Here is a 71,821-nt window from a genome sequence, read left to right on the forward strand (position 1 = left end):
TGTCCCTCAAGACCCTCAGAAACTACCCCCGCATCTGACCAAGTTGGAGTTCCGTAAGTTGCAGAGGGAAGATCTTACTTTAACACCATTGTTTTTCCAGGCTGAGACTCAACCCGACAGTATTCCTGGGTTCTTCCTAGAGAACGACTTGCTCTACCGCAGATATAGACCCAGTAAACTGAAGGAGGAGGACGATTGGGCCAACATCGAACAACTTGTGATTCCCACCAGCCTGCGGCCCACTATTCTACACCTGGCCCACGGAGCATTCTCCCACTACGGCTTCAACAAGACTTACCATGGGATTCGCCAAGACTACTACTGGCCAGGTATGGTAAATAACGTCAAACAGTACGTAAAACAGTGTCATACATGTCAGATGGCAGGCAAACCGAACGTCTCCATTCCCAGAGCACCACTGATTCCCATACAGGTGCCTGCGGAACCTTTCCACAGACTCATAATAGACTGTGTTGGTCCTTTACCTCGGACCAGTTCAGGTAACGCCTACATCCTAACCATCCTGTGTCCTACCACCAGATTTCCCATAGCAGTTCCAGTGAAGAACATCACGGCTGCTACGGTTATCAAACATCTATTGAAGATCTTCACTCAATACGGATTTCCCAGGGAGATTCAAAGTGACTGTGGCACCAACTTCACCAGTGATCTCTTCAAAAGGGCACTGGAGGAGTTCAACATCAAACAGGTATTGTCCAGCCCCTATCATCCTGCTTCACAGGGTTCTCTTGAACGTAGTCATCAGACCATCAAAGCACTCTTGAAAAAGTTTTGTAGTGAAACCTCGAAGGATTGGGATAAGCAGATTGACCTAATAATGTGTATTTTCAGAAGTCTCCCCAATGAGTCCCTAGGAGTATCTCCTTATGAGATGCTCTACGGCCGTAAGTGCCGTACTCCCCTTAAGGCTTTCAAAGACTCTCTCAGAGATGCCACCTTCAGTGAGCATCAGAATGTGCCCCAGTTTCTTCAAAACCTTCAGCACATTCTAGAGAGAGTCCACCGCGTTGCTCATGATAATCTATTGAAAGCCCAGGTGAGAATGAAGACTCATTACGACCAGACCAGCAAAGTAAGAAAATTCAAGCCGGGAGACTTCGTCCTTGCCTATTTCCCTATCCCAGGTTCACCTTTACAAAACAGATTTTCAGGACCCTACTGCGTCAAAGAGTGCAGAAGCAACAACACATACGTCATAGAGACTCCAGATAGGCGGCGGAAGACCCAGCTGTGCCACGTCAACCTCTTGAAGCAATATAATGGTACTCCTCCCACTGTCTTGACTAACTATTCCACATTCACAGAACCCTACATCCACAGTGAGACCTTCCCAGCTTCTCCTCCCGAAAGCACTGACAAGGAGTCGGCGCTTTCTAATTCCAAAATCCTTAATGATCTTCCCAAATGCTTTCAGGATAATACTCGTGCTCCTATGCCCTCTTCTAATTCTACTCTCACCTCGTCAGATAAGCCCTACATCCTCCATGTCGACGCCAATGGTACCGACGATGGTGGTGTCGTGATGCAGCAACGAGGCGAGAAGAATACACCTGTCAGCGACTACTGCTACAAGGAACGACGGAACAATTGGCAAGGAGCTACTCTTCCTCATCCTGAAGCTTCAGCACTTCACTCCACACCTGAAAAGTGCTCGGTCCACCATCAATACGGACCACACCACCCTACACCTCCTGCAGCACGCCCACTTCTCATCTCAACGTCTTCTACTATGGGCTTGCTAACTGCAGAAATTCAACCTGGAGACACGCTATACCAAGAGTCTGACAACATCTTAGCCCATGATCTCTCCAGAGTTTATGAAGTAGAAGCAACTCCATCTAATACTCCACCACATAACGACGTACTTCTTCCAGAACCGCAGGCTTCGGGGGAGAGTTGTGACGATAATCTCCTTCAAGAGATTGAGCCTGCTCTTCCCTCCATAATTACGTCTTCACAATTATATAAAAAGACTATGGAAGAAATGTCCAACAACGACAACAACACCAGCAAGGCTTGCCAGGGTGAGCAGAAACGTATGCAGCCAGCCACCTGTTCGAACTCCAACCACCAAACTACCCGTTGATCGCTACGGCTCCGCTGATTGGTCGCCGGTCTGGCTGCACCTGCACTCGCCTCCCATACTACCTGATGTCTGGGGTCGCCCCAACATCAGTCTTCAGAATGTTCAGTGCTTTCGTAGCCAGCACACCTCCCAGCTAGACTCTAGAGTGTACTGAGAGAGGTGGTGGCTTTAAGCCAATATTCCAGCACCTCCCACTTAACTTTGTGTTGCACTTCTTGTTATTTTGCCTTAACGTAACTTTTCATTGTGTCATTTAAGTATTCTTATTATTTTGATTGATTGATTTTATTATAAGAATTTGTTTGTGCATTATTTTCATGTTTTGATTTATTTAACGTAATTAAAATTTCATTGTTAAAGTTTACTTGTGTTTTGTGTGTCTTCTCCTTACCTTACCACAGACGAAGTTCCAGTTTTTCTATTTTTTTTTTATAACTATGTGACGAGGCCATACCCCTAGCCTTAAACAGCCGAACACCAACGCGTTACCGTCACAATATCCTTCCAGCTGTCTGGGTATGTTTTATGTCCTTTGTTTTCTGTACATTTTGCTTTATAGCCTTTCTGTTTTTTGTTTTGTATACAGTCCCCAATAACGGGTTTTATACTTTTTGTGCTTTGATGCATGTATGTTTCATTTTTTGTTTTTTTGTTTTGTATGTCCTGTTTGTTTTCATGTATTGTTACTTTGTTATGTGTATCTTGTTTGTATTCATGTATTGTCTCCTTCAAACTTTGCCTGTTCAGTTCTTTGTCCCTTGTGTATTTATTTTGTAAAAAAATATAATCTCTGGCGGTTGTGGTAAAGCCGAGCAAGGGTTTGCAAGGGCAAATTATACAATTGTGATTATCATAATGATTAAATTATGGTTAATCCAGCTTCCATACCCCTTGTTTAAATGTTAACCAATCCTCGAACTAGGCTCAATGGCTGCCGACCCCGAAGACCTTCATAAACGTTAAGCAGAGTATATTAGTTTTTCTCATATATAAATTTTTACTTTCGGCTACGACCTATAATTATATACATAACTATAATCTTTTGCATAGTTAGGCAAATAGTTTTTGTTTAATTTTTAGCAAATAACCTTTTGAAGTACACGAGCGAAGCATTTATGGAGTAGATTTGAGCAGAGGTTCCGTGACGAACAGTTTGAGATGTGCTGTAATGTTATCAGAGTCGTGAGTAAACATGTATTCATAAATGGTTTGGCTGTTGGATTAAGAAGCATTTGACCTTTGATGACAACGCCAGTGTGATAAATAGGAGAAAATGGAATTCTGTTAGTTTGAACGCTGTTCAAACGGAACCTTTTTTCTTCAAATATTTGAAACGTGCAGCTATTAATGCCTTTCCGTGTATTGATAAAAGCCTGAACGCCTAACTTACCATTTACCAAACTATACGCAATCCCAATAAAATGAAACTTTGAATGCATAGTATAAAATTGATCGATGCATCTTGGAGTCTGCTGCAGCTTGAGAGTAATGCTGGTGGATGGTTGGCCCCGTGTTGCTAGTTGCTTAGACTCGCAGGCTGGCTTGTGGCGACCATGACTTGTGGCCCCCCTCCCCTGATTACCTATCGATGATTGAGGTTTAACGGCCCTGTCTCTGACCAGGCCTCCTGGTTGTCGGTCTGGTCAACCAGGCTTTTTGATGAGGCTGCTTGTAACCTGGCTGATCAGGTATACTTTGCAAGAGTTTCAAAAGTTTACTTTTCAGCGCACTCTGGGGAAGTTTACCTCCTACATGTTCCCCTAAATTACTTTCCAGTAAAATGAATTCTATCGGCTTAGTGAATATATAAACTTATGCGAAATTAACCAAAATATTTATTTAAATAGACTGCAAGTTAGCAGATTACTTAGGACGACCAACAAAAATTCACAACAGAACAATTAGTGCAGACTTAAGTAATTTGCCGCTTGGGAAGGGTTACCTGAAAGGTCAAATGGCTGAGCTTGTCTACTTGCCGAGAGGTCCACATCTATAATTTATAGTAAATTGAGGAATGTAATTATAACAGTGAAATCACTAGTTTGTATCGGCGCATGAATCTCTGAATCTCACGATCAGAGAATTAGCCTTATCTAATAAATCTAATATTATAAATTTAATTCATCTCACTACAGTAATTGTTCCACTTATTTATATGAATAGAAATCACTGTTCAGGATAAATTTACTTACTTGCTTTGGTGTAAGACCCCACTTAGTAACCAGGCTCTGGAATTAATATGTAATCACAATACTTGGTACATTTTTTTTGCAGGGATATTCCTGCGCAGACCCTAAGCCTACTTGGTACAGGATCCCGGGTGCTCATGTCAGGGTCTTTTGTCGACCATATATCTTCTGGTTGGCTGTTGCATGTGGCATTCACTTAGTTAGTACCGTTTACAGTAATGTTTGTGTGTAGAGTGGTTCTAGCACTTTGTTCGGTTATAAATTCTCTCTTGAACTGAATAAAGATTTTCATATTGAATGAATAACACCTGAAAATTAAGGCACATGGTATTAAAACTGGGAGGTAGGCTCGTGGTGCATCTTGTTGCAGGTTCCCCCTCCATATCTACCCCATTGTTACTGTGAGGGGGTTTGGTGGGCAGCTGCCGGGCAGACTGATGCTCCATGGGACAATCCTCTGTCCTTTTGTAGCTTTATGCTCCTGCTGCTGTCTTCTCGAATTGTACTGGATAACTTTTCCTTTTCCTTATGTTTCGTTTTTCTTCCCCCCCTCTTCTCCTTTCTTATTGTCGTTTCCCGCTGACCTTATGCTAGGCTTGATTATTCTTTTGGCATTCTTCTGTTTTGACGCCCAGGTGTTTGAGGAGGCATACACTCTCACCCGTAGAACTGTGGTACCCGACGTCGCAAGCGAAAGGACACTTTTTATTGTCAATCCTTCTTTCCTCACTGAACCCGATCTCAACGGACTGACGTTTCTTAAGGTAGCGTTTGTGGGGGAGTATAGTCACGACACACCCCTGGGGGGCCCCATTAACACTGGCAACATGTCTCTTGTTGGGTGTCCTATCCTCTAATTGTGGCTCCGTGGTGGGTGTGGTATTCATTCAGCCATTCAGGAAAGCCATTCATTCGTGAATGAAAGGCTTTCCTCTCGTTTTTTTGTTGACTACTGTTCCTTTTGTACCTTCTCGAATCTGTGGGGTAGGCGACCAAACCCCTGAGTCAGACTGTGTTGGAAGACTTGACTCTGTATCTCTCGCTACATTGGGCCCAGACCTTGCTCCTTCTTTGACCCTCCTGACTGCTCCCTTCGTCTTCTCTCCCACCTCTGTGGTTGGGTCGAGCCACAAGCCTCCAGTGGTGACTACCTCGACCCCTGGCCCGGCTCAGTATCTCATTGTGACTATTGAGCTTTTTAACCCCTCTCTCTGGGGGTTCTCTACGCCGTCCCCACCACGGCCACACTCACACGATCCCTTCTCATACTAATGTGTACCATGCCTTGTTTGTTCCTGCTTCGTGGGCTAAATTCTTTGATCTCCTCCCTCTGGATTCTACACCTCCTGACGATTTTTCCTTCCATAGGAACATTGTTGATTCTGTAATGCCTCTGTTACTTTCAACCCCACCAGTCTCGGTACACATGCCGTTGCAGCTGCTCCTCAGGATACAGCCACCCACTTGGCCACTTTATCCTGCCTTAGCAAGACCCGTGTTCGGGTCTCCAAGAAAGCTCGGTTAAATGCCAGTGTTGGCACTGTTGTCCCACAACATGTTGCAACCGGTTTTAGGAATCTACAGGACTCCCACAAAGATATTCAGCATATCCTCGAAGCCCAGGGCCATTCTGTCCTCTAGGTGGACACGTTTACTCGTCTCCCTCGTGGTCGTCGCCGTCAGCCCCTTTGAGTTGTGAAGATTACCTTTGATGGTAGGACCATTCCGCCCTCTGTCATTCTTGCTGGTGCCAGGTGCTCTGTCCAGAAGTACATTCCCTCTCCTCGGCTCTGTAATAAGTGCTGGAAATTTGGGCATGGTGCCCTCCGATGCTCCAGTACTGTCTCTCTATGCCCCATGTGTCGGGGCGATGACTACTCTAAGACAGATTGCTCATCTCCCCTGGCTCCCTGCCTCAATTGTGGTGAGGCCCACCCTACCTTCTCCCACACGTGTATCGATTACAAGCTTGAGGAAGCAGTCCTCAACTTGAAACATCGGGATCGTTTGGCTTTTCTTGAAACGAGGCGCCAATTCCGCAACATCCATCCTTTCACTGGCGTATCTTATGCACGCATGTTGCGTTCTACCTCTCCTCGTCCTTCCCTCCTTCCTCAGTCCCACAACCGTTTCCAGGCCTTGGACCAGGACTTGCCCACTGCCTCCTCCCCTGTTCCCTTACGTTCTGTCCTGGAAGATCTCCCTTCTGATTTTCCTTCTAGAATTTTCCCGCTTCCTACCCTGTCCGCCATGTAACCTGTGTCTTCTTTTCGTTCTCACCCAATCCTTCTTCCCAACCCACCCCACAATCTCTTGGCCCTCCACGCCGCCTGTCTTTCCAGGCTGATGTCCATCATCCTCCCAGCAATCTTTATGTTGTTCACTCCCGTTCTTCTTCTCCTGCAGAGACCATTGAGTCTGTCGCCCAGCACGTTGTTGCTGGAACATCTGTCTCTTTGAGTCAGAAACGTAAGCCTGGCTCCTCTCCGTCCTTCTCCCCAGTGGGTAAGAAGGCCTCGCTTTCTTCCTCGCCCCCCACCTCTCACTCTATCGCTACATTCCCTCCCATTTCGCCGGTCGGACCCCCTGTCCCAGCCATGGAGATTTCTTTCGCCCCCGATTCCCTCTCGGTTGCTGCCATTGCTGAGGTGCGCTTCCTGGTTTCTGCCCCACCCGTGTTGGAAATAACCAACAATTTTCATACATTCTTTGTATTTTATACAACTTCTTTGCATTAACAACAAACAGTTGCTAAAATTACTAACTTGTAGAATTAGCCAGAATAATATTTCATGCTACGCAGTATTCTAATCTACCCTAGTCTCAATGATGCCGTAATGGCACCAGCCAGCCACAGGAAAGATCTCCACATATGTTGAATCTAAACAGAGTCCAGTCAATTATTTTCCTTTACTAAGGATAATCGCTTATTAATAAGTTTATTTACATAGCACGTTACTGCTTACTGGAACTCGCTTATTTAGTTAAAATTCATCACTCCAGTGGAAATTATTAAAAGGTAAAATAATTCCATTTTATATTCCTTTCATTTATTTAAGCAGCGTTAATAAACCAACTTAAGCTGTGAGAGGTTATATTATAACATGATACATTTAATTGTGACATAGATATAAGTCACCATCTCTTCCTTCCCAAATTAACCTCGAAATACATAAATTCATTTACGCTCGAGGTACCTACAGAGTCGCGCATGCGCAATCGGGGGAACGAGGAGGGAGAGAGACACCAATAACAGCATGGTCGCCAAGAGAAGAGCGTGGGCATCCATCCTGCCTGAGTTACTTTGTTGCAGAGCTCCCACTTAACGACTCATAGTTACGTCATCCTTGCAACAGCGGGTACGAGAGTTCATTGAAGTCTACATCTGCATTCAACACAAGTTCCGGCGAGCATAATTCCTTTGGTTTCCTACTGATATTTGTTAAAAAGTGCACTTATTTAAAAATTTTGTGCAGGTTGCTCGTCATCACGCTGCACAACATCATAACTCATGTAAGTTTCAATTAAGTCTAGGCTCCCACTTTTCTTCAGAAATAGTGGTACATTAATTCTAGTCTAGTACAGCTAACATTCGAACAGCTAAGCTGACTTCATGTTACTAGTAGTGTAGTATTAGAGATATACTAACATTTAGTCACATGAATGAATTTTATCAAAATTGCCATTTTCTTATGAGTGATATCCATTATTTACTAACTCCATTTTATATTTGATTCTATGTGCATGAACTATAAAATGAATTTGCATTTACATTTCCTTCTAACGGAAGAACCAGCGTTAGACTATTGGTGCTAGGACATAATCGTTTGGCGTTAGTACCCCCCAATTTGTAAAGACAATTTGACTCATATTTCACTATAAAATACAGTCCCATTAAGATCCATAGGACACTACTTCTTTGTATCAATATTAATTCACTTGCTCTTCCTTTGTTTTTGACCTTTTTCTCAAAAAGTGGTGGTCTTTCCACCACTATTGAAAACTATTGAAGTTTTCATTAATTAATTTAAATATTGGAGTCAGATTTTCCCACACAAATTTTGGTCCTTCGAATCTAGATAGCTGAGAATTAAGCTATCCTTCACGTTAACATAATTAATCATCTACTAACACTAATTATCTTCTGTTACCGTTATTAGGCTATACATATATTTAATTTATGGCTATCAGCAGACTAGCTCATATTATAGCCTAAACCACATTAAATTCTATGATTACTGATTCACCTAAGTCAGTAAATTCATTAACATTTAAAGACCAGCATATTAACCCAAATTGCTGCTCCTATATAATTAATAAACACCAACTATTGAGTGTCATTATTATTAGGCTATACACCAGTATATTCCATTATATGCGGCTGTCAGCAGACTGCCCATATTACAGCCTAAAACTCATTAATTATTATCAACATTTCTGCTAATTCCTCATGTATAAAGTAGCATTAGTCGGACATAGCCAATTGCCCACAACCCTTAGACATATACCTCACACCGAGGTGAGAATTTTTAGGTCACCAGGAGCGACTGCTCACAATTTTTACAACAATCCAGCATTAACACTTGCATTAGACTGGCCTCACCATCTAACCATAATTTATTTAGGTGGTAACAATATACATCCTACTCGCCAACCAGCTGAAATAATTAATCACTAAAAACTATTAGCAGTTCATACAAACTAATTAGTAACTCTGTAGTATTCACATTGGTGGAAACTCACCATCTAAAAAGTGATAACCGTTGAGGAGTGAGTCCCGAATATTACCAGCATTCTGCTAAAAACATAAACTTTTGGCTGAGAAAAAGAGTGAGATTGGAAGCCACTTATATTCGTTTTACAGCCAAACCACATCAACAGAGCTTGGCCTCAAATGGTATGCATCTGTCAGGAGAGTCCAGAACCCATGTGGTCAATATATTAGTCAATACTACCAACCATCACAAACTGTTGTGGCTAGCAAGTCAAACTTAGTGTATATAATTATAATTTTTCACTTGTGTTTTTAAGTGCACATATTATATATCACTTATATATCAAAAACAAATTCCAAAAATATAGCACTATGTATCCAAATTGCTACACTATTGCTTACATATGCCAACTTCTAAAAGGGGATAGGATATTTTTAGACTGTAATTGTACTGAAGTATGTACAAGTGCAGCCTAATCTATTTACTCTTTTCCTAGGTAGGAATTATTTAACGAGTACTGTACTAGACAGTGCTGATACATATATACTTTATTCAAATTTGTGCTGACCCAACAGTGGGATCCATAAACATTTATTGTGTATTTACCATATTAATTCGTGTATTTTTTAGTGCTACTGAATGTTCACTATCCCATCGAATGGTGATATTGAAGAGCTAACCAAACGGATTCCAATAGTGACATTCAAGTACTACTCAAATATTAGCTATTCATTGTTAGGTAGGTAAAACAATATCCAAATGAGGTAGTGTAGCCTAGACAATATATTACACTATTATATTGATATTGAGCTCCATCAAATGAGCCAATATCCCAATTACATTATAACAACTATTTACTATCAGATCAGCCTTTAACCACCAAGATGGAAGCGGCTGTCAAAATCGGTCACAACAGTCACCTGTTGACTATATTGAGCTAGAAAGCTACCTTCAAGTTGTCGAAAGTAAATTCGAGCATATTAAGCAACATATGAATCTATACTTGTCAGAAATTTACAAAACCTCAATAGGTGAAACTGAACTTGATGATATTGCAAATAATTTAACCCAGTAAAAAGATGATGTACAAATTAAACCTCAGTGTTAAAAGCAGAATTCAGGAGCTGAATGCTAAGCTTGCAATTAGGGTAGCTAGAGATCCCCATTACAATGATATTGCTAAGAAAAAACTGAGCTCTGTTCTTCTTTCAGGGGAAAACAGGAGAAGCAAAAAATGGAATCACAGATAAGTCTGCTACCTTGAAGAGCTTCACCTGCTTGAGCAAGCCCGTGAGCTCCTGCCTGTAGAGAGGTTACCTCCCTGGGAGGATGACTCATGCAAGATCATCATCGATGAAATGGCAATGAAAAAATCCAACATGTTACCACAAGAAATGAGGCACAAGTATCTCGAGGAAATTTATAAAGAAGCCGGAGATGAACTAGATGAAATCTACACTGACGGGTCATCTAAGCATGTCAGTGGCAGGGCTGGTGTAGCATACACGGTAATCAAGGATAATACTTTCCAACGCAGAAATGAAGAAAAAGCACGTATTGAGAACTATGCCTCTTCAACGCAAGCAGAGCTAACTGCCATTGTTTTGGCGTTAAGGTTTCTTGAACGGAACACTAATGGTGCAGTGATTTGCACCGATTCAAAAGCAGCACTGCAAAGTCTAAATAAAAATAGGGCAGAAAATCTTGCAATAGTCGCTGAAATTAAGAGAGCTGTGAGAGTACTTATCAATCAGGGAAGAGTTATCAAGTTTGTGGCTCCCCTCCCATGTTGGAATATGTGGGGATGAACGAGCAGATGTGCTGGCTGCTGAAGACGCTGAAGGAGACCATATTGAATACTTCATACCCAAGACTCTACTACAAATTAGAGGTATTGTCAGGCAACATCACCATGACAAGGTAACTGAGGAAAGGAGGATAGAAGCACAAACCAGTGAATCTATACGATGGTACAACATGGTTCCAGCTGGCAATCCCAATCATTATGGCCGAAGAGGAGGAGGACAAGGGAGAGAATCAGTAATAGCAAGAATCCGTCTTGGATACAAATATCCATGGAGATATGGAATGGAAACAACAGTTGATCAGCGAAGTTGCAGAATCTGTGGTGAGAGTGATGGACACCGCCTTGACCACTATCTACGTGAATGTGAACACCTGAAAGAAATCAGAAGTATGTGTAGAATAATAAACCCCACATTGTTTGAGTTAGGAAACACTATTTGTCAAATATTGATACTGTTCTTAAAAGATTTCCCCATTTTTGCACCCGCAAGATAACGTAAGCTTTTTAGGGTTGATAGATGTTAATCTTCTTGTTTGAGGAGCTGTTCACTTGAGACAGTCGAGCAAGTCCCAGCTGTGTCTGGGTACAAGTGACAGGATGATCAACCTAGCGGGTTTTCTTCCTATTGGGGAGTGTTGTACATGCTGCTATGGCGGTGTGTCCACTTACAAGATGAGTGGCGCTGCCCAATAAACTCGCCCCTCGTGGCAAAATTTAAAAATTTAAAATTAAACCTCAACCCTTTAAGAAACTAAGTGCAAAAAATAATTAACCACAGCTTCTTCAGTATTTCCAGAGCCTGAAGTCAAATTACCCCATATAAGTCTACCTGCATTCTCTGGTAGTGAGAATGAAAGTTGGAATGACTTCTGGAAGAAATTTGTGGATGCAGTAGACTCCAAAACTAACATTCCTAAAACAACCAAGTTCACTTATTTGCAAGGTTTATTATGAGATGAAGCTTTGAAAGTAATATCAAACATAACCCTGACTAGTGATGGTTACGACCTAGCTGTTCAATTGCTTAAGAGGAACTTTGGTAACAAAGAAAGGACTTACTATTTTAATCCAAAATTTACTGGATCTACCAGCTGCTAACAATTCTACAGATTCTCTTCAAACCTTCAGACTAGAACTAAAGTCTCTACTCAAGGCCCTAAGCCTCAAAGTACAAATTTAAACAGCTGAATGGATGACAGGAGTAGTTATAAGGCATAAATTACCAAGGGAAACCTTAGACAAATTGTGTACTTTGTACAATAAAGCCTTTCTGACCATGAACGAGATCACAGAAGGTTTACGCTCCCTAGTCGAAAGACAAAGAGCCAATCAAGATGGGCATCTACTGCAGTAAAACCAAATTCCAACAAACCTCCTAAATGGAAATCTGGAAATGTAGGTATATACACCGTGAACCCATCAACCCAGTAGTGAGTGCCACTCTTACCACTTCTCTTGCAATGAAGAAGTGTTTGCCCTGCAATAATGAATATCTTACTTACAAGTGTAGTGTTTACCCAGACTGTAATTCCAGTGCACATCGTTTGCAAGAATTACACCGATGCACAAAGTGCATGGCTCCTCATGACCCTAATAGCTATACTATCTCCTTACGTATGTGTAACAAGTGCAACATGGGTAGACACCATTACTCCATATGTGGTAATGATCAATCAAGATCAACTAATTCTCATAAGAACTCTAGAAAATTTACATCTGTACAGTATTGCAAGGTACATCAAGACATAAGTGTACTTGCAACAGAGTCATGTAACACAACTACATTACAAACGGCTCAATTAAAACTAATCACCAAAGGATCTAGGATTTCCACTCGTGGAAATCGACTTGAGAATGGTCCAGGACGGACCGAAACGTCGTCGTCCCTTCACTTTCTAGTGTGTGGTCTTTCAACATTCCACTCATGGTCTCTTTGACCAAGGTTCATAGAAAACCATTATTTATCAACAGTTAGTTGATCAGTTGAAACTGAAGCCTACTATTCAAGTGAATATAAATATTTCTGGATTACTAACCAACAGTGGACCTCGTAACTACCAAGTTGTTAAAGTGTTGGTACGTTTAAGAGGCTGCACCAGCTCAATACAAGCCATAGTCGTCGTTGACAAGATTCCCTCTGATCTACATTTTACCGATCTTGCTCACACAGTCAAAATTCTTAAATGCAGTGGTATGAGGCTAGCTGACCTTAAAATAAATACAGACTGCCTCAACACGTAGGTATTCTTATTGAAGCTGACTACTTCTGTAGATTTATTAATGGATGTACCAGGCAACGAGGTGTAAACTTGTTGCCGTCAGCTGGGGGTAAACTACTCACAGGACTGGTGTTGATCCAACAAAAATCTAAATCTATTAGTAATCAACAAAATAATTCAATAGTAGCATGACTAGGCCTAGAGCAGTCACCACTACACGTCAGCGACGAAACTGAGGATGATGAGTCTAATTCCCCTCTATACAAATTACGGGATTTGAACACCTTGGGCATAGTCCCTGATCAACCTAGTCCAGACGACTTATGGACTGGCCAACAATATGTTAATACTGTTATTTTCAAGATAATCAATATTGGATGAGAGACCCGTGGAAGCTGAACCACCCACAGCTTCCAGTAAATTATTTCATGGCCTCAAACCAATTAAATTCACAGTTAACTAGGCTATGGGAACAACCAGATAAATTAAGCTGTATCATGACATAATACAGCAACAACTTACTAATAAGTTTATAGAAGTTGTTGAACAAGACAACAATAAATCAGGCCATTACTTGCCACATCATGCTGTCATGAAAGTTTCAGTTATGACACCAATCAGGATTGTATTCAACTGCAGTGCCAAATTTAAGGCAGACAGCATGTCATTAAATGATTGTCTACAAACTGGCCCTAATCTAACTCAATTACTACAGGATGTCTTGCTATGATTTCGTTCCGGCATTTTTCGCCTATACAGCCGACATTGGTAAGGCCTTTTTAAGTGTAGGCTTGCAAGAGACGGATCATGATTTTACTAAATTTCTATGGGTGAAAGTTCTACAGGATTTCAATATCAACGACATTACTTATAGGTTTGCCTCAGTACTGTTCGGAGCAACATCTTCACTAATCTTACTCCAGGCTACTCTGGATACACATCTTAAGAAGTTTAATAGCTCTTATAGGGCTGAGATTAGCAACAATTTATATGTCGACAATTTTCAAGGAGCCACTAATGTTGAAAATAAACTAATGGAAATTGTGGGATATCTGGGGCTTGACTCAATTATTTAATTATTTAATTAATCAAATTAATAACGAAGGACCACCCACTTTTGAGAAAAGAGGGAAACTAATAAAAAGTGATCATTAGAAACACAAGGAAGAACCAGTGTCTATGGATAAATATTAGAAAGAATAATCACTTAAATAAATAATGAACTGTATGGTTAATTAACTAAAGTCAGAGCCTCAAACACCTACATTGGGGGGTTATTGCTAGAACTTCATATACGTCTAGGAACTAGTGTGGTTCGTGCACCAGTTCATTGTTGAATAAAGAATATTGTGACCAAAATATTATAGAATCAATAGGTAAATACAAATAGAGAATATTAATGATTATTAGAATTAGAGAGCAATCATCTAAATAAACACATTTTATCTCCAGTTCACATGACAAGCATTCAATATGATAATATCAGGAACATGTAGAATAAATCGGAGTAATTAAATGTGTACAAAAGGTCTTAGTGTCAAGACGATTTCTATGACATCGTTCGCGCCTCGTCCTCGTGATTTCAGGATCTCCACATAGAAGCCCTTAGAGGTGAATAACACGAATGTAGTTAACGGCTCGTTGACTCCTCACATACGAGCTGTAATTTAAAGGATATTACGTAGCATTGAACTAGGCTACTTAAATCTCAATATTCATGAAATAGAAAATAAAGATTAGTGCGGTACTAACTTTGGATTTTTAGTCGTCATTCGATGTAACGACAGACTGCCCACGAAATATACAATCTCTAATGATGCATTAAGAAAGAGATATATAATTATCGACGGGTGCAATGTATGCTGAAGTCTGCCGGTATCGCGTCTCAGTCTCAAACTTCCACAATGTTGTACACGTGGTTGAGAGTTTGGCTTGAATATCGACGCGTTATTATGTGACCGAGCGCTGTAGGTCACGTAGAAGAATAATTATTCATTCTATGTTGAGTACCAGTGTAATTCTTGCTGATAATCCCAACGTCACGTGTCTCAGACTCTGACGCCACGACTTCCCGTTGCTCACTCAGCAACACGAGCTCGCCACACCCCACACACAATGGCGTCTCTCCTCCCTCAACCCGCGTCCCTGCATTCACCACCGAAATTATTTATCACGAATAATACTATTTCACGCAATTGTGGTTGAAATACTTTAACAAAGACTGGGTTGTGATTCTAGGGATTTAAATATTATTGCTTTTTCGTCTTATTGTGGTAACTGAGAAATGGAGAAGATTTTAGTTTTCTCCATGGCATTCACGCGTGACAGAAAAACTATTACGTGATAACAATTGTAACTAAAAACTCTCGATTTAGAATTATTTGGGAGTTATGTTATCCATAAATAATTATCACACGGAGTACTGATGATTTTAGAAAATCACATTCAATTCTCTAGCACACTGGTTATAAATGTGTTTAACTAGATATAATCTGATGCGATACTGGTGCTTGGTTTCGTAAGAAATCCAGCATCCTTATGCAGATATAATGGTTAGTTTATGTGAACACTACTGCTAGTAAGTTTTAGTGACTACTGTAGTTAGTATCTAACAATACTGACTTATTATAATACAATAGTATTGTATAAGTGTTGGAAATTTTCAACAGATATTTACCATGAGGCTAACCGTGAACTATTAGGAGCTTATATGACCTTACAGTTGTAGGCCTCAAGTAACAAACTGAACTAGATAATCGAGGAAGAATTCCCTGATTGTAAGGTGCCTCACAAATTGAAAGTATTAGGCTTGGAGTAGAATACTTCCACAGACAAATTAAATGTCAAGTCGGTGGAAATCAACAATTCACCCCAAACTATGAGAAAACTTCTTTCCCTTGTCAGCAAACCACTTGACCTTCTAGGCCTACTCAGTCCTATTCTAATTAAGGGAAAACACCTCATGTAGGAGTGCTGGCAAAATAATATGGGGTGGGATGAAACGTTGCTGGAGGATCTCCAAGAAAAATGGCAACAGTTAATTCCAGGTTACAGAAAACTTAGTATTCTACAGTTTCCTCGAAATGCCTTAGGACTGAATTTACCCACAAATTTACATGTGTTTTGCGATGCTTCAGGCAAAGCATATGGCTCAGTAGCCTATCTGGTTAACACCCAACAATCATTTTTGCTTACATCTAAGGCAAGGGTAGCCCCGATTAAAAAGAGGTCATTACTCCAAATGGAATTAACTGCCTTATGGTAGGTGTAAGACTGGCTCATTGCCTGATCAAAACACTCAGTAATATTCACTTTGGTGAAATAGTTGTGTGGTCAGACAATGAAGCAGTATTACAGTGGGTAAGAAACGACAACAACAAAACTCCCCACGTCAGCAATCAAGTAAAGGAAATTCGAGGACTGTCTGCTAGTTACAAATGGAGACATGTCCCAATCAAGGACTATTTATCTAGAGGTTTAACTTTAAAACAATTAGTTAAAACCGAGATATGGTTTACTGGACCCCAATGGCTAGTTAGTGGTCAGCGGCCTAAACAAGAGCCACAAGTCACTGTGACCAATATCACTACCCTTGTTGTAGATCCAGAACCCCCTCGAACTTTAGCTATCAATCCTCATCATTTTTCCAATTTAGGTAAACTGTTACCGAAATGGTATTTGACTTCCTCAACAAGGCAAGGATCAAATATCGATTTCCTAGTCCAATCAAATATTGGGTCAACAAGCTCAACAAGAGACTTATGGGAAGGAATATGAACACCTTCCAGATAAATTAAGTATGTCACTGGGCATTTGGTTTGATTCAGTTAATTATAAAATTTTGAGATGCGGTGGACGTCTGCTTTAAGCAGAAATAAATTTGGATACAAAGAATCCTATACTTCTACCACGTCACCACATCATCACTAAACTCATAGTTATACATTACCATGAACATGGTACATTGCATGGTGGAGTATTAGATACTATCACTGATCTTAGACAGAAATTCTGTCTTCCTCCAAGGTCGCTAAACTGTCAGATCCTTAATTAAATCTTGTGTAATCTGAAGGAGATATGATGCACGAGTGTGTCCTTATCCAGGACCTCCACCCCTACCGTAAGGAGCGAGTTGTCCACCTTCGTCCTTCTGAGACCACAGGTATTGATTACACAGGAGCATTAATTATAACAGGCATTCCAGATAAAATTCTGGTGAAAGCCTACATTTGTCTCTTCACGTGTGCTACCACACGAGGCATACACTTGGAAGTAACTTCTGACATGAGTGCAGAAGCCTTTCTCCTAGCCTTTCACAGGTTTGCTGCACGCAGATATTGCCCAAAAGGAATAATTTCAGACAATGAATCTAACTTCGTGGCAGTAGAAGCTTGCTTACAAGAAATATGGAACTATCCAGAAATGCACTCTGTGCTCAAACAGAGACAGTGCCACTGGAAATTTATTCCTCCACGAGTCCCAAGGCAAGGTGGCATTTATGAACGCATGGTAGGCACTGTCAACAAATGCTTGAGAATGGCACTTCACAGACAGAAAATTAGCCTCACCGAATTGCAAATCCTTGTCACTGAAATCGAGGCGCGAGTCAATAACAGGCCATTAACCTATCTATTAGACGATTTCTCCCAAAGAGAATCCCTGAGAACCCTCTTATTTGATTCATGGTGGTCTTCTGAACCCTCTAATATCTCTAGGAGACGAGGATCTAGCTGACCCTTCATGTGTCAAGGCGAGTGACTTGGTGGAGCGTTATAAACATCTTTCAAGAGTGATAGAGAAATGGAATGAGGTCTGGACACATCTCACCGCTCTAAAAGAATACCACTATGGAGCTGCAAGCCCATACAACAAAGTTCAACTCAATCCAGGAGATCTTGTCCTAGTAGACAGTGATGGACCCAGGTCAGATTGGCATATAGGCAAAATTGTTGAGGTCCATCCTGACTGCCATGGTATTTTACAAATTGTTAAGGTTCAGTGTCGAGGCACTACTACCTTACAAACGCTAGAGATATTAGTACCTTTAGAGTTAGTAGAACATGAATGAACATGAATTGGGTTATAGGTACTAAAGTACCTATAACCCAAGTTTCAGAGGACAGTGATTCTGCCCAACAGAGCACAAGACCATCTACCATCTAGAGTCGATGCTCAGAAATGTAAACTGAAACTTAAACAACATTTTGATTCTGCTTAGGTGTAGATAACTCATTATTTAAACTTGAGGTGACCATGCTGATGCAGTGTTGGGTTAATGTCCAGTAACTCGACAGTTACAAGTCACAGTGACCCTGGAAAGTGACCTCATTGTATTGGCGATGTCTCCTTGATCTTAAATGATCTAATTATACATATTTCATTTTGATATTATAATTCTGTTTCCTACTGATAATTACTCAATATTTTCAATATTTAATTATGTTCCTATGTTGACTTAGTCATATCTATCACAGATTTGGGACATTCGTTAGGTGCGTACTAACATACTAATCTGCTAACCCATGAATATAACTTCAGGATAGAGAAACAGGTGTTCGTTAGTATTAAGAAGTGAACTACGACCCGAGTTCTCTCCTCGCGGAGTTATGTTGGAAATAACAAACAGTTTTCATACATCCTTTGTATTATATTTTGTCCAACACTGGGGTGTAGTGTTGGGCATCACAGGGGGAAGGAAGACTGACGATATGGTGTCTACACGGAAGCTTCATCACTGTTGTATATTGTGTGAGTACTGGTCCCTTATGTTCTAACATCACAAGTGTTGTTAATTCTATTGCCTTGAGAGGGAAGATAGATTAGGATTTTTATATTGAACATAATAAAATATATATATATTACAAAATTGTCCATCTGTTGTATCCATTCGTTTCTGTTAGTCATTCATAGAGAGTTGCCAGTAAATAGTGGAAATCGGCCGTTCTCTCCCCCCACCCCATCCCCCCGTCTGTGATATTCTTAACTCACTCCTCTTACTCTCCTGTGACCGGTACCCTTCACCGTCGGTCACTGTGAAGTACCAATGTTCACCAAAGGCAAAGGTGGTGGCGGCATTAAGTAGTTTTAAATAACTTTAAGTTTTAGTCATAATTAGTAACAACTTGCTTAGTGGCTTGTATCAGTGGTGATACATCATAACTACGTTATACCAGGGTAAGGTGCCGACCACAGAATGTCTACCACATTCCAGGGTAAGGTGCCGACCTCTGACTGTTTGTTCCACATCCCAGAGTAAGGTGACGATCTATGACTGTACCACATTCCAGGGTTAAAAGAAGTTCTAGGGTTAAAAGAAGACCTCTGAATGCTTGCCCCACATCCCAGGGTAAGGTGTCGATCACTGACTGCATGACCCACATCCCAGGGTAAGGTGTTGATCACTGACTGCTTGCCCCACATCCCAGGGTAAGGTGTTGATCACTGACTGCTTGCTCCACATCCCTGGGTAAGGTGTCGATCACTGACTGCATGGCCCACATCCCAGGGTAAGGTGTCGATCACTGAGTGCTTGGACCGCATCCCTGGGTAAAGTGTCGATCACTGACTGCATGATCCACATCCCAGGGTAAGGTGTCGATCACTGACTGCATGCTCCGCATCCCTGGGTAAGGTGTCGATCACTAACTGCTTGCCCCGCATCCCAGGGTAAGGTGTCGATCACTGAGTGCTTGGACCGCATCCCTGGGTAAGGTGTCGATCACTGACTGCATGCCTCACATCCCATGGTCAGGTGTCGACCTATGACAAACACTTGCCGACTTGTGCAAACACTCCATGCAAATAAAAGGGCCCAGTGTTTGGAACTCAGTCCCTGATGAATTAAAAAACTATCCAACCTATGCCCTGTTCAAAAGTAAATCCAAAAGGACCTAATTTTTTCCTCATAGTTTTCTGCCTTTTACTTCAAACTCACACTGTATCTTGTACTACCCACTTCCACAATATTAGGCTTTGAGATACATATCCTTACCAGTGTAATCACCTCTGTCAACTTATGTTGTAGTTATTTGTTGATATAAAACCTTGCTACATTGCACCTTTTCATCTTTCCTGATACGGTAAATTAAAGACCTTCCTGAAACGTTTTGCGTGTTAGTAGCTCTACGTGGATGTACCCAGCTTATGTAATCTCACTAACCCCTTGTACCTTCGTACAAATAAATTATTATTATTATTATTATTATTATTATTATTATTATTATTATTATTATTATTATTATTATTATCATTATTATTATTATTATTATTATTATTATTATTATTATTATTATTATTATTATTATTATTATTATGACTGCCTGCACCAAATCCCAGGGTTAGGTGCCAAACTGTGACTGTCTGTACCACATACCAGGGTAAGTTGCCGACTAATTACTACCTGTACCACACCCCAGGGTAAGGTGCCGACCAATGGCTGTCTGTGATGTAATGGGGAGTGCTCGTCTGGCTCTGGGCGGAGGCGGACGTGTCGCCTGTGGGCTCCTGATTGATGGCTGGTGGTAGTTCGTGTTTGTGAGCAGACCTTTGGGACCGTGGCAGCTGGAGGGATTGCTGCCCCCTCCCCCCTGTGAAGCGGAGGGATACCATTGGCCTAGAACTTACTGGCCCAGCGTCTTACCCTGCAGTTGAAGTGATCATGATTGATGTGTTGCGGGTGGATGTGGCGTCTGTGTGTGGAGTTCAACTTGTATCCGGGAATCAAGCTGTTGAAAAATTCTGCTCCACGACTGTGTATCGTGACTTTATGGACCGTTATGATGGGAGGACATTTACTCTGCCTGAGGGTGGTGGTTTGGTGGAAGTGTTGGACAGGTGCAGTGAGACTACCTATGTGGTGGCTCATGGTACTCCCTTTGAGTTCCCAGACTCTCTTCTCCAGCGTCACTTTACCCGGTATGGGCGGGTCTTGAGTGTCCGGATGAATGCAGTGTCCTCCGGGCAGTGGAAGGGTATCCCGAATGGGACCCCACACTGTGGCGCTGCTCTTGAAGGACCCCATCCCTTCATCTCTCCTACTTCTGGGCTTCAAGGTACACGTTTTCTATAGGGGTCAGCCCCGGACTAGTTTCTGGTGCGGACTCTCAGGCCATCAGGTTGCGGGTTGTGATGCGAGCTGGGTCAGGCCTGTGAACCCCTTCAGGAAGGAGGATTTTCCCCGTTGGCGGTCCCGGACCTGTCAGAAGGTGCTGCTCTGGTGTGTGATACTTCCCCAGTCATCTGGTACCCCGTTGTCGGTCATCGATGTGACTGTGGGTGTCGGGGTGGTAGTGCATCCCTGACTCCCGCACTTCAGCTACCCCTGCCTGCCTTGTCTCCAGTCAAGTCTCCAGTTGTGTCTCCTGTGGTGTGTAGTCTCGTGCTCCCGGACGTCGAGGCTGTGCCCCGGCCTGTACTGTGTCCGACAGCTGTGTCTTCGGCCTGTGTCGACGTGCACGCTGTAATGTCTCCTGCCGTGTATGGTCCTGTTCCCCGGGTTGATGAGGCTGTGATATTGAGTGTACACTGCGTGGAGTTGCACGGTCAACCAAAGGTTCTGCTACAGTGCCTCCTGGCGGGGGTGATAGTTCTGACGACCTGCGACCTCTGTCCAAGCGTTTGCAGCGAGCTTCGAGTCTGTCTCCGCCTCATGGTGAGGCCTGGGCTGACGTCTGGGATTTTGGCGACTCCGGGAGTTCGTCTTATGTGGATGATGACGTGGGTGACGATGTTGGAGTGCCTGCGGCTCCTGTGGGCCGTGTTGTATGGGTGATGGGATTGTCGCCTGGCCCTGGTCCTGTATCTTCTCCGGCTGCCTCTGCATCCCCGGTTTCTGGTTCACCGAGTTAAGAGGTTGTGGCACCGGCCGAGGTTGCAGGAGAGGGTGGGGGACTTGGTGCTGGTTCTTAAGAAAGATTCAGTTCCGGCAGCCCCGGTGCCTCTGGCGTCCATGTCTGTTCCTTCTGCGCATGTGCCCTTGGTGATGCCGACCACTGCGCGGCTGCCGTCTACTCAGCCGTCCTTTGTTACTCCGCCCCCTGTGGTGTCGGCACCTGCACGATCGCCCTCTGTGATTGTGTTCCCTGCGACTGCTCACTATGTTGGCGCCCGGCTCCTGTGCTTCAGCCCCATGTGGTTCCACCTTCTGTACCGAAGAGCTCTGTGCGGCCTCTTCCAGTGACTTCCGCCCCCGTGGTGGAGGGCGCCAAGCTGGATGTTCCTGACTTCATGCATCGATTGCGAGGATCCCGTAGTCAACGTTAACACGTGTGTGGAATTGTGGGCTCGGTGGGATGCCTATAGGAAGAAGTACCTGCAGCGTCTATTTCCGGATAAATATGAGGATGATTAACTGTGTGTGGTTCTTGTTTTGTGTTGCTTTATTTCTTTATTTGTTTTGATGTGCTGTGAGCTAGGAGTTAATTTTTCACGTGTTTCTTGTGCCTGGTTCTTGTTGGGCTATAGTGCTCTGGTGTTTTTTCTTTTCTGACTATTTCATTGTTACCTATGTTTTTGTTACTATTTTGTGTTTTGTACGACTTTTGTTTGTGTGTTTTCTTGTTCTAACGTTTGTTCTTGTGTTTCTTGCCTTGACAATGTTATTGATGATGATGTTTTTCTATTGTTGTATTTGTGTTTTTCCAAATAAAAAGAAAAAATTACTTTCTGTACCACATCCCAGAGTAAGGTGCCGGCCAATGACTACCACACTCCAGGGGTAAAGTGCCAACCAATGACTGTCAGTAGGCTGTTAACCGAGGTGTTTGCCTAGCTCTGGGCGGAGGTGGACGTGTCGCCTGTGAGCTCGTGGTTTGCTGACCTGTGGTAGTTTGTGTGTGTGAGCGGACCCTTGGGGCCGTGGCGGCTGGAGGGATGGTGGCCCCCCTCCCCCCTGTGAAACAGAGGGATACCATTGGCCTGGAATTTACTGGCCCAGCGTCTTACCCGGCAGTTGAGGTGGTGATGATTGACATGTTGCGGGTGGATGTGGTGTCTGTGTGCGGCGTTCAACTTGTATCCGAGCATCGAACTGTTGTGAAATTCTGCTCTACGGCTGTGTATCATGACATGGTGGAACGCTATGACGGGAGGACATTTACTCTGCCTGAGGGTGGTGGTTTGGTGGAAGTGTTCGACAGGTGCAGTGAGACTACCTATGTGGTGGTTCATGGTACTCCCTTTGAGTTCCCAGACTCTCTTCTCCAGCGTCACTTTACCCGGTATGGGCGGGTCTTGAGTGTCTGGATGAATGCAGTGTCCTCTGGGCAGTGGAAGGGTATCCCGAATGGGACCCGCACTGTGGTGCTGCGCTTGAAGGACTCCATCCCTTCGTCTTTCCAGCTTCTGGGCTTCATGGTACGTGTGTTCTATGGGGGGGTCAGCCCCGGACGTGTTTCCAGTGTGGACTCTCGGGCCATCAGGCTGCGGGATGTGATGCAAGCCGGGTCGGGCCTGTGAACCTCTTCGGGGAGGAGGACTTTCTTCCGTTGGCAGTCCCGGACCTGTCGGACGGTGCTGCAGTGGAAAGTGTTACTTCCCGGTCTTCTGGTGCCACGTTGCCGGTCTCTGATGCCAGCCTCGATGTGGCTGTGGGTGTCGGAGTGGAAGGAAGTGCATCCCGGCTCCCGCACCTCAGCCTCCCCCTGCCTGCCTCGTCTCCAGTTGTGTCTCCTGTGGTGTGTGGTCTCGTGACTCTGGACGTCGAGGCTGCGCCTCGGCCTGTACTGTTTCTGGCAGCTGTGTCTTCGACCTGTGTCGACGTGCACACTGTGATGTCTCCTGCGGTGGGTGGTCCTGTTCCCCGGGTTGTTGAGGCTGCAATGTTGAGTGATCGTGCACTGCGGGGACTTGCACAGGCAACCAGCGGTTCTGCTACGGTGCTTCCTAGCGGAGGTGATAGTTCCGACGATCTGCGACCTGTGTCCAAGCGTTCGCGGCAAGCTTTGATTCTGTCTCCGCCTCGTAATGCGGCCTGGGCCGACGTCGGGGAATTTGAGGACTCCGGGAGTTCGTCTTCTGGGGATGGTGATTTGTGCGACGCTGTTGGAGTGCCTGCGGCTCCTGTGGGTCGTGTTGCAACGGTGATGGGTCCTGTGGTGGGATTGTAGCCTGGCCCTGGTCCGGTGTCTTCTCCGGCTGCCTGCGCATCACGGGTTGCTGGTTCCCTGGGTTGGGAGGTTGTGGCACCGGCCGAGATTGCGAGAGAGGGTAGGGGCTTGGTGCCGGTTCTTACAAATGCTTCTGTTCCGGCGGCCTCCGTGCCTCTGGCGTCCATGTCTGTGCCTTCCACGCCTTTGCCCTCTGCTCAGTCATCCTTTGTTACTCCGTCCCTTGTGGTGTCGGCCCCTGCACCATCGCCCTCTGTGATTGCGTCCCCTGCGACTCCGCCCGCTAAGTTGCCGGCCTGTGTCCGGCCGACTCCTGTGCTTCAGTCCCGTGTGGTTCCACCGGCTGTATCAAAGCCCTCTGTGCGGCCTCTTCCCGTGCCTACCGCCTCCGTGGTGGAGGGCGCCGAGCTGGATGTTCCTGACTTCATGCATCGACTGCGAGGGTCACGTAGTCACGTTAACGAGCTTATGGAATTGTGGGCACAGTGGGATGCCTACAAGAAGAAGTACCCTCGTCGTTTCTATCCGGATAAATATGAAGATGATTGACTGTGTGTGTGGTTCTTGCTTTGTGTTGCTTTATTTCTTTCATTGTTTTGTTGAGCAATGTGATACAGGTTCCTTTTTTTTCCTGTTTTCTTACCGAGCTGGGTTATAATGCTCTAGTGTTTTTTCTTTTTTTGCCTGTATTTCATTGTTACCTATGTGTAAGATTCCATTTTTGTTTATGCTTATTTACGATTTGTTCTATTATGTGTCCTATTTACTGTATTCTATGTTCCAATGTTGGTTTGTGTTATACCGATTCTTTATTTCTCATTTTTTAATTTGATATTTTACTTTGTAATGCAAATGTGTTCTGTTTCCTTTGATCTATGTATTGTGTTGTGTATTGCTTTGTTGTATTCCCTTGTTATTTTCCTGCATTTTGTTTACTATGTTGTATTTCTAGTGTTATATTACCATGTTCTGTTATTGTGTTCTCGATTCTGTGGTGTGTTGTCTGCTGTTGTGTGGTGTGGCGCATGGTGGGTGTGTTTTGTGTTTGTGTTAGTTTGTGTTATTGTGTATATGTGTATTCCTTGTATATATTTTACCCTTGGTTTTATGGTGCTCTTTGTGCGCTTTTGTCATTACAGACGCTTTTGGCACGCCCCATCTGGGTAGTGCTGCTTTTGCTTGTGTGTGTATGTGTTCTTATGAGTTTTATGTTATTCTTTGTTTTCACTTTTGTGTTATGTTGATCTGTGTTACGTGTTATGTGTTGTTGTTATTCTGCGTTCTTTGTTCTTCTGCGCTTTCCTGTTATATGGTTACTGTACGCTGTAATTGCTCTGTTTAAAAAAAAAAAAAGAAAAAAAAATGACTGTCAGTACCACATCCCAGGGTAAGATGCCGACCAATGACTGTACCACACCCCAGGATAAGGTGCGGACCTGTGACTGTGTGTACCACACCCCAGGGGTAAGGTGCCGACCAATGACTGTACCACACCCCAGGATAAGGTGCGGACCTGTGACTGTGTGTACCACACCCCAGGGGTAAGGTGCCGACCAATGATTGTACCACATCCCAGGGTAAGATGCCGACTATAATTAAGTAACCATGTTGATGGTAGTGGGTGTTGTCTATCAGTCTAGATAACACTGCTTAGTGTTCTCTGCTGACGCTAGAAAAATCTGTGGTTGATGTTCGTTTGTCTAACTTAGAAAACCTTCACTCTGCGACCTTACCTATTGATGCTGATGCTGTTAAAGATGACAAATATCTACACATTACCACACTTGTATTCTCAATAAAGCATGTTAATGTTTACGCTTCCTTACATAGTGCACATGTAAAGATTCATTAATTGTTAGGTCCGGTTTTGGTGAGATCGCTGTACAGTTCCCTCGTTCTCACACGTAATGACCAGTGACCCGCACACTATAGATACCAGCCACTAAAATGCGTCCTCCAATTACAGGTCATTGTCCTCTAGAGTTAAGGTTTTTACACTTATTGTGGAGTAAACCCCTTTAATTTAGACTTTTTTCAAGCCTGAAAAACAGCGAGATTTTGGGAAACAACCGGAATTAATGTTAATAGTTATTTAGACGAAGCATTCTACTGTTCTTCCTTAACATAACTTTTGTGCCTCATTTTTCTCTATGTCATCTTACAGCTGTTTTTTATTATCTGTAAAAGATAGACTAAGGTTAATTAGTACACTAATTTGGAATCACTAGATGGATGAGAGCACCTCATTAGCAGAGTTGGTAACACTGGGGTGTTGACTTGGGTGGAGCCTCAGCCAATGACAGTTCATATGTGTTGCTTGTGTTGGTGTGAGCTGTTGTGCTCCTCCTCCTCCCTCCATCAGTGTTACCTTCAGTGTCAGAAGGTGAGCTGTAGTGTATAGACGTATTTAAATTATTTTTCCTCAGGGAAGACTTATAGTTAAAGTGTGAAAAAAATTTAGGGACTGTATAACTGTTTTAGTAACTTCGTATAACTACAGTCTATTTGCCAAATGCAGTAGTTTTGTTGAAAGAGTGAGCAGAGTGTATTTGCTCTGTATTTGTGAAAGATGCTGTGATTGGTGTAATTGTGTAATATGAGTAGATAAATTCACAAATGTTTGTAGTTATTGCCGACGTTGTGAGGAGGGTATATAATGTTGGAGGGACTGTAAAAGACGAGCAGCTCTTACTTCTCACCACAAATATGGTTCCTGCACGCTATAAATACTACCTTCCTTGCCATGTTATATTCTGCTCTTTGTAGAGCAACTCCTTGGTGTTTGGTGTCGTGCAGGAATAGCATAACAGTACAGTGGATAGCACATTTAAATAGAGAGAATGCAATATTGATCCATCTCCATTATGGTTTAAATTGGCTTCTGTGTTGACTTCCAATAACGGTGCGTTGAATTGGCATATTTTTAAGAAATTGCTGGTAACACGCCCCGCCATTGGCAGGGAGTTTGTATTACAGTATTTAAAACATTCCAGATATCTGGATTTATTGCAGACATTAGGACTCTTCTTAATGTGATTTGTGTATTTAAAATGTATACCACTTCCTTCTTAGTCCGTCGGCTTGTGATTGAAGGTGGACTTTTAAGTTTTGTGAAGGTAATATAGTAACTGTGTAGTTGTAAGTTGGCTAAGATTTTACCACCAGGTTATGGCAGTCTTAGTGAGGTTATATTTATATATAATGCATGTTGCATATTGACCGTTGTAACATATCTTGAATATATAATTACTAGGTTTAAAGATTAAAAATTATTAAAGTGCGGCATTTGTGTGATCAGATAAGATATTCCTTAAAAGTATTTCGGATTAAAGTGTAAACTTGTATGGCATTATTTCAGATTATACTGTGCTTTGAGTCTTAAACAGGCAGGTGTTGCATGGTTCAGTATGTGGTGTGGTAGGTCTGGTGACTTTAGTTTTCTCTTCCCAAACATCCCCACCCCAAGAGTGGCGACTGGTGGCGCTGGTTACGCTAGATTCCCTATTCTAAAATAATTTTTTTGAAATGACACTTTAGTTTTTTTGGTAGAGTAGTTCTATTTACACAATTTGAATTGGAAAGTGCAGGAACCGGTGAAGCTTTGACACCTCCCTGACCCACAGTCTACACATCTTCCATAATATTCCCCACCTAATACCCTTGCCAAGTAAAATTGTTCATACCCCCCCCCCTTTCCCGGGGTCACAAACACAGGTCATCGACCGACACAGCCCTGACCACCAGTCGTGTCCCCCATGCCCAACCCTTCATCATCCTCGCCATCAGTTTGTAAAAATGTTTACTAAAGTATCTAATTTTTACCTCACTGTTGTAATGCCTGACAGACAAGGTATTTTAAAGAGTTGACTGCCATAACGACCCCTGTAGTTGTACCTAGGAAGATGACTACGAAGCTGGCTAGTGGTCACCGGGTGGAGGCCATGAGCGAGGAGTGGCTGGCCAGGATGGAGGAGGAACAGACGCTCTACAACCATGGTATGATCCGCCTCAGGCCCGGAGGCTATCTCTACCCGACACTCTTCACCAAATATGCTGACACCATCTACAACTTCAAGGTGTGTTGTCATTGTTACTCTGACCCTTGAATATTGGTTATATACTTGGTCCGAGGGGGAGGGGGGACTGTACTTGGATCCCTAGCCCCTGGTATATATGTGGGTAACAATTGTATACACTTGTGTTCTCTCTAATGTATACTACAATAAGTTTCTCTTCAGTTCACTGAAGGTGACGTACTTGTGGCGGGAATGCCCAGGTCTGGGACGACCTGGATGTTGGAGTTGGTGTGGACGATGCTTCACAACCCCGACCTCAACAACCAGAGGGCCGACCTGCCCATCTTCATCAGAGCACCGCATATAGAGTATGACATTCTTATTAGTTTATCAGTGTGATTGTCTGCGTAACGCCTGGGATCAATGGTATAATAACTATTGTAGTCTGATTGCGCCTAGTAAATCGGTAGGATTTTTTTTATTTTTAATTAGTGCTTAGCTCATTAAAGTTCTCAGAGCCCCGATTTAGATAGCTTTTCTGTAGAAACTACTTTATTGTAAAGATAGTTCAGCAAGTGGCAGTAAATTTGCAAATTTGTGGACGTACCTTAGATAAAATTCTGGTAATTTTGAAGACCAGATAATATTAGCGAAGATCTTACGAATGTTCTTAAATATTTCTCGTAAATAATTTAACTATTTTATCTCTACAAAACAGACTATTTTTGTATTTTTTGGATGAAATTTCATAACGATTACACTGCTGCTTAACATTGCACCGGATGTGAATAAAATGATGTTGGCAGATATTTTAATCAGACTGGGTGCCGGTATATCTTTTGGCATTTCCTGTGTTAGTACTTTACGTTCTTAGACTAGACCTAAAATGGTTTGTTCAAGGGTTGTTCAGATTAGTGCGTCAATTTATTTGGGGAGGGGAATTATCTTGAGAAATAATGGTTATTACGACTATATATAACTTGGGAGGGGTCAAGACATTTTGCGAGCGTTTTTACTTTTCTGTAATTAATACGGCCTCACCCCAGCTTGACTGTAAAATTAGGTAATGCATTAGGCTCAAATACCGTTTACCTTCTACCTCGTCTTGTTTCACTGCATCATTTCTTCCGCCTCTAGAGTTTTGTGAACATTGCAACTAATTTTCATTAGTGGGGGGGGGAAAAAGGGGGTTGGGGATTGTAAATTCATTAAAAGATTAATATTGTTTAAGGCGGTGCTGGGCGAGATTTTTTATAAAATGTTTGGTGGACACAGAGGTCCTGGCGGACTAAATACTAGTGTTGCCAAAAATAAATTTAACCTATAAATAACTTGCTGTCATAAATTTCTTCATACGTTACTACTGGTTGGGATGCTTACCCTGGCTACACTGTTAAATGCATTTATACAGTCACTTGAGCCTATTATCTTAAGCTTTAGCGACTAACTAAATTGTACCAATGTTGGTATATATACCAAATGGGTATTTGTACCAGTTATCTTAATGATTGATCCAAATACTTTGGCTCCATACTGTAATTACATAAATTCAGGTCTTGCGTGTGAAACAATCGCTTCGGATGTCTTGTGTAAATATTTCTCTTAACACTGTGTGTGAGCAAAATTGGTGACTCGGGTGATTGTGACTCTTAGTTATTGGTTGTTGAAAATTAGTGACACTTAATCATTGTTGGATAATCCTGTTTACCATTGATGGCAAACTGTCCTAAATTTACTTTTCACTCGCACACTACATTGTTTACAGTAAATGGTACTTTTGACAAACCCATCCCTCCCTGTATTGGGAGTACTTGCAGGAAGGATGAGGAAAATTGCACATACAGACGTACAACTTGATTCAATTAAGTAGGAATCTATGCTATTGAATTTAGAGAAACAAATTTTCTACTGTAGTTGCTAAGACGACTAACCTTTCCTAGATCTATTACAGGCAACATATGTTTAATTAAGTAAATGTGCTATACTGGGCATTGGAATATTTTTAAATATTTTCGGACTAAAAAGTGACTAGTGGAAAAAATCTACCTAATTGCTTAGAACGTCAATCTTTGTAATATGGTGCACATGGTTTTTGTACGTATCTTAATAGGAGAATGGGTTAGACTCAATAAGTAGTATAAGGTCTGATATTCTGTGGCAGAATATAGGGCATGGGTATAGGTCATATTAGTTGTAAAGTGAAGCCTAATATTGTTTTAAGATGGTGATAGTTTTGTGACAATTAACTTTTGGTATAAATGTCTAGGTTACGTAGTTGGCGCACGTGATGTTAAGGCGTGCTTGAATGTGAATTTGTTGCACTAAACAGTTAAGTTTAAAAAATCATGTGATTAGTTAAGAACCATTCGGGTATCGGTTGCAATGTATGAAGGATCCTATATTTGTGCTGCTGGATGGGTTTATATAAAGAAATGTTACCAGAACTTATCGCATAACTGATGAATGGTTTAAGAAACAACTGAAATGTATTGATTCTGAAGCTATAAAATTTCAGTTCTGGTAAAGTTTAGTAATTGTAGTAATAACATTCCAGCTTTGACATGATGCTTGACAGCAAGACCATAAGAAGCACTGTTGAGAATCCTCAGCCGATGACAGAAATGTTTCATCAAATGTGTCCAGGGAAGAAGGTAGAAGACGGAGTGTTTCTGCAGATTAGCGAGTCTTTACCTGCTCCTAGAGTGATGAAGACCCACCTGCCCAACACCCTCCTGCCGCTTACCCTTCCTCTAACCACGAAGGTCAGAGTTGGCTACTGTAATCTAATGGTTTTATGGGAATAAAATGGTTTGATTTGCCATCACTGCTTCATGGAGCATAAAAGAAAATCTTCGACTGTTTGTAATCAAACGATTAAGGCGTTAGTTAAATTAGGTACAAAAGATAAAATGTTCAGTAAAATGTCGTCTAATCCAGCAGTTCCTAATGCTTCATTTAAAGTTTAATATGAATGGTTTCAATCTAAATATTGGGAAGACTGTTTCCTTAAATAACTTGATCAAATTTTAAATGTGGGAGCTGTGTAGTGGACATGAATTGACCTTCCTTACCCTCCTTGAGCCCCTACTACCTTTGGTTTACCTGTTGACAGGTTTTTTCCAATAACCCCCCCCCTCCATCCCTGTCTGGTCCATTGTTTCCGTGAGGGGGGAGTTTGGTGGCCGGCTGCCGCCGGAGTGTAATACTCATTGGGACAGTCCTCTGTCCTTTTGTGGCCTTGTGCTCCTGCTGTTATCCTCACGAATTTTGCAGGGCGACTTTTCATTTTCCTAATGTTTCATTTTTCTCCCTCTTCTCCTTTCCAATTATTTGCTGCCGACTTTTTGCCTGTTTTGACTATTCTTTTTGGCCTTCTTTTGATTTGTCGCCCGGGTGTTTGAGGAGGCTTACTCTTGCACCCGTTGAATTGTGGTAGCCACGTCGCGAGCGAGGGTATGCTTTCATTGTCAATCCTTCTTTCGTCGCTGAACCTGATCTTGACAGACTGATGGTTCTTAAGGTGGCATTTGTTAAGTGTATACTCGTGACGCACCCCTAGGGGAGCCCCCGGCAAGATCGGCAACATGTCTCTTGTTGGGTGTCCTGCCTCTAATTGTGGGTGTTGGGGAACATACGTGAATGAGTCTTTACTCTAGCTTTGTCAAATTCAGCTTCTCTTCTACCTTCTCAAGTTCGTGGGAATGGGCGACCAAGCCCCCGACTCAGACTATTGGAAGACCGGGCTTTATAGGCTCCAGCTGCATTGTGCCCCGACCTTGCTCCTCCTCTGACCCTCCTTACTACTCCTTTTGACTCTCCTTCCTTCCTTCCTCTGTAGTTGGGTCGGGCCACAAGCCTACAGTGGGGACCGCCCCATCCCCTGGCATGTCTCGCTCTCATTGATTACTGTGCCTTTAACCCCTCCCCCCCCCCCTCTTTTCTTTTTCTCTTTCTCTCTAGGTTCTCAACGCAATCCACGGCACGGCCGCACTCTCTCGATCCCTTCCTGTATTAGTGCATACCAATCTTTGTTTGGTCCTGCTTCGTGGGCCAAATGCTTTGATTTCCCTCCGGATGCTATACCTGATTTCTCCCTCCATAGGCATCATACTGATTCAGTAGATTCCTGTTACTTTCAACCCCACCCATCTCGGTACACGTGTCTGCTGCTGCTTCTCGGGATGCAGCCACCCAATTGGCCGCTTTATTCCGCATTGGCGAAACTCCTGTTCGGGTCTCAAAGAACACTGTTGAATAAGTGTTGGCACTGTTCTCCTCCCACCCAATGATGCAACCGGCATTGGGAATCTACAGGACTGCCACGAAGATATTCGGCATATCCTCGAAGCCCAAGCCATTCTGTCCGCCAGGTAGACACGCTTACTTTTCCCCCTTCGTGGTCGTCGCCAAAGTTATCAGCCCCTTCAGGTTGTAAAGATTACCTCAGATGGTAGGGCCCTTCCATCCTGTCATTTTTGCTTGTTGCAGGTTCTCTGTCCAAGAGTACATTCCCTCTCCTTGGCTCTGTAATAAGTGCTGGAGGTTTGGGCATGGTACCCTCAGATGTTCCAGTATCTCTTGTGTGTGGGGACGAAGGGCACTAAGTCGGAGTGCACTTCTCCCAGGAAGGGAGAAGCGCAATTGAGGCTCGCTGCCTCAATTGCGGAGAAACCCACCCTACCTTACCTTCTCCCGCGTGTGTGTACATTACAAACTTGAGGCAGCCGTCCTCACCTTGAAGCATCGGGAACGTTTTTTTTCCTGAGGCGAGGCGCAAAGTTCGTAGTTTATCCCCTTTTGCTGGTGTCTCTTATGCTTGTGTTGTGCTCTTCCTCCTCGTCCATTCCACATTCCTCACTCTCGATCGTTTCCAGGCCTTAGACCCAGACACGCCCACCGCCGCCGCCTCTGTTCGTTTGTTCCGTCCCGCAGGGTCCACGTCATAGTTCTTTCTGGGTTTCCCCTTCTTCCTACCCCAGTCTGTCTTATCTCCTGTGTCTTGTTCCTCGTCTCCCTCCTTCCCATCCTTCTTCGTCTTTTGGCTCTTCATGCCGCCCGCCTGTTTGTGCAGGCTGATGTTTATCACTCTCCCTGCGGCCATCGTGTTTGCCCTCGTTCAGCTTATCTTAGAGACTTGAATCTATTGCCCAGTACGTTGTTGTTGGGACGCCTGACTCTTTGCATCAGAAACGAAAGGCTGGCTCTTCTTCCTCTTCCCCGGCGAGTAAGAAGGCTTCGCTTTCTTCCTCGGGAGTCGTCGCCAGTCCCCGACGACTGGCTCGATGCTGGTGTCCTCCCAGTACCAGAGTCTTGGGACATCCTCCAAGGACTTCGCCCTATTGCCCTCACGAGTAGTCTGCAAACTCTTTGAATGCATGGTTAACGTTCGTCTGATGTGGTTCTCGGAAAACTATCACCACCTTCACCCTCTTCTCAATTGGGTTTTCGCAAGTGCCGCAGCACAACAGATGTCCTGGTGAACTTGGTCTATATTCGTACTGTTATAGCTGCGAAGACCTCCGTTGTTGCCGTCCTTTATGACCTGGAAAAGGCTTATGACACCACTTCGCGATATCATATTCTGTCCCAACTTCATTCTTTTGGCGTAAGTGGAAATCTACCTCTTTCTCCAAAGCTTCCTCTCGTCGTTCCTTTTGAGTGAGGCTTGGTACATTCTGTATTTTCAGCATCACGATGGTGGTGCCCCAAGGTAGTGTTCTGAGCACTACTTTTTCTGGTTGCCCTCGATGGTCTTTCCTCTTCCTTCTGGCGTCTTCTCCACCCTCAATATCGACGATTTTACCCTTTGCTGTCGGGGTGGTGATTAGCATCTCCTTCAACGGCGGCTTCAACTTGCAATTGATGCCTTGTCGTGTTTGGCCACCTATCATGGCATGGTTCCCTTCGACTAAGACCTGTGCAATGACTTACTCGGAAGAGTGTCGTTCTTCGTCCCGCTTTGTCGCTTGGTCACCCCCTTGTGTACAATGATTCCGTTAGGCTTTAAAGGTTAATCTTTGACACTAGTTTCTCTTGGTCGCACCATATCTCTTACTTCAGAGTTGAATATTCTAAGGCCCTTAGCCTCCTTCAGGTATTGTTCCATACTTCTTATAGTGGATAGGTGTGCACTCTGCGTTTTACATTCCTCTCTCGTCCTGTCTAAACTCTATTATGGTTCCCCTGCTTGCTCGTCTGTTTCTTACTCTTTGCCGTCTTGATGCTTTGCACAATACTGAGTTGTGCCTCAGCTCGGGTGCCTTTCGTTAGACTCCTGCCCTCGGCTTGTATGTTGACACTGGCTTCTTACCTTTCCAGGTCTGCTGTTACGGTTTTCACTATCTTGCGCAGTCCTAGCAACATCCTTACTCTCGCCTCTGTTGTGCTTTAACTTGTACCAATCCTGTGGTTCCCGTTCATCTTCCCCCACATCTTTTTGGCTGGTTGTCTCGCTTACAGGATTCTTTCAGTTTGTATTTCTAATATTTATCCTATTGTTTCTTCCTTGGCCCCCCCATGGAGTCCCCCTTCCGAAGTTTTGTACATCCTTGACATCACTGAAGCTTTTACCCCTTCCTACGGTTCTGAAACTACTTTCCCTTGAACACTTTTCACTCACTCCATTTCCATCTTCACCGATGGGTCTAAGTCTGCGGATGGTGTAGGCTAATGGTTTTTCCTGACAGCACTTGGGTGTCGCCTATCTCTGGAGACTAGCATCTTCAGAAATTCAGCGTTGGCAGTTTATTTCCAGTTAATTTAAGTCAGTTGAGTTCTGCTGGATTCCCTTCCATATTGGTGTCAACCTAAATGAGCATGCAGATGCTGCCACTAGAGAAGCTGTCTGCTCTTGTTCAGTCTCCCATAAAGGTATTTCTTATTCAGACTTTTATCCAGTTATTCATTCCTCCATCCTTACCTGTTACCAGGATTGGTCTTGTTACTGGTAACAAACTGCATACTCCTAAGAGTTGTTCCCTCACGGTTGTCCTCCCACCACCGTAACTGGCGATGGGAAACGGCTCTGGCGAGGTCGCATAATGGCCATACACACTTAACTCATGGTCACTTAATGGAGCACCGCCCTGTTCTTTGTCTAAATGGCGTTGTCCCTCTTACGGTCGTGGATGTCCTTGTTGAATGTCCTGACTTTCAGGACAAGCGCATGTCTCGCTTTCCCACCGTCCATCTCGGTCACATGTACCTCACTAGAATTCTTGGTGAATCGGATACTTTTGAAGTCGTTCGCCTTTTGTGCTTCTATTCTCATATTGGCATTCTTGGTGATATTTAGTGCCCTCTGATTCTGCACATTTGATGGTGATGCATAGCCTTCCTGGTTTAGTGCCTTCTTTTGATAATTATTTTAACAAAAACCCTATTCAACCGAGAGCCTTTTTGAATTTCCACGAGGGTGGCTTCAGTGCGGTTATTGCAAGATTCAGGGACCCTTAAAGCTATTCAGAGGCTTCACTTTCCAGGAGATAGTGAAGTAGTGGCTCTTCTGTTATTGGCAGAAGATTGACTGCTTTAGGGTTCACCGATCTCCCACTTGCATCTGTAACCTAGACGCAGTCTATATAACAGAACTGCTATATCCTCTGTGGATTCCTTTTGGGATATTTAACCTTTCTAAACTTTATAGCCTGAAGATACCATATGACGGAGGGCGAACCTTCTGCTACTCTGGTGTAGATAGGATTTGTTGCGGTAATTTTTTTTTTTTTTAATGAGAATTTTTTAGTGAGGTAATGATTTTTCTTTTCTTTCTCTCTCTCTCTCTCTGTGTGTCTGTCTGTCTGTCTGTCATCTAGGCTGTGTTGGATTGTGTTAACACTGGATGACGCGTTGCCAATTTTTGGTCCAACAGAGCAGGTTACCTTTGACCTCTTTGCTGATGAGGCTGTGGAAAATAGCTGGGGTGCTAGCCAGTTCAAAAGCTTTCTAAGAGGTCCAGGAATATCGGCATTCCTAGTCTCATTAAAGTGGGCTAACAGTTACAATACATTCCACTGTGCCAACCCCCCTTCTTCTACAGGCATACAGATCATGGTGCAGTTTAGGCATTTTCCACTGAAATCTGTTGAATGTCATTTTGTCGGGTTACTTGGCTGCACAGCTTTGGAGAGATGGGCCTGGGATTAGCCAACTCGTTCTCGCACTTGCTTATAGAAAATATCTTGCTTATGAATAAGTGCATTTACCACGGCATCAACCATGGTGATGTCCACTGTACGTCTATTCATGTTAACACTTGTATAGTGCATACATGGTCCAGAAGCTATCATTTTCAAAGGGAAGTTGCAGGGGGAGGGCTGATAGTACTTACAATCGTGTATTGCATATATGGATATCTATAGAGCTATTGTGTATATAATGTAAAAATATATTTATTACACAATTGAACACAAATACATGTTTGATAAGATTAGATTTGAGACAAGTGGGAATACTTGTGTTACTTTTTCTTAAAGCAACATAAAAATTGATTGTTTCATCGTTTAAAGCTTGCTAAATGTAACTAGACCCATGAGAGCTTTTATTTGTATAAACCTAATTAAGGTTTAGTTATGACTGTTCTTTCGCTGGCCTTCATAAGAGATGGCTCCAGCTGAACTTCCAGTCGCCCTACATTGGACATTAGAGCTATGACCAGATTTTACTTTTGGGCTCTGAAGGGAGCCCGTGTTCAATAGTAGTTACCTTTAATAACTCCTATTAAACCATGGTGTAGTTAAGTCTTGGTTGAATATATATTTTTAAATTTTTCAAAAAATAATTTAATATTTAACCCTAAATTTCAATCGTGGTGCTTAATGGTTATTTGATGGTTTTTCAGGTGGTGTACATTGCTAGAGATCCCAAGGACGTGGTTGTATCGCTATTCTATCACTTCTGTAACGTAAAGTTCCACAACTATACTGGCACCTTCGACAACTTCGTCAAACATTTCATGAACAATGATTGTAAGTAAATCAGTTGTGGTGTTTGAGAAGCCTCGACAAGGTGGCACAAATTAAATGCTCGGATAAAGCTAACACGATCAGAACGTAATATTTAAGGTGTAAAAAAATACTATTCATGCGACTTGTTATATCATTGCCAACACATTAGTACAGATTTAACAAAGTGTAGCACCACATGAGGACAATTGGTATGCTAAAAGTTCCCCCCACACGGTCATTTAGTATCCACGACTCCACAACTTGTGTATTTGGCAGCTGCCAGTTAACTATAGGTGCAAGTTATAATTTGTTTCCATCCAGGGCATAACTTCGTAAATTATTACGGTTGTTAGTGCTTGTATTTGGTAGTTTTAAATGTTGATCTTTCCGTTCTCCTGCTGAATGGTAACTTTAGTGTTGAAGAGGCTTCTATACTGGGCTATAGGTCTGGGGGGTTACTAGACATTTGGTAGTCTGTTTGGACAAATTGGCAGATGGATTAGAACCTGACCTTGTAGTCTATTGCCTGGTACCACCAATGTATATGCGGGTTTACTTCTGGTTTACAACTTTGGTGTTGTAGTACAATGGCAGTTTAATTGCTGCTCCTACTCAATTTACTGGTATACTTGGACTTGTGGTTAAGCAGGCATAACATCGGCACACATGGAATCTGGTGACATCTACTTAGTTACTGACCTGACCTGTTATCTTACTTAGACGTTTTCTGCATCAGGCCATGTACCCCCATGGTGGACCCCATGGTGGACCTTACCAGCTATACAGCAAAACTTGGAGTTTTGGACTCATAATTTTCCTAAAATCGCAAACCGGGGCCTTTTTTAACACTTGAGAAACCCCTTCCCAATCCTACTTTCTGCCAAAGGTGTTGGTCAAAATCATTTTGGTCACATTACCGATGACCTCAGATGTGAGCCACATCTGATACACAACGAGGTTGCCTCTTCCAAACATGTGTTCCTTAGTGTCTTTTCTCACTCAAATTTCTTGGTAATCAGCCTACGATCACGTAAATTGGAGACAGGCACGACCCTCGATAGCAGGGTCACTGTGGTGATGAGGAAATAGTGATAACACCACGATAACAGGGGTGGTGGCGACAGAGGCACGGCTGCCACCACCAAACACGTCTTGCTCTCACATCGCCGGTCCTAGACTGCCTTTTGGCGTCCTAGGGAACTCGCAAGGCCCCCCCCCCACCTTGCCATGACCAATTAGAGCAAAGCAGGCGAGCCTACGATGCCACTTCCAAACACGGACGTTCCCGCCCAAAAGTCAAGAGGCTGACATGCCTCGACGAATGAAGTCCTTGGCCTTGTGGCATCTCGTGACGTCACACAGGGTGGGGGGAGGCCTAGGAGGAGGATGACTTCACACCGCACAGGATGGGGGGGGGGGGGAGGCGACGCTCGCCCCTCTGCCCCCCCCCCCCCCCCCAACCCCGCTGAAACCGTTGGATGCTAGTTTAAAATCTCCCTCTACACATTTCTCGGTTAAACCTGTTAAATCCTGTAACTCTTTCCACAGAGCAGTTGGACTTCCTTGTAGTCTAAATACAGCCCTTACTTTCTGGTTTGAGCAGGCCTTCACATATGGGCATGTAGTGTGAGAACTTTTCTCTAGAGTGCAGCACACTCTGGTCTAATATAGAAAAACTAGCAGAGGAAATTCAGTCCCTCACACTGGGTAGTGTTGGCGAGGAAGTGTGATGTTCATAGTATTCTCTACTGAAAGCTCTTGGCTGACAAAGTAAAGATGTGTTGATGGGTTGGGCGTTTGATTAGGACTTCAAATGGTGGCAGAATCTTGCCAGTGTGTTAAATATCATCCTCGGACATGTTCTGTTCTGTATTTGGTATTTCCTTCTTTATTGGAAGGAAAGCGTGTAAATGTTATAAGTAGGCGAATCCAGCTCTGTGTGTGTGTGTGTACGTACGTGTGTGTGTACGTGTGTGTGTGTGTACGTGTGTGTGTACGTGTGTGTGTGTGTGTGTACTCGCCTAATTGTGCTTGCGGGGGTTGAGCTCTGGCTCTTTGGTCCCGCCTCTCAACCGTCAATAAACTGGTGTACAGATTCCTGAGCCTATTGGGCTCTATCATATCTACATTTGAAACTGTGTATGGAGTCAGCCTCCACCACATCACTTCCTAATGCATTCCATTTACTAACTACTGACACTGAAAAAGTTCTTTCTAACGTCTCTGTGGCTCATTTGGGTACTCGGCTTCCACCTGTGTCCCCTTGTTCGCGTCCCACCAGTGTTGAATAGTTCATCCTTGTTTACCCGGTCGATTCCCTTGAGGATTTTGTAGGTTGTGACCATGTCCCCCCTTACTCTTGTCTTCCAGTGTCGTGAGGTGCATTTCCCGCAGCCTTTCCTCGTAACTCATGCCTCTTAGTTCTGGGACTAGTCTAGTAGAAGGAAGGAACGTGTGTGTGTGTGTGTGTACGTGTACGTACGTGTGTACGTACGTGTACGTAAGTGTACGTACTCGACTAGTTGTTTTTGCGGGGGTTGAGCTTTGGCTCTTTAGTCCCACCTCTCTACAGTCGATCTACTCTTGAACAGATTCCTGAGCTTCTGAAGCGCCCTCACGTCTACATTTGAGGTTGTATATGGAGTCGGCCTCCACCACATTCTAGTGCATTCCCTTTACCAACTACTGATACTGAAAGTTCTTTCTCAGTCTGTGGCTCATTTGGTTACTTGGCTTCCACCTGTCCCCCTTGTGAGTGTACCACCATTTTTTTAAAAATATATCCTTGTCTACCATGTAAATTCCCTCGAATTTTGTATGTACTAATCACGTGTCCCAGAGCTCTTTAGTCTTCCATCTACGTGAAGTGCAGTTCCTTCGCCCTTTCCTCGTAACTTGTGCCTCTTGGTTCTGGGACTAACCTAGTGGCATACATCAACTTTTTCCATCTTCGTCTTGTGCTTGACAAGGCACGGGCTTCATGGTGGAACAGCATACTGTGTTCAGGTTTGAGTGTTGTGCAGTGTTGTAGGTAGGTACCTTCTGTGTTTGGACAAATGGGATCAGGCTGCTCTAGCCAGTTAGTGTAGGTGGTTAGTATTGGCCACAAGTGCAAGTACTTTGTTTTTTCTTGACAGTTTAGTTGCAGTTCTCCTCGGTAGTAGTGTAATAGTGTACGATACTGAGGTCTGCAATACCTGTGTCGTCTTGAAATTTTAACTTCTAAATAATTATCAAATATTAATGTGTTCTTTAGCTAATTGCTTCAGTATCGGTAATAACTGCGTTTCATATAGCTTATTATACAAATATATTTTGGAGATAACTATATATTGCGAAATTTAAAGGCTTAACCTTTTATTTACCCATGTAAAACATTGAGTTAAATGTAGTTCGTATCTACAGTGTTGTACTGTCCCTACTGGCCCAACCTGATGATGGCCTGGGGGCAAAAGGATGAGACCTTTTTGCACTTTGTGTTTTATGAAGACTTTAAAGCTGACATAAAGAAGGAACTTGGAAAACTGAATGAGTTCTTGGGCACCAACCTCTGCCAACAGCAGCTTGATAATGTAAGTGTCATGATTACTCCTTTTAATGATTTCACATCTCGAAGTTAACTCACGGTTTTAGGGGGTAGCTCACGGTATAAGGGATGCTGGCCTAAGTTGACTCTCAGAACTAGTCTGGAGTAAATATTTTACCCCACTTACCGAGTGGTGGGAGGGGGAGGGAGGTGTTGCCCCAGGGCTGTTCTGGGACCTATTTAGCAATATTACATTTTTTTATGGCGACATTGATACATCATTATTTGCTAATGTTCAAACTATAAAAATCTGGCAGAACATGAATTGTGAACACAAAGGACAAAAGACTACCTAAGGTTTAAAAATCTATGGAAGATTGGCAGAGGAGTTTATACATTGAAGAAAAAACAAATGGAGGGTTGTAGAGTGATAAATACTAATTGCTCATTGGAGCTTTGAAAGTGTATTGACGATTAAACTAACTACATCTTTAGTTACAGAATAAAGTGATGTGATGTAAGTATGTGAATGGTGGAATGGGAGTAGAGTAATAAACTGCGTATGAATGTAAAGTACAGTATACTGCACATTACTCTTTGGTTTAGCTTATAATCGGGAGAGACCTGGGTAAGACGCGACGCGGACTGTGTGCCTCGGTGTCCACTCGTCTAGTTGTCTGCAGGATCGAGCATTGACTCTTGGATCCCGCCTTTCGAGCATCGGTTGTTTACAGCAATGACTCCTGTCCCATTTCCCTATCATACCTGGTTTTAAAATTATGAATAGTATATGCTTCCACAACCTGTTCCTGAAGTGCATTCAATTTTCCCCACTACTCTCACGCTAAAAAAAACTTCCTAACATCTCCCCCTCCCCGCTCAGCTCGTTGTCGCCGTCTGGGGGCTTAGTGGGCGGCTGCCGGAGTGTGATGCTCCTTGGGACAGTCCTCTGTCCTTTTCTAGCCTTGTGCTCCTGCTGCCGTCCTCTCCAATTCTGCTGGGCATCTTTTCCTTTTCCTTCTGTTTCGTTTTTCTCCCCCCTCTTCTCCTATCTGCTTGCCGTTTCCTGCCGACCTTTTGCTCGTTCTGGTTCTTCCCTTGGACTACTTCTACTTTGACGCCCGGGTGCTTGAGGAGGCATACTCTTGCACCCGTAGAACTGCAGTACCCGACGTCGAGAGCGAGGGGAACCTTTTATTGTCAATCCCCACTTCGTCACTGAACCCGATCTCGACGGACTGTCGGTTTCTTAAGGTGGCGTTTGTGGGGCGTATACTCACGACGCACCCCTAGGAGGCCCCGACAAGATCGGCGATAGCTTCTTGTTGGGTGTCCTGCCTCTAATTATGGCTCCATGGTGGGTGTGGGGGTACATTCGTGAGTGAATTCGTAATTTCGTCAAGATGATAACCCCTGTTTCGGCTGCTTCTGGCTTACCTTTTCAGGCTCGTGGGGTGGGCGACCAAGCCCCCGAGTCGGTCCGTATTGGAAGACCGGGCTCTGTAGCCTCCGCTGCATTGGGCCCCGACCTTGCTCCTCCTTTGGCCTCTCTGACTCCTTCCCCTGGCTCCCCTCCCTCCTCTGTGGTTGGGTCGAGCCCCAAGCCCCCAGTGGTGACTACCTCGTCCCCTGGCGCGGCTCCTTCTCTAGTTGTAACTACTGCGCCTTTTAACCCCTCTCTCTGGGGGTTCTCACCGCCGTTCTCGTCACGGCCGCCCTCGCTCGATTCCTTCCAGTTCTGCTACCTATCAAGCCTTGTTTGGTCCCGCTTCGTGGGCCAAATATTTTGATCTCCTCCCTCTTGATTCTGCGCCTCCTGACGATTTCTCCCTTCATCGACATCTCATTGATTCCGTGGATGCCTCCATTACTTTTAACCCCACTCGTCTCGGTACGCGTGTCGTTGCTGCTCCTTCTCAGGATGCTGCTTCCCGCTTGGCTGCCTTATCCTGCCTTGGCGAGACCCCCGTTCGGGTCTCGAAGAACGTTCAGTTGAATGCCAGTGTTGGCACTATTTTGCTCCCGCCCCATGTTGCGACCGGTGTTCGGGACCTACGCGACTGCCACGACGATATTCGACATATCCTCGCTGCCCAGGGCCATTCTATTCTCCAGGTGGACACGTTTACTCGTCCCCCCTCGTGGTAGTCTCCGTCAACCCCTCCGGGTTGTGAAGATTACCTTTGATGGTAGGACCCTTCCACCCTCTGTCATTCTTGCTGGTGCCAGGTGCTCTGTCCAGGAGTACGTTCCTTCTCCTCGGCTCTGCAACAAGTGCTGGAGGTTTGGGCATGGTGCCCTCCGCTGCTCCGGGACTGTCTCTCTCTGTCCTTTGTGTGGTGGCGAAGGTCACTCTAAGTCGGAGTGCGCTTCTCCCCAGGCTCGTTGCCTCAACTGCGGTGAGGCCCATCCTACCTTCTCCCGTGCGTGTGTCCATTACAAGCTTGAGGCAGCCGTCCTCAACTTGAAGCACCGGGAGCGTTTATCTTTTCCTGAGGCGAGGCGCCAGGTTCGCCGGCTCCCGCCTTATGCTAATATCTCTTATGCTCGCGTGTTGCGCTCTTCCTCTCCTCGTCCTTCCCGCCTTCCTCAGACTCACAACCGTTTCCAGGCCTTGGACCCTGATGCGCCCACTGCCCCCTCCTCTGTCCCTTTGGGTTCTCTCCCGAAGGATCCTCCTCCTGGTCCTCTGTCTGGGGTTCCCCTTCCTTCTACCCGGTCTGTCGTGTCTTCTGTGTCTCCTTCCTCGTCCCCCTCCGATCCTCCTTCCCATCCTCTTCCTCCATCTATCGGCTCTCCCCGCCGCCTGTCGGTGCGGGCGGATGTCCATCGCTCTCCTAACGGCCGTCGTGTGTGCTCTCGTTCGGCTTCTCCTGTTGAGACACTGGAATCCGTTGCCCGGTACGTAGTTGCTGGGACACCGGTCTCTTTAAGTCAGAAGCGTAAGCCTGGCTCCTCTCCTTCCTCTTCCCCGGCGGGTAAGAAGGCTTCGCTTTCTTCCTCAGCTCCTCCTTCTGGCTCTGTTGCTCCTTCCACTCCCGTTTCAGTGCTTGCGCCCCCTGTTCCCGCTATGGAGGTTTCTTTGGCCCCTGCTTCCCTTTCGGTTGCTGCTCTTGCTGGGGTGCGCTCCTCTCTCTCTACTCCCCCTCTTCCTGCTGCTGTCCTTGACTGCTCCTCTCCGTTGTCTCCTCCTCCTCCTCCTCCTCCGGACCCTGCCCGCCCACCTCTGATCTGTTCTCCCGTTTCCTTCCCTCCGTCTTTGCTCAGTTTACCCATGCCCCCTAACCCTGACTTTGCTGACCCTGATCCCGACCCTGATATTCTTTAACGTGCTCTGTTGGTCTTTCGCCTTTGTTTCTTCCTTGTTCTCTGTTTTTGTCCTTTCTCTTCTCGTCGTTGTCCATTCTTCAATGGAACGTTCGAGGTTATTACGCCAATTTCCTCGAACTCCAACTTCTGGTTTCGCGGTTTTCGCCCCTTTGTGTCTGTCTCCAGGAGCCGATGCTTGGTGCTCGTCCTGGTCGTTTTCGTGGCTATTCCTTTCTCTCCCCCCCCCCCCAGCCATTGCTGGGGCTTCTAATTCTTCTGCTCTCTTGATTCGGGCTGATGTTCCCTTTGTTCCTTTACTTTTTCCTTCGCCTCTCCATTGTTCTGCTGCTCGTATCTTTGTGGGGAAATGGTACACAGTTTGTTCCATTTATCTCCCCCCGAGTGTCCCGCTCTCTCTTCCTGATTTGAAACAACACCTAGACTCCTTGCCGGAGCCTGTGCTCCTGCTGGGTGACTTCAATTGTCGTCATTCTCTTTGGGGTGACGTTCTGACGAATACCCGGGGTCGCCTCCTTGAGCCGTTTCTCCTCTCTTCTTCCCTGTCTCTTCTGAATTCTGGTGAGCCCACTCATTTGGACTCTCGCACTCGCACCCTTTCTTGTCTTGATCTTTCTCTCTGCTCTTCTTCTCTTTACTTAGATTTCACATGGCAGGTTCTTGATGACCTCCATGGTAGTGATCATTTCCCCATCCTTGTTTCCTTTTTCTCTTTTCGCCCTTCCCTCTCTTTCCCTAGGTGGCAGTTTGCTAAGGCGGACTGGACCCTATTTTCCCTCAGTGCTACTCTCTCTGACCTCTCCCTTCTGCCCCTCTCTCGCGCTCTCCTCCTTTTTCATGACACTGTCTTCGACGCTGCCCTCCGCTCTATTCCTCGCTCTTCCTCTCGGGGTCCACGGAAGTGCGTTCCCTGGTGGAATGCGGACTGTGCTCGGGCTGTCCGCTGTAAGCGTGCAGCCTGGAAGAAGCACCGCCGTAGGCAGACGACCGATTCTTTTCTTTTCTTTCGGAAAGCGAGTGCGGTGGCCCGTAGGGCCATCCGTACGGCTAAACGTGAATGTTGGGCATCTTATGTCTCGACAATTACGTCCGAAACCCCTCTGGCCCAGATCTGGAAGCGTATCCGCAAGATAGCGGGTAAGTTCGTTCCCGATGTTTCACCGGTCCTTCACCTCCATGATACTCTTGTGGCGGACCCGTTGCAGGTCGCTTCCGAACTGGGTTCCCACTTTTCTTCTGTTAGCTCTGGTCTTCATCTTCCCCAATCTTTCCTTCTTCGTAAACCTGTCCTTGAGTCTCGTCCTTTAGATTTCTGCACTCATCTTCAGCTTCCCTATAATGATCCCTTCTCTCTCTCTGAACTTCGTTCTGCCCTGGCCCTCTGCGGTTCTACGGCGGCGGGCTCCGATGGTATTCATTATGAGATGCTTCGCCATCTCCCTCCGAGCACGTCTCAGTATTTACTGAGTCTGTATAATCGGATCTGGGAGTCGTCGTCAGTCCCTGAGGACTGGCTCGATGCCGTTGTCCTCCCTGTTCGCAAACCGGGGTCTCTGGGTACTTCCCCTAAGGACTTTCGCCCTATTGCTCTCACAAGTTGTGTCTGCAAACTCTTTGAACGTATGGTTAACGTTCGTCTGATGTGGTTCCTGGAACACCATCACCTCCTCTCCCCTTCTCAATTTGGTTTCCGCAAGTGCCGCAGCACGACAGATGTCCTGGTGAACTTGGAGGTCTATATACGTACTGCTTTTGCTGCGAAGACCTCCGTTGTTGCCGTCCTTTTTGACCTAGAAAAGGCTTACGACACCACTTGGCGTTATCATATCCTATCTCAACTTCATTCTTTTGGCCTTCGTGGTCATCTCCCTCTCTTTCTCCGCAGCTTCCTCTCTCGTCGTTCCTTTCGGGTGCGCCTTGGTACCGCTCTCTCTCCCTCTTTTCAGCAATACGAAGGTGTGCCCCAGGGTAGTGTTCTGAGCACTACTCTTTTTCTGGTTGCCCTCAATGGTCTTCTTTCCTCTCTTCCTTCTGGTGTCTTCTCCGCTCTCTATGTCGATGATCTTACCCTTTGTTGTCAGGGTGATGATTCGCCTCTCCTTCAACGCCGGCTTCAACTTGCGATTGATGCCGTGTCGTCTTGGGCCACAGGTCATGGCTTCAAGTTCTCTACTTCTAAGACTTGTGCCATGACTTTTACGCGGAAACGGGTTGTTCTTCGTCCCTCTTTGTCACTTTATGGTCATCCCCTTGAATACAAAGATTCCGCGAAGCTTTTGGGGTTATTCCTTGACACTCGTTTGTCTTGGTCTCCCCATATCTCTTACCTCCGTGTTGAGTGCTCTAAGGCCCTTACCCTCCTTCGGGTCTTGTCCCATACTTCTTGGGGGGGCAGATAGGCGCACTCTCCTTGCTTTACATTCCTCTCTCGTCCTGTCTAAGCTCGATTATGGTTGCCCTGCTTACTCGTCTGCTTCTCCTTCTACTCTTCGCCGTCTTGATGCTTTGCACCATACTGGGTTGCGACTCAGTTCTGGTGCCTTTCGTTCGACTCCCGTCCTTAGCTTGTATGTTGACACTGGCTTCCTGTCTCTCCAGGACCGCCGTGATCGCTACTGTCTTCGCTATCTTGCGCGGTCCTTGCAACATCCTTCCTCTCGTCTCTGTCGTGCTTTAACTTTTACCCCTCCTGCGGTTCCTGTTCCTCTTCACCACCTCCCTCTTTCTGTCCGGTTATCTCGCCTGCAGGATTCTCTTTCCGTTCGTATTTCTGATGTTTCTCCTCGTGTTGTTCCTTCTTTGCCCCCGTGGAGGGTCCCTCTTCCGCGGTTTTGTACATCCTTGACTCGTATCACTAAAGCTTTTACCCCTCCTACAGTTCTAAAACGCCTTTTCCTCGAGCACTTTTCTTCTCACTCCCGCTCCGTTTCTGTCTTCACCGATGGGTCTAAGTCAGCGGACGGTGTTGGCTACTCTGTTGTTTTTCCTGATCGCACTTATATGTGTCGCTTGCCTCCGGAGACTAGCATCTTTACAGCGGAACTTTATGCTATTCTCTATGCTCTTCGTCTCCTGCTTTCTCGTTGTCAGTCTTCCTTTGTGGTTGTTGTTGACTCTTGTAGTGCCCTCATGGCTCTCGGGTGCTTTAATCCAGTTCATCCGGTAGTTGTCGAGATCCAGCATTGGCTGTTTCTCGTTCACAGTAAATTTAAGTCGGTTGAGTTTTGTTGGGTTCCCAGCCATATTGGCGTGTCTTTAAATGAGCGTGCGGATGCTGCCGCTAAGGAAGCTGTCCTCTCTTGTCCCATCTCTCGTAAAGGCATTCCGTATTCCGACTTTTACCCGGTTATCCATTCCTCAGTCCTTACCCGTTGGCAGGCTTCTTGGTTGTCTGTTACTGGTAACAAGCTCCGTACTCTTAAATGTTGTTTCCTCGTGGCCGTCCTCCTTCCACCGTAACCGGCGGTGGGAAACAGCTCTAGCGAGGTTGCGTATTGGCCATACTCGCTTAACCCATGGTCACTTGATGGAGCGCCGCCCTGCTCCTTATTGTCCTAGTTGCATTGTCCCTCTTACGGTCGTGCATGTCCTTCTTGAATGTCCTGACTTCCAGGACGAGCGTGTGTCTTGCTTTCCGACCGCCCCTCGCGGTCACCTGTCCCTCGATAGAATTCTTGGTGACTCGGATACTTTTGATATCGTTCGCCTTATGCGTTTTTGTTCTCGTATTGGCATCCTTGGTGATATTTAGCGCCCTCTGATTATTTTGCGTATTTGATGGTGCTACATAGCCTTCCCGGTTTGGTGCCTTCTTTTGATAATTACTTACTTACTTACTTCCTAACATCTCTGACTCATCTGAGTTAAAAGCTTCCATTCATGTTCCCTCGTTCTGTTACTATTCCGTGTGAACATTTCGTCTATGTCCACTCTGTCAATCCCTCAAAGTATTTTATACGTTCCTATCATGTCCCCCCCCCTCTCCCTTCTTTCTAGTGTCGTAAGGCACAGTTCCCTCAGGCGCTCCTCATACCCCATCCCTCGTTGCTCTGGGACGAGTCTCGTTGCAAACCTCTGACCCTTTTCCAGTTTCATTATATGCTTCTTCAGATGGGGACTCCATGATGAGGCAGCATACTCTAAGACTGGCCTCACGTAGGCAGTGTAAAGTGCCCTAAATGCCTCCTTACTTAGGTTTCTGAATGATGTTCTAACTTTTGTCAGTGTAGAGTACGCTGCTGTCGTTATCCTATTTATGTGCCTCAGGAGATTAGGTGTATGTCCACACCCAGGTCTCTTTTTGCGCGTCGTCACAGTTAGGCTGTTCCCCTTCATTGTGTAATGTCCCTTTGGTCTCGTATCTCCTAGTCCCATTTCCATAACTTTACATTTGCTCGTGTTGAATTCCAGTAGCCATTTCTCTGACCATCTCTGCAACCTGTTCAGGTCCTCTTGGAGGATCCTGCAATCCTCACCTGTCACAACTCTTCTCATCAACTTTGCGTCATCCGCAAACATCGACATGTAGGACTCTACGCCTGTAAACATGTCGTTAACATATACAAGAAATAGAATTGGTCCCAGCACCGATCCTTGTGGTACTCCACTTTTTGCTGTTCGCCAGACCGACTTCTCGCCCCTTACCGTAACTCTTTGGTTCCTTCCTGTTAGGTAGTTCTTTATCCATGCTAGGACCCTTCCCCCCACCCCAGCCTGCCTCTCGTGCTTGAACAGCAGTCTCATGTGCAGTACTGTATCAAAGGCTTTTTGGCAGTCCAGAAATATGCAGTCTGCCCAACCATCTGTCCTGTCTTATCCTCTTTTACTTTATCATAGAATTCCAGAAGGTTTGTTAGGCACGATTTCCCTGTCCAGAACCCATGTTGATGTTCACAAACCTAATGTTCTCCAGGTGTGCAACCAGTCATAGCCTAATTATTCTTAACAGTATTTTACAGGGGAGGCTTGTCAGTGATATAGGTCTATAGTTAAGTGCCTCCTCCCTATCGCATTTCTTGAAGATCGGCACGACATTTGCTTTCTTCCAGCAACTGGGCAATTCTCCCGACATAAGTGACTCATTAAAGATCATTGCCAGAGGCACGCCGAGAGCCTGCGCTGCTTCTTTTAGTATCCACGGTGATATTTTGTCTGGTTCAACTGCTTTATTTGCATCTAGAGTTGTCAACTGTTTCATTACCTCCTCTGTTGTCACCTCCTATATCTGATCGTCTTTCATCTAGGGTAACCCCTTCCAACAATGGGAGCTGCTCAGGCACGGTAGTGAACACTCCATGGAAACTGGCATTCAGTGCCTCGCAGATTTCCTTGTCACTTTCAGTATATGCCCCCTCTGTCTTCCTTAGTCTTGTCACTTGGTCGGTCAGACAGTTCTTCTTATGACTGTGTAGTAACTTAGGTTGTTTTTTCGCTTTGATTGCAATATCGTTCTCATGGTCCCTTTCCGATGTTCTTCTTACATTAATGTAATCGTTCCTAGCTCTGCATCTGATCCTGTTGTCCTCTGTCCTTTGTCTTCTGTACTTCCTCCACTCCCAGCTGCTGGCCATTTTTGCTTCCTGACACTGTCTATTAAACCATGGGTTATTATATTCCTTCTTATTTTTTACCTTTACTCTTGGTATAAATCTCTCTTCGGCCTCCTGTCCTTTCTGTATGACTAGGTCCATCATATCTTGGACTGTTTTTCCTCAAATTTCTTCCTCCCACTGCACTTCACCCAGATAGTCCCTTATCCTCTTAGTCCCCTTTCCTGTAGTCGGCTCTCCTTTCCCAGATCTCTTGTCCCATGGTCATCAGTTTGAATTCCATCATGTAGTCAAAGACTAGGACACAATGGTCACTGGCCCCTAGAGGTATTTCATGCTCTAAATTCTCCCTCTAATACGTTCTGGGTGAAAATCAGGTCTAATAGGCTCGGTGCATCTCCTCCTTTCCCTTGTCTTCCTTCACATGTTGTTAGGAAATTCCTGTCTATAACATCTACTAATTTTGCTCCCCACGTTCTGTCCCCCTCGATGGGGATTCCTTGATTCCCAATTTATCTGATTTAGGTCCCCCATGATCAGCAGCTTCGCTCTCATTCTGTGGGCTAGTGTTGCTGCCTTCTGCAGTCCATCTATACATTCATACGTGTGTTGTGTGTGTTTATTTTTTTTTGTCAGTTGCAGCAGTTAACCTAGCAGTAAATAGTACCTGGGAGTTAAACAGGGCATGAGGGAGAAAAACTCTGCCCATTTGTTTTTGCCATCGCCGGGGATCAATCCCAGTTCCCTAAGATAATCCCAAGTGCTGTCCACTTCGTGTCTTGCCCCATGGGGAAAGGGGGACGGGGTTGTCATTATGTATTCACCTAGTTGTATTCACCTACTTGTGCTTGGGAGCGGGGGGAGGGGGGTTCAGCCCTCCTTAAGAGCCCTGCTCTTTTGGCCCCTCCTTTAAACTGTCACAAATAAACTTGTTTTTTTTTTTCTCACACCACACAGAGGAAGCACCTCGTAGCACCTGTCTAACTCCCAGGTACCTATTTACTGCTAGATAACATGAGCATTGGGGTGAAGGCTCGATCATTGGGGCTGGGCTCGATCACGCATCCAGCCTGCTGTCCAGTCAGCCACTGACCCCACACACCATTTTGTGTGTAGGGGGGGGGGGATGTCTAGGAATTCACCTAGTTGTGCTTGCAGGGGTTAAGCTCTGCTCTTTCGGCCTGCCTCTCAACTGTCGATAAACTGTTTCTGCTACTATTATTTTTTTTCCACACACCACCAGGAAGCGGCCAGTGACAGCTAACTAACTCCCAGGTACCTATTTACTGTTTGGTAACGGGCATAGGGTGGAAAAACTCTGCCCCTAGTTTCTCTCTCTCTCTCTCTCTCTCTCTCTCTCTCTCTCTCTCTCTCGCGCGCACACGCACACGCACACACGTGTACGTGTGAGAGAGAAACCTGTTGTGGTCATAATATTGGTTCCTTTCGCCAGGTTGCCGAACACTGTTCTTTCTCCTCGATGAAAGCTCGAAGTGAAAAAGATGCTGCAAATTATCACCAAGGTGCCCAGAAGAACGAAGGAGACTTCTTCAGGAAAGGTGTGTGGAAATAGTTAAGATTCTAATTGGCAAGTCATCTGTAATACTGAAGCATTGTTGCTGGCGCTTTTGAATTCTGTGAACGTTTTGGCTTGTCCGGGTCAAGTGCAGTTCTCTTCCTTAAAGAACCATATTAAGAAATAATCCAAGTGACTGGATGTTTTAGTTGTTTCGCACTTTAATCATTGAGAACTGACAGCCATCAGGATATTTCTAATGCTTCATGTGATAATACCATGACTAATTCCACCAGTGAGTGAGTGACATTTCTTTCTCAAGGAAAGAACGCAAATTAACTTAAAATGTTTTAGGCTCTGCTCTGTACCCTGGTGAACCTCAACCTTTATAACTACTAGTTAAGTGAGAGCAACAGGTACTGTTGTAGAGGTTTTTGCTATTGGCAACTGATTGAGCGTTTCAGCGGAGCTGTGGTTAAGATGACCTACGTGAGGAATATTTGGTAGTTATAATTTCATTGCGTAACACTAGGCTATGCTAGTCAGTCTGTCGGTGCGGGCTGATGTCCATCGCTCTCCTAACGGCCGGCATGTGTGCTCTCGTTCAGTTTCTGTTGAGATGCTGGAATCAGTTGCCCAGTACGTAGTTGCTGGGACACCGGTCTCTCTCTCAGAAGCGTAAGCCTGGCTCCTCCTCCCCTGCGCGTAAGAAGGCTTTGATTTCTTCCTCGGCCCCTACTTCTTACTCTATCGCTCCTTCCCCTGCTATGGAGGTTTCTTTGGCCCCCGCTTCCCTCTCGGTTGCTGCCCTTGCTGAGGTGCGCTCCCCTCTTTCTACTCCCCATTTGACTGCTCCTGTCGGTTACATCCTCCATCCTCTTTCTCCTCCTCAGGATCCCGCCCTTACACCTCTGATCTGTTATCTCGCTTCCTTCCCTCCGTCTTTGCTCAATTTATCCATGCCCCCTAACCCTGATTTTGCTGACCCTGATCCTGATCTTTAATGTGATGTGTTCCTCTTTCACCGTTTTCTTGTTCTGTTGTTGCCCTTTCTCTTCTCGTCAATGTTTATTCTTCAATGGAATGTTCGGGGTTAATACGCCAATTTCCTTTAACTTTAAATTCTGATTTCGCGGTTTTCGCTTGTCAGTCTCCACGAGCTGATGCTTGGTGCTCGTCCTGGTTGCTTTCGTGGCTATTCCTTTCTCTCCCCTTCCCCCCCCCCCCCCCCCAGTTGCTGGGACTCCTAACTCTTCTGCTCTTGATTCGTTCTGATGTTCCCTTTGTCCCCTTACTTTTTCCTTTGCCTCTCTATTGTTCTGCTGCTCGTATCTTTGTGGGGAAATGGTGCACCGTTTGTTACATTTATCTCCCCCCCCCCCCACCCAGAGTGTCCCGCTTTTATTTCCTGATCTGTACCTACAGAACTCCTTGTAGGAGTGATTTCCTGCTGGGTGATTTCAATTATCATTCCCTTTGGGGTGATGTTCTTTCGAACACCCGAGGTCGTCTTCTTGAGCAGTTTATCCTCTCTTCTTCCCTGTCTCTTCTGAATTCTGGTGAGCCCACGCATTTTAACTCTGACTCGCACCCTTTCCTGTCTTTATCTTTCTTTTTGCTCTTCTCTTTACTTAGATTTCATGTGGCAGGTTCTTGAAGACCTCCATGGCAGTGACCATTTCACCATCCTTACCTTTTCACCCTCTCCTTCCATAGGTGGCAGTTTGTTAAAGTGGACTAGAACCTTTTTACCCTCGGTGCTACTCTCTCTAACATCTCCCTTCTACCTCTCCCTCACTCTCTACTTTTTTCATGACGCTGTCTTTAACGCTGCCCTCAGCTCTTCCTCTCGGGTCAACGGAAGTGCATTCCCTGGTGGAATGCAGACTATTCGGGCTGTCCGCTGTTAGCGTGCAGCCTGAAAGAGACCCCGCTGTCGGCAGACAGTCGATTCTTTTTTTTGCTTTAGAAAGGTGTGTGGTGACCCGTAGGGCCATCCATACGGCTAAACGTGAATGTTGGGGCATCTTATGTCTCTACCGTTAAGTCCGAAACTCCCCTACCACAGATGCTTCGCCATCTCCCTCCGTGCACATCGTGGTATGTACAGAGTCTGTATAATCGGATCTGGGAGTCATGGTCAGTCCCCGAGGACTGGCTCGATGCCGTTGTCCTCCCTGTTCGAAAACCAGGATCTCTGGGAACATCCCCTAAGGACTTTCGCCCTATTGTCCTCACAAGTTGTCTGCAAACTTTGAACGTATGGTTAACGTTCGTCTGATGTGGTTCCTGGAACACAATTGCCGCCGCCTCCTTCTCAATTTGATTTCCGCAAGTGCCGGAGCACAACAGATGTCCTGATGAACTTGGTCTGTATTCGTACTGATTTTGCTGCGAAGAACTCCGTTGTTGCCGTCCTTTTTTACCTGGAAAAGGCTTACGACACCACTTAGCGGTATCATATTCTGTCCCAGCCTCATTCTTTTGGCCTTCGTGGTGATCTCCCTCTTTCTCTGCAGCTTCCTCTCTCGTAGTTCTTTTCGGGTGAGGCTTGGTATCACTCTTTCTGCCTCTTTTCAGCAATACAAAGGTGTGAAGTGTTTTGAGCACTACTCTTTCTGGTTGCCCTCAATGGTCCTTCCTCTCTTCCTTCAGGTGTCTTCTCCGCTCTGTCGATGATTTTACCCTTTGTCAGGGTGGTGATTCGCCTCTCCTTCAACGCCGACTTCAACTTGAGATTGATGCCGTGTCGTCTTGGGCCACCGATTATTGCTTAAAGTTCTCTACTACTAAGACTTGTGCCATGACTTTTACTCGGAAACAGATCTTTCTTCGTCCCTCTTGTCACTTTATGGTCATCCCCTCGAGTACAAAGATTCTGCAAAGCTTTTGAGGTTATTCCTTGACACTCGTTTGTCTTGGTCTCCCCATATCTCTTACCTCCGTGTTGAGTGCTCTAAGGCCCTTACCCTCCTTCGGGTCTTGTCCCATACTTCTTGGGGGAGTGGATAGGCGCACTCTCCTTGCTTTACATTCCTCTCTCGTCCTGTCTAAGCTCGATTATGGTTACCTTGCTTACTCGTCTGCTTCTCCTTCTACTCTTTGCCGTCTTGATGCTTTGCACCATACTGGGTTGCACCTCAGTTCTGTTCCCTTCCGTTAGACTCCTATCCTCAGCTTGTATGTTGGCACTGGCTTCCTATTTCTCCAGGACCGCCGTGATCGCAACTGTCTTCGCTATCTTGCGGGTCCTTGCAACATCCTTCCTCTCGTCTCTGTCGTGCTTTAGCTTTTACCCCTCCTGCGGTTCTTATTCCTCTTAAACACCTTCCTCGTTCTCTAGTAATCTCGCTTACAGAATTCTTTCCCCGTTCCTATTTCTAATATTTCTCCTCGTGTTCCTTCTTTGGCCCCCGTGGAGAGTCCCCCTTCCGCAGTTTTGTACATCGTTGACACGCATCACTAAAGATCTTGCCCCTCCTACGGTTCTAAAAAGCCTTTTCCTTGAGCACTTTTCTTCTCACTAGCACTGTTTCAGTCTTCACCGATGGGTCTAAATCTGAGGACGGTTTTGGCTACTGTTGTTTTTCCTGATCACACTTGTGTCGCTTACCTCCGGAGACTAGCATCTTCACAGCGGAGCTTTATGCTATGCTCTTCGTCTCCTTCTCTCTCGATGATAATCTTCCTTTGTAGTTGACTCTCGTAGTGCCCTCATGGCTCTCGGGTCTTTTAATCCGGTTCATGCAGTGGTTGTCGATATCCAGCATTGGCTGTTTCTTGTCCACGGTAAATTTAAGTCGGTTGAGTTTTGTTGGGTTCCCAGCCATATTGGTGTCTTTCAATGTGTGCGGATGCTGCCTTCAGGCTAGATGTCTGCTAGTGTGCCATCTCTCGTAAAGGTATTCCTTATTCTGATTTTTACATGGTTATCCATTCCTCCATCCTTGCCCGTTGGCAGGCTTGTTGGTCGTATGTTACTGGTAACAAACTACGTTGTCTTGAAAGTAGTCTTCGTGGCCGTCCTCTTACCACCGTAATGGGGAAACAGCTCTGAAGTTGCGTATTGGTCATACTTGCTTAACTCGTGGTCACTTGGAGCACCGCCCTGCTCCTTACTGTCCTAATTGGAATGTGTCTTATGGTCGTGCATATCTTTGTTGAATGTCCTGACTTCCGGGACGAGCGTGTCTTGTTTCCCGAAAGTCTTCCCCCCCCCCCCCCCCCCCCCCAATCCCTCCCTTCCCACGGTCGCTTCTCTCGATCGTATTCTTGGTGACTTGGATACTTTTGATATCGGTCGCCTTGTGTGTTTCTCCTGTTGGCATCCTTGGTGATATTTAGTGCCCCCTGATTATCCCGCTTATTTGATGGTGCTACATAGCCTTCCTGGCTTGGTGCCTTCTTTTTGATAATTGCTTGCTTGCTTGCTTCGTTGTAGCTGTGATACCCCGTATTCCCAACCCTACTTGCTAGTTCTCTATTGTTTTTTTTTCATCGGCCCTTTCTCTCTCGAAGAGTGTGTCAAACTTGCTTGGCGTTAGTCTTCCAACCGATCATAGCGACTATGTTCGGAAAGTTTGATTGGCCACCTTACTGGGTACAATAAGGCAGCTTTCAGTGTAGCAATTGTATACAAAGGTAGTTGTGTGGCGTTTTGATGCCTCTGGCGAGATGTTATTCAATATTTCAGATGTGTGGCTTTGTAAATAGTTCAATTCGTGTCGAGCACTTTAACTTCTGTCGGGTGGTTTGGTTAAGATAGCCGAATGCGTGTCCTATAAATGTAAACAAGCTTTGTATTAATGCTGACTTTGCTAATATGTTGATAATATTTGGGCTTGGTCTTAAGATCCTATGTGTTTGGTCTTTGATGTTTTAAACGTTTTCAGTCTCGGCTGGCACCTTTTCAATCGGGAACTCCTCCCTCGAGTCCTGGGTTTACAGCATCTTGTCTCGCAGGTCTCGATCTTCACCCCCTTCCCTTTCGACGGTTTCATTTAGCCAAAAGACTGGTTCATATCATGAGTGCTGTTGTGAGTATACAGTGGAACTAGAGCCCACCCAGACTTTGATAATATAAACATCGTTTTTCAAGGTTGCCTTGGAATCTTCCCTCATCCGGAGTTATAATTGTTAAATACGGTGTCATGTCGATTGTGACAGTGACTCGTCGCCTGCTTATGGTGTCATTGGGGGCGGCCTGTGAGAAGGTGCGCTTTTCCAACAGCATGTGGTTTGTTGACGGGATCCAAACAGCTGCTTTTGTTAGTCTTTTCTCAATATTAAAGGTACTTGGCTTTGCTTCACAAATGGTTTTATCGCCTTGGATTTAGAATGCTTTGCAAGCTTTAGCACACAAAGGGACAGGTAGTTTGGTAGGTGTGGTCAGACCCCATGCATGGGAACAACTTGGTCAATCGAGGAATGGTTAGTAAAATGCTTGACAAGTTGGAAAAAGCAAATTGTGCATAATTCACTAACTTTTTCTCTGAATTATGTTTTCCCAGGTGAAATTGGAGACTGGAAGAACCACTTTTCGCCAGAGCTCGAGCAAGAGATGAATCAGTGGATCGAGAAGAATTGTGGAAACAGAATTTTCAAATGATACTCTGCACATGGCACCGAAAAACTTGTTAACGATGTAGTTTTAATGGCTGATAATTTGTTTATAGGCAAATGTTTTGAAATAATTTCTAATGCCTTCAATAACTTTAATATACTCGTGGGTGTAATAAGTTTTGTACAGTAAACATAATTTATTGAAATTCACCAACTGAACTTTGCTCTTAAAATTCGGTTCAGTAATACTTTCATCATAATTCCATTGCTCTAACATGCAGTTGAATAATTGAATTGGATTCAACAGAGCAAGCATACTTCTAAAGTAGTTTTCAAATAAGTGTTGGGCATTAAACTACTTTAATAGCAAAGTTTTTAAATATAGTCGGATTAATTTCAAGTTTAAGAAAATCCGTTTTGCTATGTTTTCTGCCTTGGCTGAGGCCGTGACTCCTGCCCACACCCAGAAGGTTACACATGAAGGCAATACAAACGACCATGTATAATGTAGTTACTAGTGCCTTTCGTTATTCGGGTACGGATTGTGCAAAATTCCCCCCTGGCGGGTAAATAGTTATGCAATGAATAACTTCATTATCCATTTGTATGTTAAATTTGTTTAGTAGAAATTAAAAAAAATCTTTTATTCCTGTTTTTCTTACCTCTATACATAGCCTTCCCGGTTTGGTGCCTTTTGATAATTACTCACTTTCTTACCTCTACTAGATTTATTATTGCTTAAGGTTTTGACCCAATTTTTTTATAAGGCTGCCAAAATGTGGTGTAATGAAGAGTAAGAGGTGGAACTGTGTATGGCTGTTGCTCAGGATTGTAAAGTTTAATGTTGATTTGTCCTTGACTGCTCCTCTCCGTTGTCTCCTCCTCTTCCTCCTCCTCCTCCTCCGGACCCCGCCCGCCCACCTCTGATCTGTTCTCCCGTTTCCTTCCCTCCGTCTTTGCTCAGTTTACCCATGCCCCCTAACCCTGACTTTGCTGACCCTGATCCCGACCCTGATATTCTTTAACGTGCTCTGTTGCTCTTTCGCCTTGGTTTCTTCCTTGTTCTCTGTTTTTGGCCTTTCTCTTCTCGTCGTTGTCCATTCTTCAATGGAACGTTCGAGGTTATTACGCCAATTTCCTCGAACTCCAACTCCAACTTCTAATTTCGCGGTTTTCGCCCCTTTGTGTCTGTCTCCAGGAGCCAATGCTTGGTGCTCGTCCTGGTCGTTTTCGTGGCTATTCCTTTCTCTCTTCCCCCCCCCCCCCCAGCCATTGCTGGGGCTTCTAATTCTTCTGCTCTCTTGATTCGTGCTGATGTTCCCTTTGTTCCTTTACTTTTTCCTTCGCCTCTCCATTGTTCTGCTGCTCGTATCTTTGTGGGGAAATGGTACAGTTTGTTCCATTTATCTCCCCCCGAGTGTCCCGCTCTCTTCCTGATTTGAAACGCCACCTTGACTCCATGCCGGAGCCTGTGCTCCTGCTGGGTGACTTCAATTGTCGTCATTCGATTTGGGGTGACGTTCTGACGAATACCCGGGGTCGCCTCCTTGAGCCGTTTCTCCTCTCTTCTTCCCTGTCTCTTCTCAATTCTGGTGAGCCCACTCATTTGGACTCGCGGACTCGCACCCTTTCTTGTCTTGATCTTTCTCTCTGCTCTTCTTCTCTTTACTTAGATTTCACGTGGCGGGTTCTTGATGACCTCCATGGAAGTGATCATTTCCCCATCCTTGTTTCCTTTTCCTCTTTTCGCCCTTCCCTCTCTTTCCCTAGGTGGCAGTTTGCTAAGGCAGACTGGACCCTATTTACCCTCAGTGCTGCTCTCTCTTACCTCTCCCTTCTGCCTCTCTCTCACGCTCTCCTCCTTTTTCATGACACTGTCTTCAACGCTGCCCTCCGCTCTATTCCTCGCTCTTCCTCTCGGGGTCCACGGAAGTGCCCTCCCTGGTGGAATGCGGACTGTGCTCGGGCTGTCCGCTGTAAGCGTGCAGCCTGGAAGAGGCACCGCCGTAGGCAGACGACCGATTCTTTTCTTTTCTTTCGAAAAGCGAGTGCTGTGGCCCGTAGGGCCATCCGTACGGCTAAACGTGAATGTTGGGCATTTTAAGTCTCGACAATTACGTCCGACACCCCTCTGGCCCAGATCTGGAAGTGTATCCGCAAGATAGCGGGTAAGTTCGTTCCCGATGTTTCACCGGTCCTTCACCTCCATGATACTCTTGTAGCGGACCCGTTGCAGGTCGCTTCCGAACTGGGTTCCCATTTTTCTTCTGTTAGCTCTGGTCTTCATCTTCCCCAATCTTTCCTTCTTCGTAAACCTGTCCTCGAGTCTCGTCCTTTAGATTTCTGCACTCATCTTCAGCTTCCCTATAATGATCCCTTCTCTCTCTCTGAACTTCGTTCTGCCCTGGCCCTCTGCGGTTCTACGGCGGCGGGCTCCGATGGTATTCATTATGAGATGCTTCGCCATCTCCCTCCGGGCACGTCTCGGTATTTACTGAGTCTGTATAATCGGATCTGGGAGTCGTCGTCAGTCCCTGAGGACTGGCTCGATGCCGTTGTCCTCCCTGTTCGCAAACCGGGGTCTCTGGGTACTTCCCCTAAGGACTTTCGCCCTATTGCTCTCACAAGTTGTGTCTGCAAACTCTTTGAACGTATGGTTAACGTTCGTCTGATGTGGTTCCTGGAACACCATCACCTCCTCTCCCCTTCTCAATTTGGTTTCCGCAAGTGCCGCAGCACGACAGATGTCCTGGTGAACTTGGAGGTCTATATTCGTACTGCTTTTGCTGCGAAGACCTCCGTTGTTGCCGTCCTTTTTGACCTAGAAAAGGCTTACGACACCACTTGGCGTTATCATATCCTCTCTCAACTTCATTCTTTTGGCCTTCGTGGTCATCTCCCTCTCTTTCTCCGCAGCTTCCTCTCTCGTCGTTCCTTTCGGGTGCGCCTTGGTACCGCTCTCTCTCCCTCTTTTCAGCAATACGAAGGTGTGCCCCAGGGTAGTGTTCTGAGCACTACTCTTTTTCTTGTTGCCCTCAATGGTCTTCTTTCCTCTCTTCCTTCTGGTGTCTTCTCCGCTCTCTATGTCGATGATCTTACCCTTTGTTGTCAGGGTGATGATTCGCCTCTACTTCAACGCCGGCTTCAACTTGCGATTGATGCCGTGTCGTCTTGGGCCACAGGTCATGGCTTCAAGTTCTCTACTTCTAAGACTTGTGCCATGACTTTTACGCGGAAACGGGTTGTTCTTCGTCCCTCTTTGTCACTTTATGGTCATCCCCTTGAATACAAAGATTCCGCGAAGCTTTTGGGGTTATTCCTTGACACTCGTTTGTCTTGGTCTCCCCATATCTCTTACCTCCGTGTTGAGTGCTCTAAGTCCCTTACCCTCCTTCGGGTCTTGTCCCATACTTCTTGGGGGGCAGATAGGCGCACTCTCCTTGCTTTACATTCCTCTCTCGTCCTGTCTAAGCTCGATTATGGTTGCCCTGCTTACTCGTCTGCTTCTCCTTCTACTCTTCGCCGTCTTGATGCTTTGCACCATACTGGGTTGCGCCTCAGTTCTGGTGCCTTTCGTTCGACTCCCGTCCTTAGCTTGTATGTTGACACTGGCTTCCTGTCTCTCCAGGACCGCCGTGATCGCTACTGTCTTCGCTATCTTGCGCGGTCCTTGCAACATCCTTCCTCTCGTCTCTGTCGTGCTTTAACTTTTACCCCTCCTGCGGTTCCTGTTCCTCTTCACCACCTCCCTCTTTCTGTCCGGTTATCTCGCCTGCAGGATTCTCTTTCCGTTCGTATTTCTGATGTTTCTCCTCGTGTTGTTCCTTCTTTGCCCCCGTGGAGGGTCCCTCTTCCGCGGTTTTGTACATCCTTGACTCGTATCACTAAAGCTTTTACCCCTCCTACAGTTCTAAAACGCCTTTTCCTCGAGCACTTTTCTTCTCACTCCCGCTCCGTTTCTGTCTTCACCGATGGGTCTAAGTCAGCGGACGGTGTTGGCTACTCTGTTGTTTTTCCTGATCGCACTTATGTGTCGCTTGCCTCCGGAGACTAGCATCTTTACAGCGGAACTTTATGCTATTCTCTCTGCTCTTCGTCTCCTGCTTTCTCGTTGTCAGTCTTCCTTTGTGGTTGTTGTTGACTCTCGTAGTGCCCTCATGGCTCTCGAGTGCTTTAATCCAGTTCATCCGGTAGTTGTCGAGATCCAGCATTGGCTGTTTCTCGTTCACAGTAAATTTAAGTCGGTTGAGTTTTGTTGGGTTCCCAGCCATATTGGCGTGTCTTTAAATGAGCGTGCGAATGCTGCCGCTAAGGAAGCTGTCCGCTCTTGTCCCATCTCTCGTAAAGGCATTCCGTATTCCGACTTTTACCCGGTTATCCATTCCTCAGTCCTTACCCGTTGGCAGGCTTCTTGGTTGTCTGTTACTGGTAACAAGCTACGTACTCTTAAATGTTGTGTTTCCTCGTGGCCGTCCTCCTTCCACCGTAACCGGCGGTGGGAAACAGCTCTAGCGAGGTTGCGTATTGGCCATACTCGCTTAACCCATGGTCACTTGATGGAGCGCCGCCCTGCTCCTTATTGTCCTAGTTGCATTGTCCCTCTTACGGTCGTGCATGTCCTTCTTGAATGTCCTGACTTCCAGGACGAGCGTGTGTCTTGCTTTCCGACCGCCCCTTGCGGTCACCTGTCCCTCGATAGAATTCTTGGTGACTCGGATACTTTTGATATCGTTCGCCTTATGCGTTTTTGTTCTCGTATTGGCATCCTTGGTGATATTTAGCGCCCTCTGATTATTTTGCGTATTTGATGGTGCTACATAGCCTTCCCGGTTTGGTGCCTTCTTTTGATAATTACTTACTTACTTTTTCTGGTTGCACTCAATGGTCTTCTTTCCTCTCTTCCTTCTGGTGTCTTCTCCGCTCTCTATGTCGATGATCTTACCCTTTGTTGTCAGGGTGATGATTCGCCTCTCCTTTAACGCCGGCTTCAACTTGCAATTGATGCCGTGTCGTCTTGGGCCACAGATCATGGCTTCAAGTTCTCTACTTCGAAGACTTGTGCCATAACTTTTACGCGGAAACGGGTTGTTCTTCGTCTGTCACTTTATGGTCATCCCCTTGAATACAAAGATTCCGCGAAGCTTTTGGGATTATTCCTTGACACTCGTTTGTCTTGGTCTCCCCATATCTCTTACCTCCGTGTTGAGTGCTCTAAGGCCCTTACCCTCCTTCGAGTCTTGTCCCATACTTCTTGGGGGGCAGATAGGCGCGCACTCCTTGCTTTACATTCCTCTCTTGTCCTGTCTAAGCTCGATTATGGTTGCCCTGCTTACTCGTGTGCTTCTCCTCCTACTCTTCGCCGTCTTGATGCTTTGCACCATACTGGGTTGCGTCTCTGTTCTGGTGCCTTTCGTTCGACTCCCGTCCTTAGCTTGTATGTTGACATTGGCTTCCTGTCTCTCCAGGACCGCTGTGATCGCTACTGTCTTCGCTATCTTGCGCGGTCCTTACAACATCCTTCCTCTCGCCTCTGTCGTGCTTTAACTTTTACCCTCCTGCGGTTCCTGTTCCTCTTTACCACCTCCCTCTTTCTGTCCGGTTATCTTGCCTCCAGGATTCTCTTTCCGTTCGGTTTCTAATGTTTCTCCTCGTGTTGTTCCTTCTTTGCCCCCGTGGAGAGTCCCTCTTCCGCGGTTTTGTACTTCCTTGACCCGTATCACTAAAGCTTTTACCCCTTCTACGGTTCTAAAACGCCTTTTCCTTGAGCACTTTTCTTCTCACTCCCGCTCCGTTTCTGTCTTCGCCGATGGGTCTAAGTCGGCAGACGGTGTTGGCTACTGTTGTTTTTCCTGATCGCACTTACATGTGTCGCTTACCTCCGGAGACTAGCATCTTTACAGCAGAACTTTATGCTATTCTCTCTGCTCTTCATCTCCTGCTTTCTCGTTGTCAGTCTTCCTTTGTAGTTATCGTTGACTCTCGAAGTGCTCTCATGGCTCTCGGGTCCTTTAATCCGGTTCATCCAGTAGTTGTCGAGATCCAGCATTGGCTGTTTCTTGTTCACAGTAAATTTAAGTCGGTTGAGTTTTGTTGGGTTCCCAGCCATATTGGTGTGTTTAAATGAGCGTGCGGATGCTGCCGCCAAGGAAGCTGTCCGCTCTTGTCCCATCTCTCGTAAAGGCATTCCGTATTCCGACTTTTACCCGGTTATCCATTCCTCAGTCCTTACCCGTTGGCCTTCTTCTTGGTTGTCTGTTACTGGTAACAAGCTATGTACTCTTAAATGTTGTGTTTCCTCGTCGCTGTCCTCCTTCCACCGTAACCGGCGGTGGGAAACAGCTCTGGCGAGGTTGCGTATTGGCCATACTCGCTTAACCCATGGTCACTTGATGGAGCGTCGCCCTGCTCCTTATTGTCCTAGTTGCATTGTCACTCTTACGGTCGTGCATGTCCTTCTTGAATGTCCTGACTTCCAGGACGAGCGTGTGTCTTGCTTTCCAACCGCCCCTCGCGGTCACCTGTCCCTCAATAGAATTCTTGGTAACTCGGATACTTTTGATATCGTTTGCCTTATGCGTTTTTGTCTCGTATTGGCATCCTTGGTGATATTTAGCGCCCTCTGATTATTTTGCGCATTTGATGGTGCTACATAGCCTTCCCGGTTTGGTGCCTTCTTTTGATAATTACTTACTTACTTGAGGAGGCATACTCTTGCACCCGTAGAACTGTAGTACCCAGCGTCTCGAGCGAGGGGACCATTTTATTGTCAATCCTCCTTTCATCATTGAACCCGCTCTCGACGGACTCACGGTTTTTAATGTGGCATATACTCACGACGCACCCCTAGGGGCCCTGGTAAGATCGGCGATAGCTTCTTGTTGGGTGTCCTGCCTCTAATTGTGGCTCCATGGTGGGTGTGTGGACACATTCATAAATGAAAGTTTTCCCTCGTTTTCATGGCTGATAATGTTTCCCTTGTACTTTCTCAGGCTCGTGGGGTGGGCGACCAAGCCCCCAAGTTGGACTGTGTTGGAAGACCAGGCCCTGTTGCCCGTGCTGCATTGGGCCCCGACGACCTGACTACTCCCCTCAGCTCTCCTCCCTCCTCAGCGGTACAGTAGAGTCCCCAGTGTTGACCACTTCGTCCCCTGCACGGCTTCGTCTCTCATTGTGACTACTGCGCCTTTTACCCCCATGAGCTCCGGGGATTCTCAATGCCGTTCCCGCCACGGCCGCACTCGCACCATCCCTTCCCGTAATAGTACTTAAATGCCTTGTTTGATCCCGTTACGTGGGCTAAATACTTTGATCTCCACCATCTGGATTCTACTCATCCTGACGATTTCTCCCTGCATAAACACCTTGTTGATTTAGTAGATGCCTCTGTTACTTTTAACTCCACCAGTACGGTACGCGTATCGTCGCTGCTCCTTCTCAGGATGCAGCTACTCGCTTAGCCGCTTTGTCCTGCATTGGAGAGACCCCTGTTCGGGTCTCCAAGAATGCTCGGTTAAATGCCAGTGTTGTCACTGTTCTCCTACCACACCATGTTGCAACTGGTGTTCGCCCAGCAAACACAAATCGTATAGAAAACGTTCATCTATCTCTTCCCATAGGTGTAGGAATGACTTGCATTGAGAAACTTTTAATCCAAAAATCCGAACACACAGGATGTATAATAATTTTTTTTTCCACAACTATTTTGTTCCTAATATGTTACAAATAGTTTCTACATGTTTAAATATAAATTTTAGTTTTTTTGTAAAATTCATTAATAAATTATGAATGATATTTAATGGCTGAATGAAACCTTCAAAATATATTTAGTTATTCTATGATCTATGATCAGAAAAAGTAGTTTTCTAAATTTTCTAAAAATCGCTCTTAACACAATTTGACTCCTTATGTATTCCACTAAACACTAATATCATGTTTAAATACAAAGTGTATCTATTATTCCCTAAAATAATTTATATAAATTGTAAATGTTGCTCAATAGCGGTGTGAAAGATTCTGAAGACTTTTTGTTGTCCTACATTCTCAATGTTTACATGTTTACATTCTCTGAAGTATAGTTGTCAAGGCTGTGTCCTTCACTCTCACCACAGATTCTTACTCCTCTGCATGCTCAACTATAATTGTTTCCATTCTGAATCTCCATGGACATTTTGTATCCAAAATGATACAAAATGATCCTTCAGCGCCTTCAGCAGCCAGCACATTTGCTCATTCATTTCCACAGATTCAAGGAGGGGAAGGAGAAAGGAGGATTCAAGAAGGAAGGAGGAAGAGGGTGAGGAAGGAGGAGGAGAAGGAGAGCGAGGAGGAAGGAGGAGTAGGGCGAGGAGGAGGAGGAAATCTAGTAGGAAGGAGGAGGGCGAGGAAGAAGGAGTAGGACGAGGAATGAGGGAGGAGGAGGGCGAGGAGGAAGGAGGAGGAGGTTGATGAGGAATTAAGGAGGAGGAGGAGGAAGAGGGGGAGGAGGTCGAGGCAGAGGAGGAAGAGGTCGAGGCAGAGGAGGAAGGATGCGGTAGAGGAGGAAGGAGTAGGTCTAGGAGGACGGGGGAGGGGGAAGGAGGACGACGTTGGGTAGGGGGGAACTAAGTGGCTGAGGAGAAGAGGAGGGGAGGGAATAGCAGGGGTAGAAGTGGTAGAGGGAAACGGGAGAGGGCGAAGAGGAGTAGTGAGGGAAGGGGGATGAGATGGAAGGGGAAGAGAAGGGGTGGTAAGGGAAGTGGGATAAGGAGGGGGAAGGGGGTAAGAGAAGAGGGGATGTGAAGGCAGGGAAAGAGGAGGGGTAAGAGAAAGGGAATGAGGAGGAGGAAGGGGTAAGAAGGGAGGAGGGAAGAGGGGAAGATGGGGAGGGAGTGTAACGGGACCTGTGTGAGGCATACACTATAGGCCTACAGAGTTGCTATGACGTGTTAGGGCGCTGGATTAAACAGGCATGTCTTGGTAGATGACTATGGTGTGTTCATCTTCATCAAATACAGCAAGAAAAATAAAGAATAAGATAATAATGTTTTGCATAACTTTATCTCCGATTTTACTAATGAATTAAATAAATATTATTAAGTGAACACTGCAAGTTGGTGAGGCAGCGACGGTTGTGATGTGGGTCCCACCAGGCGAGGGCCAGTAGTAGCCAGCTGACCATCACCCGGGTGGTCAGTGTTTATACCCGCGCTTAGTGACCATCACTCCCTCCCCCTGCTCTACCTCTTCCTTCTCTTACCCCTCCCCCTGCTCTACCCCTTCCTTCTCTTATCCCTCCCCTCTTTCCCTTCCTCCTCATCCCCTTCATTTCCCCCCTCCTCTTCTTCCCCCTCCTCCTCATCCCCCTTCCCTTACCCCCTCCCCTCCTCTTCCCCGTTCTTCTCATCCCTCCTTCCCTTGCCCCTCCTCTCTTTCTCTTCCTCCTCATCCCCCCTTCTCTTACTCCTCCCCCCGCCTTAACCACCTTCTCTTACCCCTCCCCCTACTCTTCCCCTTCTCTAACCCCTCCTCTCTACCCACTCCTCTTCCCCTTCTCATCCCCCTTCTCTTACTCCTCCTCCTCTTCCCCCTCCCCCTCTTACCTGTACTACTCCTACCCTTGCTGTTCTTCCCCCTCCTTTTCTGCTCCGTTACCTAATTCCCCCCATACGTCCTGCTCCTTTCCTCTCCTCCTCCTTCCTCCTTGATCTTCTCCTTCTTCCTCCTCGATCTCCTCCTCCTCCTTCCTCCTCAACATCATTCTCCTTCCTCCTCGACCTCATCCTTCTACCTGGAATTTTTCCTCCTTCCTCCTTGACCTCTTCCTCCTCGACCTCCTCCTTCCACCTTTCTCTCGACCTCCGTCTCCGCGACCTTCCTCCCTTACCAACTCTTCCTTCCTCTTCGACCTCCTACTCCTCCTTTCTTCTTGCTCTTCTCCTTAACCTCCTCTTTAACATCCTCCTACTTCCTTTCTTCGCCTTCCTCCTCGTCCTCCTCCTCCTTCCTCCTCGCCCTCCTCCTCCTTCTTCCTCGCCGCCCTCCTCCTTCCTCCTCGCTCTCCTCCTTCCTCATCGCCCTCCTCCTCCTACCTCCTCGCTCTCCTCCTCCTTCCTCCTCGCCCGCCTCCTTTCTCCTCGCCCTCCTCCTTCTTCCTCGCCCTCCTCCTCCTTCCCCCTAGCTCTCCTTCTCCTCCTTCCTCCTCGCCCTCCTACTTCCTCCTAGCTCTCCTTCTCCTTCCTCCACGCCCTCCTCATCCTCGCTCTCCTTCCTCCTCTCTCTCCTCCTTTCTCCTCGCTCTCCTCCTTCCTCCTCCTCCTCCTTCCTCCTCGCTCTCCTCCTTACCCTCATTCTGTTCCCCTTGATTTGTAGAGTATTTCTAGTTTGATTAAGTTGTACTCTAGGAATATCAAAACTGTATTTATTTCTGGTGTGGTGCTCATGGGTTCTGTTACAACCTTCTATGAAGCTTATGAGATCAGGATTGTCATTATAGTTAGCGTTTTATATATGTATAATACACATGAGAGAATGTGCAGAGACTTAATGTCTAACATATTTACAACCGAATTGTTTAAAAATCACACTATTTTAAATGTATGAGTCACTAGTATGCTCTGATATATGTCTGCAATGAAAATAAAGATTGTTTTGTTGTTAATTACTCCATAAATGTGTAATGTGTTAATTCAATCTAAAAACTTTTTTAACGTTTATATGCGAGATATACGTAGCTGGCAACTACCTAATATTTAAAAATAATAATTACAACATTCTATTAATATATAATGCTGAAATAAATATCACACAAAGTCTGTATATCTGTTTTTAGATGTCTTTTAAATTTTCTTTTAAAATAGTATTAATGATTTTTGTGAATCTTGAGTAAAAATTATGTTAATTATTATTAATCTAATTATTATTATTTTAAGTAAAATAATTGCAAGTATTCGAATAACCACGGGGTCTCTGTTTGTGTATAAATGCACGGATTTGTTTTTGTTATGAGATGGACGCCTTAGAATGCATGGTGTACTCCTGGGCGCATCCGATCCCACGATCGTCGTCACCCCTAAATCAACACAACAACAGGCCACCTGTGTTATCCAGGTATTTAGTATTAACGATTATAATAATATTTCTTTTATAATAATATTGCAGCAGGTGGTGTAGTGGTAGGACACTCGCCTGGAGTTCCGCGAGCGCTGTGTCATGGGTTCGTATCCGGGCCGGGGAGGATTTACTGGGCGAAAATCCTTAACTGTAGCCCCTGTTTAACGCAACAGTAAAATGTGTACTTGGATGAAAAAAACGATTCTTCGCGGCGGGGATCGTATTCCAGGGACCTGCCCGAAACGCTACGCGTACTAGTGGCTGTACAAGAATGTAACAACTCTTGTATATATCTCAGGTTACGGGCTAGGCATTTACACTCTTAGGTCAGCAAACTAGCTAGAAGGTTAGACCATTAGACTCCACTGGTCAATCAGGGCTCCTGCATGGCCCAGCTTATCCTAACCTAGCCCAGCTTAAACCATCTTAGCATAGTTCATTCTAGCTGTGCATAGTGCTTGCACAGCCTTGCTTATCCTAGTTAACCTCTTCATAGCCTACCGTAGCCAAGCCTATCCCCAGTATACCCTTACCTAGTCTTTCCTAGCCTAACCCTGCCTTGCTTTTAAACATGACCAGTCCTTCCTACCCCAGCCAAGCCTTGACCAGCTTACCCAAGCCAATCCCTGCCTAGATTTAGCAGAGCCTAGCCTTTTTATTAATATATAGAGGGTACCACCTCTGGTTGAGTTTGTAGGAACCCTCCACTTATAGGGTTAAGGGTTCCACATATATATATATATATATATATATATATATATATATATATATATATATATATATATATATATATACATATATATATATATATGTCGTACCTAGTAGCCAGAACGCACTTCTCAGCCTACTATGCAAGGCCAAATTTGCCTAATAAGCCAAGTTTTCCTGAATTAATATATTTTCTCTAATTTTTTTCTTATGAAATGATAAAGCTACCCATTTCATTATGTATGAGGTATATTTTGTTTTATTGGAGTTAAAATTAACGTAGATATATGACCGAACCTAACCAACCCTACCTAACCTAACCTAACCTAACCTATCTTTATAGGTTAGGTTAGGTTAGGTAGCCGAAAAAGTTAGGTTAGGTTAGGTTAGGTAGGTTAGGTACTCGAAAAACAATTAATTCATGAAAACTTGGCTTATTAGGCAAATCGGGCCTTGAATAGTAGGCTGATAAGTGTGTTCTGGCTACTAGGTACGACATATATATATATATATATATATATATATATATATATATATATATATATATATATATATATATATATATATATATATATATATATATAATATAAATAATGTGTGTGTGTAAATCACCGAAATTAACACTTGATGAAAAATGTGACAGTGTCAGACCACGGAGGAAGAATTGAAACAGGAATTTCCTTAAGTACTTTCATATACAAATACATCTTCAAAAGGAATAATTTTTTATATAAATTAAATAAAAAAAAAATCATTCCTCCATGGTCTGACACACACACACACACACACACACACACACACACACACACACACACACACATATATATATATATATATATATATATATATATATATATATATATATATATATATATATATATATACTATTAGTGTTCACTAATAGTACGATCAAATCCAATTTAATAAAAAACTCCCCTGATACAGCAGGTTGTGTGTATTCAATTCCCTGCAATGATTGTGATTCTGTGTACCTTGGACAAACAGGAAAGTCCTTACAATTGCGGTTGTCACAACATGCTTATAGTATTAGAACTGCCCAAACGTCTAATGCATTGTATCTACATACGAGTTTATGCGATCACAATATTAACTGGAATGGGGCAAAAAGCATTACCAATTGTGGGGATTTCGTGGAACGGAATTTGATTGAGTCTGCTCTAATCAGTCAGTATCCAAATCTTCTTAATGTTAGTACTGGAATGTACAAACTTGATCCATTTTTAAGTTATAATATTGCACAACAGTTTAAGAAACAACTCTGATAGAGAGGCTTACAATGTCTCATTATAATTGTATATTCATATATTGTGTGTTCATGAGGCTTTTCTTTAATCTTTCATCCTTATTCTCTGACCGCTTAATCCTCTTTGACCATTTTAAGCTAAGCTATACCTGATTTTGGTTAATTACACCTGACCAACCCTAGGGATGGGTTGGTCAGGTGTCGGCCTATATATCCTCCCCCTTCTCCCTTCTCCTTAGTCAGTCTGGTGTTGACAAAGGCTTTAACAAAGCCGAAACGTTCACCTCATTTCATATTTCTCTGTGGATTTTCCGCATAAAATGATCAGTGTTTTGTGATCGTCAATTGCATATGCATATATATATATATATATATATATATATATATATATATATATATATATATAATATATATATATATATATATATATATATATATATTGGTAGCAGTCTTTCCTGTAGACATATATTATTAAATATGACCGAAAAAGTAAGATTAATAATTCTAACACGAATTTTCTCGATCTTTCGTACGTTTCTTTCACTGTTGGTGGTAATTCAAAAATCAATTCTCCAAAATTCATTTTTATTTCTAGTCTGACGCGACACTTGAGCGCGTTTCATAAAACTTATTACATTTTCAAAGACTTTAGCTTACACATACACAACTGAATAGAACTTACACATCTTCGATTTGTTTATATCTACATTTGAGTGAGGTGGATGAGGTGAGGTGGTATTAATAGTGTATTAAATTCCTAAACACAAGACAGAACACGAAACAATGGGTATTGAATGGAAGTGATTTGTAGAAAGCCTATTGGTCCATATTTCTTGATGCTTCTATATTGGAGCGGAGTCTTGAGGTGGGTAGAATATAGTTGTGCATTAATTGGCTGTTGATTGCTGGTGTCGACTTCTTGATGTGTAGAGCCTCGCAGACGTCAAGCCGCCTGCTATCGCTGTATCTATCGATGATTTCAGTGTTGTTTACTAGGATTTCTCGAGCAATGGTTTGGTTGTGGGAAGAGATTATATGTTCCTTAATGGAGCCCTGTTGCTTATGCATCGTTAAACGCCTAGAAAGAGATGTTGTTGTCTTGCCTATATAGTGGGTTTTTTGGAGCTAACAGTCCCCAAGAGGGCATTTGAAGTCATAGACGACGTTGGTATCTTTTAAAGCGTTCTGCTTTGTGTCTGGAGAGTTTCTCATGAGTAGGCTGGCCGTTTTTCTGGTTTTATAGTAAATCGTCAGTTGTATTCTCTGATTTTTGTCTGTAGGGCTAACGTTTCTATTAACAATATCTTTCAGGACCCTTTCCTCCGTTTTATGAGCTGTTGAAAAGAAGTTCCTGTAAAATAGTCTAATAGGGGGTATAGGTGTTGTGTTGGTTGTCTCTTCAGAGGTTGCATGGCGTTTCACTTTCCTTCTTATGATGTCTTCGACGAAACCATTGGAGAAGCCGTTGTTGACTAGGACCTGCCTTACCCTACAGAGTTCTTCGTCGACTTGCTTCCATTCTGAGCTGTGGCTGAGAGCACGGTCGACATAAGCGTTAACAACACTCCTCTTGTACCTGTCTGGGCAGTCGCTGTTGGCATTTAGGCACATTCCTATGTTTGTTTCCTTAGTGTAGACTGCAGTGTGGAAACCTCCGCTCTTTTTTATGACTGTTACATCTAGAAAGGGCAGCTTCCCATCCTTTTCCATCTCGTAAGTGAAACGCAGCACGGAACTCTGCTCAAATGCCTCCTTCAGCTCCTGCAGATGTCTGACATCAGGTACCTGTGTAAAAATGTCGTCAACATACCTGCAGTATATGGCCGGTTTCAAGTTCATTTTGACTAAGACTTTTTGCTCGATGGTACCCATGTAGAAGTTTGCAAACAGGACACCTAGGGGGGAACCCATGGCGACCCCATCTACTTGCTTATACATGTGCCCATCCGGGCTCAAGAAGGGTGCCTCTTTAGTACAAGCTTGGAGTAGTTTCCTCAGAATGTTTTCTGGTATGTCAAGAGGAGTGCAGGCCGGATCACGATACACTCTGTCGGCTATCATCCCGATTGTCTCGTCCACAGGTACGTTGGTAAACAGGGATTCTACGTCCAACGAGGCTCTTATCCCTGTGGCCCGTGCTCCCCGCAGTAAGTCAACAAATTCCTTTGGAGACTTCAG

The 71,821-nt window shown here is 44.9% G+C and overlaps 2 protein-coding genes across 4 annotated transcripts; one reads left to right on the forward strand and one right to left on the reverse strand.

Moving 5' to 3' along the window:
• Nucleotides 1-23,451: 23,451 nt before the first annotated feature.
• LOC138358039 (uncharacterized) lies at nucleotides 23,452-24,309 on the reverse strand. The gene has a single exon (XM_069315510.1). It carries the CDS (start codon nucleotides 24,307-24,309, stop codon nucleotides 23,452-23,454), a length of 858 nt encoding a protein of 285 aa, XP_069171611.1.
• A 2,077-nt stretch (nucleotides 24,310-26,386) lies between these two features.
• Nucleotides 26,387-57,229, forward strand: LOC123761428 (sulfotransferase 1A1-like). Of its 3 annotated transcripts, none has more exons than XM_069314151.1 (8): nucleotides 26,387-26,525; nucleotides 28,031-28,218; nucleotides 28,381-28,526; nucleotides 30,713-30,920; nucleotides 36,998-37,124; nucleotides 40,509-40,675; nucleotides 50,959-51,064; nucleotides 56,532-57,229. In XM_069314151.1, exons 2-8 carry the CDS (start codon nucleotides 28,045-28,047, stop codon nucleotides 56,627-56,629), a joined length of 1,026 nt encoding a protein of 341 aa, XP_069170252.1. In that variant the 5' UTR covers nucleotides 26,387-26,525; nucleotides 28,031-28,044; the 3' UTR covers nucleotides 56,630-57,229. The 3 variants fall into 3 exon arrangements, with proteins under 3 accessions (XP_069170252.1, XP_069170261.1, XP_069170253.1); XM_069314152.1 differs by having other exon boundaries at nucleotides 26,405-26,525; nucleotides 28,041-28,218; XM_069314160.1 differs by lacking the exon at nucleotides 50,959-51,064.
• The last annotated feature ends 14,592 nt before the right edge of the window (nucleotides 57,230-71,821 follow it).

This window comes from Procambarus clarkii, chromosome 7, assembly GCF_040958095.1.
Source record: "Procambarus clarkii isolate CNS0578487 chromosome 7, FALCON_Pclarkii_2.0, whole genome shotgun sequence".
NCBI lineage: Eukaryota > Metazoa > Arthropoda > Malacostraca > Decapoda > Cambaridae > Procambarus > Procambarus clarkii.

Coding starts and splice junctions, on each gene's coding strand:
- LOC123761428 (XM_069314151.1), top strand. CDS start 28,045: ATGACTACGAAGCTGGCTAGTGGTCACCGGGTGGAGGCCATGAGCGAG. Junction 28,219..28,380: donor ACACCATCTACAACTTCAAG/GTGTGTTGTCAT, acceptor GTTTCTCTTCAG/TTCACTGAAGGTGACGTACT. Junction 28,527..30,712: donor ATCAGAGCACCGCATATAGA/GTATGACATTCT, acceptor ATAACATTCCAG/CTTTGACATGATGCTTGACA.
- LOC138358039 (XM_069315510.1), bottom strand. CDS start 24,309: ATGGACGCCAGAGGCACGGAGGCCGCCGGAACAGAAGCATTTGTAAGA.